This window comes from Musa acuminata, unplaced genomic scaffold, assembly GCF_036884655.1.
Source record: "Musa acuminata AAA Group cultivar baxijiao unplaced genomic scaffold, Cavendish_Baxijiao_AAA HiC_scaffold_1138, whole genome shotgun sequence".
NCBI lineage: Eukaryota > Viridiplantae > Streptophyta > Magnoliopsida > Zingiberales > Musaceae > Musa > Musa acuminata.
In genome coordinates, this window is record NW_027021350.1 from 2740172 (window position 1) to 2810649 (window position 70478).

The 70478-nt window shown below is 36.4% G+C and overlaps 7 protein-coding genes across 17 annotated transcripts; 3 read left to right on the forward strand and 4 right to left on the reverse strand.

Moving 5' to 3' along the window:
• Window positions 1–10555: 10555 nt before the first annotated feature.
• On the reverse strand, window positions 10556–13423 carry LOC103999752 (uncharacterized). 6 transcript variants are annotated; one of them, XM_065179041.1, is made up of 5 exons: window positions 13277–13423; window positions 13015–13174; window positions 12166–12280; window positions 11063–11704; window positions 10556–10993 (listed from the first exon to the last, which is right to left on the reverse strand). In XM_065179041.1, the coding sequence occupies exons 2-5, from the start codon at window positions 13032–13034 to the stop codon at window positions 10748–10750; spliced, it is 1023 nt and encodes a 340-aa protein (XP_065035113.1). In that variant the 5' UTR covers window positions 13035–13174; window positions 13277–13423; the 3' UTR covers window positions 10556–10747. The 6 variants fall into 6 exon arrangements, with proteins under 6 accessions (XP_065035113.1, XP_065035110.1, XP_018674930.2 ...); XM_065179038.1 differs by having other exon boundaries at window positions 12992–13174; XM_018819385.2 differs by having other exon boundaries at window positions 13015–13128; window positions 13277–13416.
• A 4994-nt stretch (window positions 13424–18417) lies between these two features.
• LOC135671209 (acid phosphatase 1-like) lies at window positions 18418–20229 on the forward strand. Its single transcript, XM_065179193.1, has 3 exons — window positions 18418–18759; window positions 18854–19066; window positions 19928–20229. Exons 1-3 carry the CDS (start codon window positions 18461–18463, stop codon window positions 20103–20105), a joined length of 690 nt encoding a protein of 229 aa, XP_065035265.1. The 5' UTR covers window positions 18418–18460; the 3' UTR covers window positions 20106–20229.
• A 549-nt stretch (window positions 20230–20778) lies between these two features.
• LOC103999719 (uncharacterized) lies at window positions 20779–25212 on the reverse strand. The gene is made up of 3 exons (XM_009421546.3): window positions 24512–25212; window positions 21903–22175; window positions 20779–21423 (listed from the first exon to the last, which is right to left on the reverse strand). Exons 1-3 carry the CDS (start codon window positions 25136–25138, stop codon window positions 21103–21105), a joined length of 1221 nt encoding a protein of 406 aa, XP_009419821.2. The 5' UTR covers window positions 25139–25212; the 3' UTR covers window positions 20779–21102.
• Window positions 25213–29940: 4728 nt separating this feature from the next.
• Window positions 29941–40677, forward strand: LOC135671227 (autophagy-related protein 18d-like). 3 transcript variants are annotated; one of them, XM_065179221.1, is made up of 6 exons: window positions 29942–30138; window positions 30240–30294; window positions 31347–32203; window positions 37229–37487; window positions 38427–38550; window positions 40391–40677. In XM_065179221.1, the coding sequence occupies exons 3-6, from the start codon at window positions 31439–31441 to the stop codon at window positions 40497–40499; spliced, it is 1257 nt and encodes a 418-aa protein (XP_065035293.1). In that variant the 5' UTR covers window positions 29942–30138; window positions 30240–30294; window positions 31347–31438; the 3' UTR covers window positions 40500–40677. The 3 variants fall into 3 exon arrangements, with proteins under 3 accessions (XP_065035295.1, XP_065035293.1, XP_065035294.1); XM_065179222.1 differs by lacking the exon at window positions 30240–30294; XM_065179223.1 differs by lacking the exons at window positions 30240–30294; window positions 40391–40677 and having other exon boundaries at window positions 29941–30138; window positions 38397–38520.
• A 2346-nt stretch (window positions 40678–43023) lies between these two features.
• LOC135671184 (reticulon-like protein B2) lies at window positions 43024–46136 on the forward strand. The gene is made up of 6 exons (XM_065179149.1): window positions 43024–43147; window positions 43401–43598; window positions 44160–44340; window positions 44916–45057; window positions 45132–45201; window positions 45825–46136. Exons 2-6 carry the CDS (start codon window positions 43412–43414, stop codon window positions 45992–45994), a joined length of 750 nt encoding a protein of 249 aa, XP_065035221.1. The 5' UTR covers window positions 43024–43147; window positions 43401–43411; the 3' UTR covers window positions 45995–46136.
• A 1430-nt stretch (window positions 46137–47566) lies between these two features.
• LOC135671141 (leucine-rich repeat receptor protein kinase HPCA1-like) lies at window positions 47567–52142 on the reverse strand. Its single transcript, XM_065179093.1, has 18 exons — window positions 52019–52142; window positions 51774–51897; window positions 51624–51695; window positions 51459–51533; window positions 51061–51225; window positions 50904–50978; window positions 50760–50831; window positions 50621–50692; window positions 50472–50540; window positions 50312–50386; window positions 50153–50224; window positions 49948–50082; window positions 49460–49870; window positions 49243–49379; window positions 49016–49155; window positions 48715–48934; window positions 48405–48640; window positions 47567–48319 (listed from the first exon to the last, which is right to left on the reverse strand). The coding sequence occupies exons 1-18, from the start codon at window positions 52140–52142 to the stop codon at window positions 47795–47797; spliced, it is 2799 nt and encodes a 932-aa protein (XP_065035165.1). The 3' UTR covers window positions 47567–47794.
• Window positions 52143–57279: 5137 nt separating this feature from the next.
• LOC135583727 (zinc finger CCCH domain-containing protein 53-like) lies at window positions 57280–61488 on the reverse strand. Of its 4 annotated transcripts, none has more exons than XM_065179295.1 (10): window positions 60958–61488; window positions 59638–60772; window positions 59396–59548; window positions 59108–59293; window positions 58919–59016; window positions 58543–58839; window positions 58320–58434; window positions 57984–58205; window positions 57840–57906; window positions 57280–57764 (listed from the first exon to the last, which is right to left on the reverse strand). In XM_065179295.1, exons 2-9 carry the CDS (start codon window positions 60708–60710, stop codon window positions 57873–57875), a joined length of 2178 nt encoding a protein of 725 aa, XP_065035367.1. In that variant the 5' UTR covers window positions 60711–60772; window positions 60958–61488; the 3' UTR covers window positions 57280–57764; window positions 57840–57872. The 4 variants fall into 4 exon arrangements, with proteins under 4 accessions (XP_065035367.1, XP_065035366.1, XP_065035369.1 ...); XM_065179294.1 differs by having other exon boundaries at window positions 60907–61488; XM_065179297.1 differs by having other exon boundaries at window positions 58543–58833; window positions 59638–61487.
• Window positions 61489–70478: the final 8990 nt, after the last annotated feature.

Genomic DNA, 70478 nt, shown 5'->3' on the forward strand with positions numbered 1-70478 from the left:
AGAGAAATCATTAGTGAAAGTAATGAAGTAGGAGTAACCACCTATGACCTATGACATAGGACCACATATATCGCTATGTATGAGTTCCAATAACTTAGTTGCTCTCTCTATATAAGTTCCAATAACTTAGTGCCTACAATACCACAAGTATGCATTATTCACCTCATCTTATTTCCTCTTGGACATACTTATATTCATGATATGTAAAGCAGTATCTAGTATAAATAATTTTAGGATCATAAAAGCACTAGGAGAGGGGGGGGGGAGGTGGTGAATTTGTGCTTTTGAAAAGTTGAAACGATTCAAAAAATTTCATTCGATCAAACCCATATCGGAAATACATTTAACTTAGAATATGTGTAAAAGTATTAAGCAACTAAATCAGTAAGCAATAAGAATAAAAAGCATAAAGGAAATACATACCGGATTTATAGTGGTTCGATCATCGCAACCTATGTCCATTCTCGATTACTCCTTAGTCAAGGCCACCAACTTTCACTAATGATCTTCTTTCAATGGGCGAAGATCAAGCACCCTTGTTATATCTCTTTTCTCCTTTTTATAGGTTTAGGAGAGAATTCTTTTATAAGTAGTCCTCACAACTCTCTTGGAATGACTTAGAAGATTGAGGAGGAAGGAGCTTAAGACTTTTAATAGGTATTGACAATACTACCGCTAGTGTTGGGCAATACCACTGCCTGCAACACTGAACACTAATGGTACCACCACTAATCTATGTGGTACCAATACCTGACACAATCTCGAAGACTATGTTCTGGTAGTACTATCGTCAGTCTGGGTGGTATCACCGCCTAGCACTAGTGGTACTACCGTTGGGTCTTCCGAAAATATACACTTTGTACTTTTCGGCTCATAGGCGGTTCCATTGCCTGACCCAATTGTAAGTAATTGAATGGGCCTTCCAATAGGCTCAATTCAGTCCTGATTTAGGCCCAAAGGGCCCTTAATTGAGTTAGTATAATTACACCTAAAACCAACTCAATTAAAACCTAAACTACGATGATCAAGAAATAAATGATTACAAAACATGAATCTTATGTTGTTTGGCATGTCATTGGTTCATCCAAACTCTCGGTGCATCGTGCTTTCCTTCGGCGTATTGCCCAATCCACTAGCATGTTGACTTATACAACATCCGATCTTGGTGTAATGCTCGATTCTTCCAACCCAATGTCTGATTTTCCTACTTCAATCGATTTGCCTTTTCATGATCAAAGTTAGTCCTATATCGCTTTTCTTAAATGCTGATTAGATTATAAACTCATCAATTGATTTCATCATCAAAATCTAATATTCAATAATCTCTCCCTTTTTTATGGTGACAACCAATTGATGATGAAGTTTTAACTAAACTCCCCCTATATATATGCCATATACAAATAAACTTGAATTCATAAAATGATAACCTTAGAATAAACAATTTTAATAATTTTCTTTGTAAAGATCATATGCAAAATAATATTTCACGCTTCATATGCATAGTTAAAATAACATTGTATACGAGTCATATGTATCATCATAATATCAAAGTACGAGTTAAGATTCCAAATGATTAAGGTGCATAATTCCAAAACATAAAAATTTCAAATCATCATAACTTTGGTCATAACTACAAATCAATATGCATGATTCCAAAACACTAAAATTTCAAATCATCATTACTTCTCCCCCTTTTTTATCAACAAAAGGAAAAAAAGTGCAACTAGCAAGTTTTTGAAATATACAAGCTAGTAAGTTAGCAAGTTTTACTTCTCTTTAGAACATGCAAGCTAAAAATTTTTTAAGATGTGCAAGTTAATAATTTTTTGTTTCTCTTGAGATGTGTAAGTTAGTAAGTTTTGCTTTTCTGTTGAGATGTGTAAGCTAGTACTTCTCTTTTTCTCCTTTGTCATTATCAAAGAAAAAATAAGAGAATTATACAATGATAGAAAATCAATATTTCAATCATGAAAGATATCAAAGATAAGTTCAAATCGTGAAAGATTAAGTCATGAATACTCATATAGATGGCTATTGAGTATCGATAGAAGATCATCCACTCTTAATGTCATGAGAGGAATATTCTATGTATTTTTTCTTAGGTAAATCCCTAGCTATGATTATTCAGATTGAGAGAGAAAGAATTCTCTAGGAGAATCCAATTAGAGCGAGACTCAAGCAATTTCATATGGGCTTGATAGTACCATATATAGTATACAATCTATAGGATATTAGATGAATGAGGAACTATAGATAAATAGAAACCGAGGACAAACAAGTATAATGGATTGAATTTTCCTGTATCATTTGGGGACTACAATGTAATGGCCTAATACGTCCGTAATCGATGAATTGAATGAATTATTATGAAAACATAATTAAAACTCATATTTTAATTTTTATTATATATATATACCCTATTAAAAAAATTATTAAGGATATTAGATCATTTAATTAAAATTTAAATATTATTAAGAGTTTATCAACTGTAGGAGCTAGGATTAGAGTAAACTTATTTTTTGGGTTTGTTGCATATAAAACTTGTTTGCTTAATATAAATATGGAAGCCTATGCTTGAGGTGAGAATAAGAGGGAGAGGATAACCCACCCCAAACAGAGAAAGGGACTTGCAGATAAAAATTAGAAATTAGGGAGGGAAAGAAACAACATCAAGTCACTACCGAGAGGAAGTGCTCATGAGAAACGACATAAACTTCTTTTCCCCTCTCATCTCTCATCTTCTCTCTTATTTACCTCTATTTTTTTAATGATTATATAAAAGTTTTGGTTACCAACATGTTATTAGAGCCTTATTAGAGAAATACCAATAGAGAGAAATACATAAGAGAGAGAGAGAGAAATAATAGAAATAAATAAAAGACTAAGGAGAGACAAAATAGTAGGGAGAAAACTAAGGAGAAAAAAATCACTAGAAAGAGAAATTAATAGAGAGAGAAATAAATGAAAAAGAAGCCTAGAGAGATAAACCAAAGAGAGATCTTAGTATATTTGATCTAAGGAACAATAAAAAATAATAAAATCAAGAAGGTAAAAAATATATTCGATTGCAATAAGGAATATACGATTAACAAAAGAGATCACCATGATGTTAACAACTGACTGATAAAGATCTCATTGTTCAAAACAAATCAACTTCAAAATTATGAAATTGAAGCTATAAATGATGATTTATTTGACTTTTTCTAATCTCATTAGTATCTAGATTTTATAAAAAAATATTATTGGAGATAAAAGATTATGATGAAAGCTTTCCTTATTTCATTATTATCTAGATTTTATATATAAAAAATTAATTCACCAGGAAAATAAGAGATGGCTTTAATGCTTGAAACTCTAAAACTATCTAACAAGTAGAAAATATCACAAAATAAGTTCTTCAAACCAAGGTCTGTCGTACCGGATCGTACCATCCGGTACGGGCGGTACATACCAGTCCGACAGGCCAACGGTACGCAGACCGCCCTGTACCGGTCCGCACTATAACAGTAGCACTGTAGCATTGTAGCAGTGCACTATAGTAGTGCTATAATGCTCGGTACACCTGAGTGTACCGAGCGGTACCGAGTCCGGATCGAAACGTCGATACGATATGATACGACAGACCTTGCTTCAAACATCAAGGGATAGTGGAGTCATATATTTCATCCATAAAGCTGGAGTTATGAGGCAGCTTTAAGCCCTCAAATAATGCTAATGCTTGTGTCATTATTGGGCTTGAGGTAATGTAGCTGCTACCTCCCATCCATAGGCATTCATTTGAGACATTATTTATTATAAATTTAATACCAATAGAATAGGTAGAGATGGAGAAGAAAATGATCCATCGATTTCAAGGGAACATGAAATATTCATGTCTTACTTATGGGGGCTGCTTTATCCATATTTGTCCAAATCATGGCCTTCGGAAAGTCAGAGTGCTTAGAAAAATAGGAGGGTAGAAATTGGAATGAAAAGTCGATTCTAGATTGGATTCCAAATAATCTGAGGGAAAAAAACAATAAAGTCAAAGAGAATATGTTTAGAACAATCCAAATGAAAGTGAGAAACATGACATGACATGAATCCGATTGACGACCAAATCGAAAGTGTCTTTATTGAAATTAAGTGGGATGTAGATATTGAAATCAAATGATGAGAGGGGTGAAAAAGAGACTCCAAGACAAATAAATTATATTAAGGATGATATCAGAGACTAAGTCACATAATTCTTCTTCATCTCATTAGTAGGTTGGCCATTTATTAATAGGTATACATACTGTCTTCCCAACTCGATATAGTAAAACTATTAGAAATAAGATTCTAAAAGTCATCTTTTAGATGAGAGGACATTCTTATAATGGATTGATTTAAAAGAGTAAGTAAGAGGCATTGAATTTAGAGGTTGATTTCAAAAGGCTCGAAGCTATTATTATATTTCTAAAAAAAAAGATTTTTTTAACTCGGAAAACGTTTTTTCTATTGAGGATGGGGATATGTCACTTAGCAGAAATAAATTTTTTTGATAAAAATTATGTTATCCTAACTTAAAATGTATATTTTTTTTGGACTGTGAAAGGAGTCATTCCAAAAGAAAATCTGTGTATGTATAGATCAAGAATTATGATTAGCACTAAAAACAAGAAGAATTAAGATGGGAGAGCTTTGTGCCTCTTTGAAAAAAGAGGATGATTTTATTTCTATTGATAACTTTAATAATTAGTCATTTTACATTGTTGATGAACATGATTTTGGTTGTGATGCCACTAATATAGCAAGTGAAAACATAAATTTTATTATTAGAGTGAATAATTTTGTTCATGTTGGTAGCATAAAGAAGGTATGTAGAAAAGGAGATTGCAAAATAAGTTGATAGATGAGGTGTAGAAGAAGTTGCTGATGTTAAAATGAAAAGAACTGTTTTTCAAGATTCGAAATTAAAAAAAAAAAAATCTTAATCGATAATTCCAACAGCTTGATTTTTTATTTGAAGATTTGTTTAAAATTAGTTCGAGACAAATCACAATTTTATAATTGATTAAAATAAATAAGATATATGGATCAAAAATTATAAAATTGACTATTATAGATTGCATGATTCAAACTTACTTTTATTTTATTTTATTTTAGGATATAATATTCAAATTCGTGAATAAATTATGATACGAATCCTCCTTATCTTAGTTGAAGACAATGAATTGGACTCCTCCCCTATAAATAAGAAGCTAATGTAACATATTAGATTCAACAATACAAGAAGAGAAAGAAGAACTGAGGTAGAATCATGAAGGGCCAAAAGATCCATGATTTTGTAAGTTATTATAATTAATGTGTTTTTTTTTTATTTTTATCTTTTTTTAATCATAATAACTGTTATTACAAAACCACAAATCTCTTTAATCAAAATATATTTTATGCTTTTACATAATATATTTTTTTTTCTCTTTTCAAAAATTCATCCAACCTATTATCTCACTAGTCGACGACATATCGATTCGATAAACAATTCAGTGATCGAAGAGCTCATCGATCCAATATTTGGTATCTTTTTAAGATTATGATGTTAGAGCTAGCCCGATAATTTTGGCAACCCAAAAAAGATAATAAAATAGAAATAATAAAAGCGACAAGAACATCAGATTTACGTGGTTCGGTCAATTGACCTACATCCACAGACGAAGGAGGAGCAAATCACTACTATAAAAGAGGGACTATTACAAATGAAGATGTTCTTAGGCCATAAAACACGAAACTACTAAACAAGAAAAACCTAAAGCAAACAATTAGGTTTTCTTGTGGTGCATCTAACTTCAAAGCCCAGGCCCTTATTTATAGTTTAAGTAGGAGATACCAAACTTGATTTTTCTGATATAGGATTATGTGGGACTTGCCAAACTAACAAATCTCCACCTTGGCATGTCCCAATAAAACTTACTCCACCTTCTTCACAAAAGCCCCAATGGGCAATCACCAACAATGAATACCAAACAAGTCCAAGCATTGATTGAACTTGTAAACCGAAAGATGCTTCATAAGCATATCAGCTGGATTGTCCTTCATATGAATTTTTTGAATAAGGACATTTCCCTCAACAATAGTAGCTCATTTGCATCCAACAATTTTCTTACTCAAAGGTGGCTTCACAAGATCCCAAGTTCTATTTTGATGGAGAGATTATATTTCTTCATTCATCGCAATCAACCACTTAGCGAAATTATCATAAGAAACTGCATCTGAGTAGGCACCAACTTCATTTGTTTCTTCTACAACAAACAAAGTATATGCAACTAAATTTACATATCTTATGTAGTCGAATATCTCTCCGTGGTCTATTCTTGGTTATGAAATATTATTTTTCCTCTGGATCATCTGCGTCAGTTGACTCGAGACCATCTACTGGCATTCTTTGAGTAGAAGAGTTCGACTTAAAAGAATCTGAACTACCAATCTCAAGCTCCACCTGCTTTGCGCACTATCATTTGTACAACTAGTAGATTCTTCTTTGGAAGATAACATAGGCAATTCATCAAAAGTAACATCTCTACTGATTACAAATTTTGGGGATTTGGGATTAGAACACCATAATCTATATCCTTTCACCCTAGAAGCATACCCAAGGAAAATGTACTTTTTCGCTCGAGACTCTAATTTTTCTTCATTTACATGTATATATGCTGGACAGCAAAAAATTTTTAAATCAGAGTAATCAGTAGGAGTACCTGACCAAACTTCCTCCGGAGTTTTAAAGTTTAGTGCTGCAGAAGGAGCGCGGTTGACAATGTAACAGGCCATATTAATCGCCTCTACCCAAAAGTGCTAGTCATAGGTGCTGAACAAGCTAATCACATGAGTGATGGCACGTGTGACTTGATACAGAATCTTTTTGCTTATTATATTTTAGCGTATATCACTTTATAACTAGTGCATAAATGCATACATATATTGTGATGTCCTTGGATTTGTGCAATGGGAATTGGATCGTGATGAGATCACGATAATGAGATCGATTCACCTTTAAACACATATCCTGAATAATCCCGGTCATAGGTTACTCGAGAGGGACATCGTGATAACCAGACATACTGGTGTGCTGTATACCCGTCCATATGATGGATGCAGCTGGTCTCATAGCTGCTCGTGTAGGGACACTAGGGATACAGTACAGGTGCTTATTGGAGAATGAGTTCACTGATTGATCCGCTTACGGAATGCTGGATGGTTAATGATGCCTTATTGTCATACAGTGATTCCGTAGTCCTAGTGGTGTATCTGGTCCTTAGACTTGAGACACCAAGGATGTCCTGTATGAGTGCTCCACTCTTTGATACCAGACTTATAGGTTTGGCTGTCCCAGATCTAGTACAGCTGGTCATTGGGAGTGGTAGTCGACCTTACGAGGGCTATTGAGTGTCGATAGAGGATCATCCACTCTCGGCGTCATGAGAGGAATATTCCATGTGTTCTTGCTCAGACAAATCACTGGCTAGGGTCATTCAGGTTGAGAGAGAAAGAGTTCTCTGGGAGAATCCGATTAGAGCGAGACTCGAGTAGAAACCGTATGGGTCTGACAACACCATGCTCGATATACGGTCTCTGGGATATTAGATGGATGAGGGACTATAGGTACACGGTAACTAAGGACAGACAGGTCCAATGGATTGGATTCCCCTGTATCGTCTGGGGACTACGGCGTAGTGGCCTAGTACGTCCGTAGTCGATGAGTCGAGTGAATTATTACAGAGATAATAATTCACTGAGTTAGAAGGAGTTCTAACAGGTATGACTCACGGCCAGCTCGATATTGGGCCTAGAGGGTCACACATATATGGTAGGCATTGCGATGAGTAGAGGTTCGGATATGAGATATCCGACGGAGCCCTTATCTTATTGGATGCAGATCCAATACCCACTAGGGGAGGACCCATTAGGGTTTGACAGGGGACCTTTATAAATAGGAGGGATTCAGAGCCTCATAGGCTAGAGAGCTTTTGCTTGCCTTTCCTATTATCCTCTCCCTCTCCACCTCAGAGTAGGCCTGGAGTTTTGAGGAGCGTCGTCGCAACCCTGCTGTGTGGATCACCGCTAGAGAGGAGGACGCTTGATCTCCTTCACCCTCTCCTAAGGATCTGCAAGGAAACAGGGATATACGATCTCCCTAGGTAACACAATCGATTCTATATGCAGTTTCATGTTTCGCAGATTTTTGCATACCAATCTTCGCACGACGATGAACATCTCTTTGGGAATCGGAGATTTTGTTTTTCTTGTTCTTCCGCTGCGCATGTGATGTCACCCCCAGGATTTCCCAACAAAAAGTCCTTTGTCAACCCTGCATTTGAGACCATATACCTTGCTCTCTCCAAGAGTGTTATGTTCATACGTTCAGCCACACCATTTTGTTGAGGCGTCATCCTAACAGTGTGATGCCGAACAATTCCTTCATTTTTGCAGAATTCATCAAAGTCACTTTCACAAAATTTCATGCCATTATCTATTCGAAGCCACTTAATCTGTTTACCTGTTTGCTTCTCTATCAAAGTCTTCCATTATTTAAAGGTTAGAAAAATATCATTTGTATGCTTTAAAAAATAAACCCAAACTTTTCTGGAATAATCGTCAATAAAAGTCAATATATACCTAGCACCACCCTTAGACTGAACACGAGTTGGACCCCAAAGGTTTGAATGAATATAGTCAAGAGTACCTTTCGTTTTGTGAACTGTCGGAGAATTGATGCTGACTCTTTTCCGCTTTCCAAAAATGCAGTGTTCACAAAAATCCAGTGGCCCAGTACTCTGTCCGCAAAGAAGACCCTTTTTGCTCAATATGCTCAAACCTTTTTCGCTCATATACCCCAAACGCATATATCATAATTTGGTGATGTCAGAATCAGACAATGATGATGACGAGACTGCAACTGAGCCTGTGACAGTAGTTCCCTGCAAAATATACAAACTACCAAACCTATAAGCTTTCATAACAACAAGGGCACTTCTAGAAACATTCATAACTCCACCTTCAGCTGCGTATTTACACCCAGGGGCCTCTAGAGTGCCTAAAGAGATAAGATTCTTTTTTAAATAAGGAACATGTCTAACATTAGTGAGCGTCCTCACAATACCATCATGCATTTTAATTCGGATTGTGTCTCTACCAACAGCATCACACGCGGCATTATTACCCATCAAAACAATTCCACCATTACAAGATTAATATGTGAAAAACAAATCTCTATTATGACACATATGATAAGAACAACCCGAATCTAAAATCCATTCATTTTTAGACCTCGTCCTGTCATCAATAGCAAAGAAAATATTTTCAACATTCTCATCAGCTGCTACACTAGCTTCAGCGGACTCAGTAGTTTTCTCAATAATTTTTCCCTTTTGCTTTAATTTATTTTTTAATTTAAAGTAATCAGCCTTAATAAGCTCCATTTTATAATAATATCTACACTCCAAATTTTTATGTCTGGATTTAGATCTAGATTTAGATCTACTACTGTCAAATTCCCTTTTATCTGTTCTACCCCTGACAACCAGACCCTCAGCCTGATTCCCTCTACTTTCCCCAGTGATATCCCTATCTATCTACTCCTTAGATTTTAGTGCAGATTTAATTTCCTAATACGAAATTATTTCTTTTCCATAAATTATAGTATCACGGAAATACTTAAAGAATTGGGGAAGAGAATACAAAAATAATAGGGCCTTGTCCTCGTCATCAATTTTCGCATCTATATTCTCCAAATTCATAACTAAGGAATCAAATTTATCAAGATGTGAGAGCATAGATGTACCTTCAGTCATCCGAAGCATATATAAACTCTGCTTCAAGTAGAGACGATTGTCCACTGTCCTCTTCATATACAAGGCTTTAAGTTTGTCCCACATGCTCTTAGACGTAGTCTCCATAGCTACCTCCCGTAAAACCTCGTCAGAGAGATTTAGAATAATGCTTGATCGGGCCTTCTTATCTATACCCGCAAGATCTTCCTTTGACGTACCATCTGGAATGTTCTCAGCTCCCTATAGTGCCAAATCAACTCCATCTTGAACCAGAATGGCCTCCATATTGAGTTTCCACATGCCGAAGTTGACATTTCTGTCGAATTTCTCGACAACAATCTTTGTTATTGTCATTGTTACCAAAAGATCCCGAAACCAGCTCTGATACCAGCTTGTTAGAGCTAACCCCAGGAAATCTACCAAAGGGTAATTTGGTAACCCAAAAAAAAAAGACAATAAAGCAGAAAAATAAAAGAAGACAAGAACACCGGATTTACGTGGTTTGGTCAATTGACCTACATCCATGGACGAAGGAAGAGCAAATCACTACTATAAAAGGTACAATTACAAATGCCTTAAAAAGATGTTCCTAGGCCAGAAAACATGAAACTACTAAACAAGAAAAACCTAAAGCAAACAATTAGGTTTTCTTATGATGCATCTGACTTCAAAACCCAAACCCTTATTTATAGTTTAAACAGGAGATACCAAACTTGATTTTCCTGATGTGGGACTACGTGAGACTTGTCAAACTAACATATGATACAAACAGTTCAATGTCCAATTTACTATATTAGTATCACATTATTCATCTCAATTGTTCAAACTCAAGGAGTGTTTGGATTCGGTGGACAAGAATCACACAATCTACTGATATCTATATTCATCAATGTAGCCATGATCAGACTTACCCAAGGAAGCTTCACTTGATCTTTTATATCTTATGATCCCACTGGTTGTCATGCAGATTTCAATGGAACAGCAATGTCTTGGTTGCCCAGAACTGATCCATTGTAGCCATTGGAGATGTCTCCATTGCGACTGTCATCGTCTGAAACGGCCGCATCAACATGATGAGCTGCACTGCGACAAGTTGAACCTCCCAGCTCCGAGGAACGACCAGGCCGGCCTTTTTGGGCGGCGGATCGAGTGCTCTGAGGGAAGGGGGAGGTCCCGCGGATGCCACCCGTGCTTTGTTTGATGTCCTACAACAAGGTAGCAAGAGCTCAGTGAGCCTCATTCATGCAGCAGATCTGCTAGCGGAAGGAGCTCACCGTGGTGTTCTTGAGAGCTGGCTTCGTGGCTCGCCGGGCTGCGGTCTCCAATGCCGTGATCACCTTATGGTTCGACCGAGCGTTCGATGTGTTCTCTTGAAGCCTGCCTCTGCTGACGAGGGGCGAGGAAGACTGCGTCGACGCTGTTCCTGGTCGTCGTTGCCTGCCGGTGGATATGGCACGCTCAGGCGGCTTCGTTTGTGTTTGAGCTCGGCCTCGTGGTGCCGGGGAGGTGCTTCGGATGTTTGCAGAGGCTACCGCGGCTGCTGCTGCTGATGCACGACGAGTAGGAGTCGATGGCCGGGAGTTGGTTCGAGTTGCGGCTGCGGCGGTCGAGCTGGTGCTCGGAGCAATGGAGCCGATCTGAGGTCGAACAGTTGGCGAAGAAGGCCTACTATTCTGTGAAGACCGTGATGGGGATGATCGAGAGGGCGTGAACGGAGTCATCTTTGTGTTCGACCGATGGCCGGGCGTCGAAGGCTTGGAAGTGACGGAGGCTGTGCTGGTGTTGAGGAGTGCTGTTTGCCTGCTGTTAGAGAAATGGGTGAAGGATGAGTGTGCGTTGGGCATGGAAGGCCGCATTGCTGAGCTACTTCTTGCAGGCTTAGCAGAGTTGTCTTTCTCTGACTGAGACACAGATAACTGCAGGACAAATCATTTTAATTCAAAGACAACTGAACAACAACAAGAAATTATATATGGATCTTTTTATCATCACAAGATAATTTTCTGATTAAATTAAAAGGATTTAAATTTTACTTTATAGTTTTTAATATATTTTTTCTTACACCACTAATACTAATTATATATTGACAGGTCAATGAACAAAGTTCATATAATCTTAAACGATATATCTAATTATTTTCTCTAATCTTTTCTACTAACTTTGCGCATCCATTTTTATATTCCGACACGCATCGATACCTAACGATCACCTTACAATTTTTTATTCTAATTAAAAAATACAACTAGAGATTGTAGATAATTAGGCTTAGGAAATTTAGGTGTATGAATTATAGGAGATGTTCAGGAAATTTGGAAAAAGTTTGCATGTTAAGATCATAATTCTTCAGATAAAAAGGTGGAAAAGAAAAGGAACTCACCTTTGATGCTTTTCCAGTGGAAACAGATCTAGCATTGGATCTGCTCCTTGGTGTCACCTTGGATGTTTGCTTGTCAGAGTAGGAAGAAACAGGAGTTCCAGGAGGAGTGAGAAGCCTGTCAATTCTTAGTTTCAGTGGTAAATGGGTTCAACTTGAAACTTAAAAGCAATGTAGAACTCTCTGCATCATTTATATACACGAGATGTATTATCAGATCTTGAAATTATTAGCTATAGCAGAATGGATCTTGTTTGTTGTGCACTGTGAAAAGTTGGCTGAGTGCAATTTTACAGTGACCAAAAGGGAGTGGCTTAAGCTACACAGTCCATGGAAGATATACTGAAGACTGTTCCTGAATTTTCTTAGATTCACTTTTACATTAGAAATGAAGATTTGGTAGAGAAATGTTAATTTGTTTTTCTTGTGGTTCAGCTTCTTTGTCCCCATTGTTGGATTTACTGCCTATATTTTTCTAAAATTCTAGATATAACATGCTGTTGCTGCAAAAATCATACCAGCTTATCTGCTGAAGTGAAATGTGTGATTGTGGATCACAACACACATTTGCAGAAGCTACAAATTGGACTCTACAATTTAGGAAAGAAACTACAATTCTTGGGATTAATAAGCAGTATGAATTTGATAAGAAAGTGTAGATGTCAAAAGTCTTGTATCTAAAACCTCTGCAGATCCAAAGAAACTAAGATTTAGATGAAGGAAAAAAGCATATCATATCCAGTTTCATTTGATCTCTCAGTGCAAGAAGAAGACATACATCTAAATGGTGAACATAGTTTGAACAAGGCTCGGCTTATGGTTATGTTACCAATCATAATCATGCTTTCCAACCTCAGCAGATAGCAGGTCATCCATTCTGCTCTTTGCTAAGGATTCCATCTCTTTCCTTTCTTCGGCAGCTGATACTCTGCAACAATCACCACAGCAATCCTTCTTCAGATGACCCTGCAGCGGAGCTTAAACATCACTTGGTGCTTTAAATCCCCATCGACTAGAAAAAATACATCATAGATTTACCAAAGTTAAGAAGAAAGCCAGTAAATCCAGTTCGATCTCAGATTGAAGGTATTCAAAGAGAAAACAAGATCCTCACCTTCCTTCAGTCCTCCTCCAACCAGTGTACCAAATGTGACTCGAAAGCCTCAGCTGCACATCTAAATTCTATCCTCTCCGACACCAGAAGGCTCTACAGAAAGAGAAATAAGACTGTGAAGGAGGGAAGGGAGGAGCATTAAATGGATCAGAGGAGAACCTGTGAGAGTGGATATTAACTGATTCCTATGCCAGTTAGGGCTCTTTCTCAAAGTTTTACCGCTTTCTTTTGCTTTGTTTAATGCTGACAAAAAACAACATGATGAGTGTGAGTTGATCTTTCTTTGTTGATTTTTCTCTTGGTTCATTTAATGGCACATCATTTGTTCTTTAATGACATGTAAATATAAAGAGCTTATTCAATCTATAATGTCTAGATTGACCAATTATCTCTTATTTTCTCTCTACATTCATCTTCACTGTTGAAACTTGAGGCCTTTCAGAATGATAGATATCCAAAATATCTGACACAAGTAACTCCTGTTAAGAGACTGAAAGGAATCCTTAACTGAAGGACAAAGCTCTTTTCATTGCATGAATTATGTAGGACAAATGTTATGTCTGACTGTGAAAGAATTCTGAGTGTCCTAATTGCCTGAATTTTGTAGCCAAAAAAAGTTTTGGACTGAGCAATACAAAGGACCAAAATTCATAATTATAGGCCTTCGTATCCGAGTATTTATTGATAACCATTTTGGGTTCCGTTATATGGATCTTTTACCGTCATCGAGTTGATAACGACGAGCTACACGAAATAATTTAGCTGGCGGATGTATCCTTCCATTAATTTCAGAAAAAGAAAGAAGCTTGAATCAACTAAAATTCTACTACACTTTTGGTTGTTTCAGTCAGTGTGGCCTCATTGAGAATCTCAAATGTGCAGACATGACAAAGGCAACTGCAGAGTTCCTCCACAAGTTGGGGTATCAGATCTGGAACACAACACCAGCTCATATGGTGTTCTTGGGATCAAAAAGGAACTGAAGTAACTTTTGATGCAATGGGTAAAGAACTGATGCTAGTCCTGAAGGACAATAAATGATGAGAATGTGGGCACAGCACTTGTGTGGTTCAAACCCCCTGATGATACTTTCCAAGCCATCTTCTTATGTGATTGGGGGAGCTACCTCAGGTCTCAGGTCTCTGGTTCATCAGACAAATTCATGTGCCATGTCTGATGTCTCCATCTCTAAGCGTCCTTATTGTGTGAATAATTTGGATTTTGGACTGGACTACTGATGCTGTGTCGTAAGCCAATCTAAGCTCATCTTAGTTAGGACTACTGGTCCTCCACTCAACAGTTGATCCAAGCTTGATCATGGTGGCCATGTCTCTTTTGGATGAGCTACATCGATCGATCGGATGCTTGTAGGCAGCTTCCTGATTGTAAATCCTCTGCCGAATTCGGGACTCGTTTGTGGTTCTACTGATCAGACTCTCTGCTTATTTCAATATCTGATCGCATTGCAGGAAACATAATACTTCAAACGGAGTTGATCTCATCTGTATCTACAAGAAACATCAGCTCTTTTGGATCTTTGTTTCAGACAACAAATATGCACTCTCACTCCCAAAAAGAAGGATTGCTTGGTGTTTTCGGATCAACATGCTACAATTAAAACATTGCAGAAACTGTTCTTGACCAATATTTTCCTCTTCTTTGATGTAACAATGTTCACACATCAATTCAAATTATGGAGAGAGAAAGCAACTCTTAGGTAAAGACATTGTTAGTCTGATGCTTTGGATCATTGATTGTACAATTCTGGTGCCATCAAGGTTGTATGCAGGATGAAAGTATGTCTGTCAAGAACCAATACAACCTCTATCTGAAAGGAAAAGACATGCTTCATTCAGATCAGCACTGCAGTCTGCAACTTGTGAACAAGGAGGCATGGGGAACCCTTGTTTCTTTGCCACCATCAAGGATGGGATCACAGTGATAGAATGTGACCACCCACCCCTTCTTTTGGTTGCCACTGCCACAAGATCCAGGACTTGTGATCTCAAACAAGTCATAGATAAAGATGAGTTCTCTTCAGTGTTAAAGAGCACAAAATGGTTGTTCATGAGCTGTCATAGATAGCATTACAAGTCAGTTGATAAACATAGGATGACACCATCTCATCTTATCATATCAAATTCTATCTGGTTTGATTGGAACTCTACTGCCTCATCTTAGGTAGGTTACTTAGAACTGAGACAGGAAAGGTAGAATGCACATGGCAAGAAGACTCCCACACCTGTTCAAAATGTTTCTTTGTTCATTGTATATGACAAGGTTTCACAGACCAATAGAGAAAAAGGAAAGAAGAAGGCAAATGAAACTTGATCTATTTCCTTCCACATGGAAATAAGCCTCATTCAAATCTCATATCCTATCATGTGTTCATCTCTGTGTATGACAATTTTCCCCAGAAGAAGCCAAAAAGAAGGAAGATTGAAGGAAGGCAGCTACATGGAACAATGTTCAAGTCTGTTCACTACACATGGACAAGAAGGACATTGGCTTTAGACAAATAAAGCTCTCAAGTCAACTAAAAGCTTGAAGTTTGATTTCAAAAAATTAAATAAATGTAGCCAAATAACTTTTGTTTTTAAGAAGAAGAAGAAGAAGAAGAAGAAGATTGAGTATGATCATTAATTTAGTAGTAGATTATCAGACTTAAAAATATTAATTAATAAATATATCTTGACTACTGATAGCATAGTATTATTATGTATGATTCCATCCTGTCTTTGCTACTATGTATGGAGATGAATTCAAATGAAACACTAAGAAATCCACCTTATAAATCAAAAAAAATTTAAATGCTTTTATTGTCATGCATTACATTAAACTCTTAATCTAAAAATATGTGATTGTTTGAGGTGATGATGGAATTGAGGTCTGAATTCTCTTATTAGAAAAATTCTAACTCGGCTTAATTCTTAAGTAAATATGTCATATGATAATACTTTTTTTTATTTTATTTTTTTCATTGCTACCCATTATACATATGGCTAAAATTATTATTAATCATAAATTCACAATCTCATCACTATATAATTAACCTTTGTAAGTTTATTGGCACTCCTTGTGTCTCTTAATAATTCATTCATTTAACTAATAGTGTCAGAGTTCAATCGAAATGAGATGACTAATCTATTAATTTTATCGAGTATAAATTATTAATTTAAAATATTTAAATTAAAATTAATAATAGTTCTTCGCTTATGAAACTAAATTAGATTGCAGGAATAAAGATGATAACAAATTAAATTTTTGTTCGATATTATCCAATGAGATTTAAAGATCATTCAATGAGATTTGAGATGAATTGACCCGTTAATCCCACCAGTGATCCATTGACCCAACCCATTGACTCTTATTGACTAGTAGTATCTATGATCGAGTCTCTCTCACAAAATACTCAGTTTTGACTGTTGACTCGACTCGTGTTGTAGCTGCCAATCCAAAGTCAGAAATTACGGCATGGAAGTCACACCGAAAGTTTCCATCTGATGCGTCGAGGAAATATTATGAAATGAGGAAAATAATAATAATAATCATTCTCATCTTTCATGATAATTCATTTTAAATACTCTAAAAAAAAATCTTTGAATAGCAATCACAATTTGATAATAACTACGTAATTAATGATCCGTAATTTGTTTATAAGATATTTTCTCTTTCTTTTTTTTGTCTTTATATTGTTTTCCTTATTACAATGTGTTGGAATGGGTGATGTGTCATAATCATTATAATATGATATTGTACTTAAAGTGCTTATTCCGAGTTATTTCCAATTTTCCAAGAGTTATTTGGTCAACACCAATCTTTGCTTTCTGATGTTTTTCTCCTTTTAGTCTAATCATTTATCGGACAACATAATATTTTTTGTGAATTTTCAAAGAAAATGACATCTAATTTATAACAATCATTATTTTCTTTTATTTCTTGCTTTGAATCTGACAAAAAAAGGATCCATACCGATGGTGAATATTTGTTCTCCACGGTGGGATATTAGAAGCTTATATTATAGTCAATGAAGTCAAAGTCTTTGTAGGTATTTGCAGGAGTCAAGCTGCAAGATGACAGGTAGACGCATTCATATAGAAGACATTGACGTGAAATGTGGGTAAGAGGATTCACATAGCTTGATTACTATATAATTCTTGCTTGACCTAACAATGGAGGAAATGTATAAATGAACACAGTTTGGATTTTTTTTTTCTTTTTATCTGAAAAGAAAATGTTATGATAAGATCCATATGGAGACAAGAAATGTGATTTTTTTAAGGTTTTTTTTCGTTAAGGTAACATATATAATATAGATAGATGAAAAAAATAATTAATTATCAATAATGAAAATGATATCTTTAGTTAATTAAAAAATTAATCTTTTATTTATAATTTCTAATAAGATCTACGTCTCCTTATACTATTAACATTAATTATTTGAGAATATCTCTCTCATATATGTTTTAGTAATACTAAAAAATTCTAAGAAAACTTGTAGAAAATATTTTTTTATCAAATAATTAAATTATATATTTTTTCATATTCCTAGCTATTTTTTATGAAAAAAACTAATATTCTTTTTTTTTAGATAATATATTGAAGCATAACCTCAATTTGGACTAATTAAATATTATCCTTTTGTAATTAGTTATTTTTAGTATCCCGATCTTTATACTTTCAAATATTATATTGAGTTCGTTATATTTACAAACAAAAGTTAAATATTTAACCCGTTGCTCTAACAAAATATCTCTTTCTCTTTTAATTTTAAATTTTATAAAATTAATTTTTTAACCTTTATAGGGATCTCAATTCGCTTTTGTAAATATATGGATCGTAATATAACTTTCAAAATTATCTATAGCTAATTACAAGAGTTAATTAGCTCCCTTAATTTTCCAAACACAGACAGATAATTATTGGTCCGAATAAGAGAAAATTTTTATTTTTTTATATTTTATTCAATTAATATATCGATCCAATAGATTATCGAAATTTTAAGAAACCTTGAAATAAAAACTTACTCTTAGGGTGATACTAAAGTTAGACTCACAGCATTCAAAGTCAAGCAACGTTGGCATGCACACAGCGGTCACTCTCAATGCTCACCTCACCTTATCAAGGGGCTTCATGGCGACTTCCCCATTTTCCATTCCCACCAACCTCTGCTGCACCACCGCCATGAAGCCATGCCTGAGCTCCGACATGGCGGCGGAAGAAAGCTACTGCCTGAGCTGGCGGGTCGCCGTGGAGGCCAACAATGCCCGCGGCTGGCGTACGGTGCCGTCGGAGTGCGTATGCCACGTCGAGAGCTACATGCTCGGAGGTCAGTACGAGAGCGACGTCGACGCCGTGGTCGGAAACGTCACGGCTTACCTCGACGGCGTCTTCGCGGCTGACGACGACAAGGACGTGTGGCTCCTCGACGTGGACGACACCTGCCTTTCCAACCTTCCTTACTACAGGGGGAAGCACTTTGGGTGATGCATCTTCGACTCCTCTTCTTCTTGCTCTTGTATGAGTCTGCTGACGAACAGAGCTTCGCTCTCTCTCTCTCTGTGTGTATGATCTCAGGGGAGACGCTTTTGATTCCACGGCATTTAGGAATTGGATTCTGAGAGGAGATTGTCCTGCAATCCCTGCAGTCCTCAGGCTTTATGAGAAGCTGACGGGAAGAGGATTCCAAGTCTTTCTTGTCACTGGGAGGGATGAAGAGGTCTTGGGCTCATCCACAGCTGAGAACTTGGCTGCTCAAGGATTTGTTGGGCATCAGAGGCTGATCATGAGGTGATGTAGAATGTATTTTTCTTCATTGTTTTGATCTTTTGGATACAACATTTAGATAAAGACAGACCTTTGAGAGAAATTGATCAGATCCAAAGAAAAATAACAAGTGTATAACAGAGTGCAAATTTTTTTCTTTTCTTTCCTTTTTAGGGACTAACTTTCTGGGAGAAGACAAATCAAAATAGGTTAAGTACATTAATCTTTTTTTTGTGTCCATTGATTTCTCATATATTTAGTTAAGAGTATTTAATTTTTTAATTTTTTTTTTACAAAAATATTCTCGTATCATTTCATCTTTTCTAACTATAAAACACTCGTCGGTTTTTCACAAATTCATACTGTTGTAAACCTCTATCGAGATTCATGAAAAAAAATAAAATGATTTTCCTGCTCAAATAGTTCTCTAATGAAATATAATAAAAATATTTTATTTTTATAGATAAATAATAGTCCTTATTATTTGAATATTTAGGATATAAATAACTCTTATTCTTACGAGCTCCTCAATTATCATACCCTATAAGATCTTTTAAGAAATCCACTTATATTTGTCATTATTGAGTTTCAAGTGAAATCTTTCATTAAAAATATTTAAAATTTTACTTATATTTTCTAATAATATTTTTTAAAATTTTCATATTACAATTTGACACTATTAATAATAATTTTTTAAAATTTTATCGGTCTAATTAGTCCGTATTCATATCATCTTAAATAATTTTTTTTTTACATCCTAAAATAGTTTTAGGACAATATCTTTTCCTTGTTTTTGGAAAAGACACTGGTCCTCATTATTAGAACATTCAGGATATAAATAACTCTTATTGTGACAAGTTCCTCAGTTGCATGAGATCTTTGCAGTGGTCCCAGATACAGAGGACAGGATGCAGTGGCCTTCAAGTCAGCTATCAGAAGGCAGCTGGTGGCAGAGGGATACAGGATCAGAGGAAATGTTGGAGATCAATGGAGTGATCTTTTGGGAGATTGCGTTGGGGATCGCACATTTAAGATTCCAAATCCCATGTACTTTGTCCCATGAAATATTTTGCTGTTTCGATTCAACAAGTTCCAACTCCAAGAGCTTGGCTGCTTGAATTATCTTGGGAATGTAAGTGGGGATTAGATGAACAAATTGCAGAGTAGAGATTTGGAATTAGACCAAATGCACTGATCAATATTTTGGATCTTAAAAGATCATGTCAGACATCCAAATTGCCAGATTAATTTCACAGTCTGAAAAGATGTACCAAACTTTTGTAATTAGGCAGCAGATCCTTCGAAAGTGCCTCAGATAATCTAAGAGTCTATAGAACATGTAAATGGGATTTAAAAGCAGATAAAACAAATAGCTGCCTAATGGGTCATAGCAGATTGTGAAACCACAAATTACATTATCAAGCCAAAATGTATAATGTAGTCGACTAATCAACAAAATTAACCATATCCAGTTTACCCAAACCAACTATGTTTCAAACAAAATGATAAAAATCTGTGTTTCAATTCTCTTTCAACATACAAAAATATTCTGATTACACTTTCAAAATGAACATAAGATCAGTGACAGATACAAAAAATTACAAGTTGGAGCATGAAGAGATGGACAATGGAAAAATAAATCACTGGATCTTGGCTATGGATACACTTTATTTGCATGATGATCACTTCACAATATTTTCTCACCAAATCACCAGAGAAATACAACTTGATGCACATGAACAGAAAGGGTATTATCTCATAATCTCACCTCTTCAGTCTTATGGCCAAGTGGTCGGCCAATTAGGACCTGATAAATATAAGAGCCAATAAAAGGACTAGACAAGTTCGTTGAATGTTATTAGGCTTCAGAAGCAATAAAAGCCATTATGCCAATGACAGGGAACAGAAAGCCTGCCTTCAACTTCCCTAGAGAAAAAATTTGTGTATTATGGAAATCTAGTTCTCTGAATGCGGCATGCCGCTATTCTTATGCTTGAAAATTTCACAACAAAATATGTAAAGCCACAAGTTCACTCTTCGAACTACAACTGTCCTTGGGCTCACCGGTGCTTGGTATCAGCTGCATCAACTGTTCTTTCTTCCTCTTCGTGCCGCTGCTTTTCTGCCTCGAGTGCTCTTTGTTCCTCTTCTCGCTGTTTTCTTTCTGCCTCCTCCCGCACCCTGATTTCATCTTCTTCGTCCTCCTTCTGATCTAGATCTTCAAATTCCTTCTCTGCAGCCATTGCTTTCACTATGGGATCTCTTAGTTCAGATATCAAACCTCCTCCCACTCTGTATTCCTGCTCGTTGCCCGCAAGGAACAGCCGCTGATCAGGCCCTGAAGCCATTGGTATATCAACTGCAAGTAGCTTCATGTCATACTGCATCATAGATCATTCCAGGTCAAATCCTAAAATAACTAAGATCAGCTAAAGGATGGCAAGCAAATAATCTATCAACAATTTCTTCAATTAAGTGATGCCCACAGCCTTAGCTTATAGATATTCTAGTTTAACACAGAGTAAAAAAAATTGTTTATACACATTAAATGGATCACCTTGGAGAGTGGAGACCACCACCAACCAACCAAATTTAGCACGGTAGCCTAATCAGTAGGTAGACAGGAGAAACTTCTGGCAAAGTAAACAAAAAATCTATTTCTTGTAAAACCTTCGATTATTGAATCATAGTCGATGACTTTTAACTAATTAAAATGCATTTCAGAGAGAATCCATGTGTAAATTTATGCAAGTCATAACATCATAACAAAGACGCATGTAACTAGTCGACATTTTCGTACAATGTTAATAGGATTTGTAATGAAATAAATTATCAACTAATTTCAGTTATAGACAGCTACCTGGCCCTTTTTATTCTTGACCTCGACGCTTACAAGGCCCCTCCTTTCAGATCCTCGGATGGGGAATATCAGAAAACACCGTTTGTCGCCAAACTTCAACTTAAAGTTCTTCAGTTTGGGTCGACCTCCAGACATTACATATGCCCTCACATCCGTCCCAGTTAAAGGGGCACCCATAACCTCAAGAATCCCAGCAGACGTGTTCAGTCTCCTCATTGCTATTCTATATACCTTGTCAGGATTAATAGTGAACCTTGCACGGAAATACATGCCCTTCAGAAAACAAGTAACACTTCAGCATTGAAGAAATACCATTAACAGGAAGTAGCGTGACCATCATGAAGTTACATCACATTATTTCTTAAGGGACATAGAGAAGCCCGAAGGAGTATGTTGCCATTTATACACCAAAATTTATCATGCATATATGTACAATATAACAAGGAAATTTCTCTATTGATCTTTTCAGTTGAATTCATAAAGATTCAGATACAGGAAATATAAGCAACAGAGAATTGTGTCCTTTAGTAGCATTAACACAAAATACACGGGACTAATTAGCATTAACACAAAATGACAAGATAAATTTGTGTCCTTTAGTAGTTATCACAAAGCAATTAAATATAGCTCTACCTGTATCTCTACAGAACCTATAGTAACTTACTGAATGTATGTGATAAGCTCTCATATCAGAACCAATATTTTTATCCTGTCCAGAAGTGTCTACTAGCTTGACAAGCTAGTATCAGGGCAAGCTACTCATCCAACGGTACCGTCCCATCTTAGTTTGGGTCTCGATATAACTGATTATTTCCCAGGGAAATAATCTTTTATTAAGCTGTGAGAAACTTACCATAATTCTATAAATAACAATCACGGGCAATCAAGATCAAGTTATCTCAGAATCCTCCGTTTCTCATCTCTGAGAATTTGAGACAAAACATAAAATGACTACCTTTAACCAAAGGCAGCTGTGCATATCATGAAATATGTTGAACTATTTTCAGCAACAATGACGAGCCTAAGTCCCAACTATTTGAGGCTAGGTCATTTCGCCTTGTTGAACCCCATTTCGAAGGCAATATCACTAACAGCATTAAGATTAAACAAATGAAGTTTTCATGGATTATTTGACTCAACTCACAAAGCCAAACCAGTGTACTTCTAGGTCTTTTGTGGAGATGTCAAAACTATGATAAACATTTTTCACTATCTTATTCCTCAAATTTCTCTGAAAATCATGAGCCATATTATGAAATTTTAGAAAAAAGTTATCGAAAGTAGGATAAGACTTGAAACAAATATATCTAAAAATCAATTTGGTTTTATACATGGAAGATTAACCATATAAGTTATTAAGACAATTAATGAAAAAGTATAGGGAGAAAAAAAAATTATATATGGTTTTATGGACATAGACAAAGTCTACGGTAGGATTCCTAAAGATCTATTATGCTGGTTCTAAGAAAGAAATGTGTATCCACTAATTATATTGATGTTATTAAAGATATGTATGATAATATAGTTACTAGTGTTAGAACTATAGGGAATGTGTCTAATGAATTTCCTATTAGTATAGGATTACACAAAAGATCTGCATTAAATCTCTATCTTTTCACATTGATAATGGATGAAATTATTAGTCACTTACACGATAAACCTCCCATGTATGTTATTTGTTGATGATATTATCTTAGTTGATGAGAGTCTAAGTGGAATTAATTATAAACTTGAGCTACGAAGGCAAGTCTTAGAAACTAAAAGTTTTAGATTAAGTCAGACTACAACTAAATATATAAAAATACAATTTTAATAATTCTAGAAAGAGACAAAAGAATATAGTCAAATTGGATGGACAAGAAGTCTCTTTAAATAAAAACTCTAAGTATCTTAGATCAATTATTCAACAAGATGGAGAGATCGATGAAGATATTATTCATAGAATAAAAATAGGATGATTCAAATGGCGAGGGGCGTCAGGAGTCTTATGTGATTATCGAATACCTTTGAGATTAAGAGAAAGATTCCACAAGACAATTGTGAAACCATTAACACTTTATAGATCTAAGTGTTGGGTAGTTAAGAAATAACATATACAAAAAGTTTATGTTGTCGAGATGAGAATGTTGAGATAGATACGTGGAGTTACCAGGAAAGATAAGAAAATAAATATTTTTATTTGTGAATAACCAGGTATCGCTTCGATAAAGGATAAGATAAGAAAAAATCATTTAAGATGATATAGACATATGTCGAGGAGACTATCAGATGCAATAGTCAGAAGTGAAATAATGAATGTTAGTAGTACAAAGAGAGACAAAAAATATTAAAAAAAAAACTTTAATAGCAACTTTAAATAGAGAATTAAGTATTCTGAACTTATCTAAATATATAGTTTTTTACATATCTCAATGACGATAAAAGATCCATCTAGCCGGTCCTAAATGGTTGAGACTTATGCACAACAACTCCTCAAATTTGTTAAGGTACCGAGATATCTAAATTTTTTCACAAAACATAAACAAATTATATATAGCAAAAAATAATTTCTACAAGTGAAAAATTCTCTTGACCTAAATTTTTGCTCAAATATAAAATGAAATACTCACAGCGAAAGCGACAATGGCAGACGCGAGCGCAAGAAACCCGTACTTAGCCATGCCTTCCGAAAGCCCGACGAAGGTGCTCGCGATCCCAAACATGATCCTCCATAGCGCAAAGCATGCGACCACCGCGCCGGCCCCCACGAGAATCATATAGTTCCTCCTCCAAAACGCATCCATTTGCAATCCGACCGCCTCGCGGTACCGCGAGAACGCCGACGAAACGGCCGACAAGGGCTTATCGACCACCGATTTCCCCACGCCCCCACCAAATACCCTATATTTGCCGAAGTTCAGACTCCTGATGGAGAAGATCTGGGAGCCGTACCCACTTTCGCTGATCCGACCGAGCCCCTTGATCCCGGAACCCAAAGATCGCAGCTTGATGGCAGTTTCGGAGCCCTGACGCCTCGAGTTGCAGTCCAAAGTGAAGAAACGGTTAAAGAAGCGATTCGAGGATGCGGGATCCGGAAGCGGCGAGGGACTCGCGGAGCGGCTGGAGCGAAATGGAGCTGAATTCAAGAACCGCGTCTGACCCCAAGGAATGGGGCTTCGCAGCGAAGGATTCGACGGGAATTCGTGGGAGTAGAGCCTGCGGAAGCCGTTGATGAATCCTTTGTAGGGTTTCGCCATGAGCAAGCTTAAGGAGAACGAGAGAACAAATTAGGGAGAGGGCTTCCGATCGCTTGTTGGCAGCACACTTTTGGTGGGAGACCAAACTGGAAAATGCTTCGATTCCTTTTGTTTTGTTTTGTGTTTTTCTGTTTCTTAAAACATGTTTGATGGACAGCATGTTGGTTACGAAAAATGCTTTTATGATTATTGATATAGTCAAATGATATAATTTATTATAAATTTGTCTATGAGAAGTACTAATTGCAAGCTCTTTTATAATTCATTTTTTTATATAATTTTGTTTTTGTTTTGTTTCTATGGTTTTATTTGATGCTCGTCTTTACTACTAAATTGCCGGAATATGAGAAATTCCTGCCAAGAGTTAATTCACGTAGTAATTTTATCCATGTAAAAGAGACTATTTTCCTAAAATATACTCATATATTAGATATTTCTTAACCGGTATCCTCATTTTATTCTTTTAAAAGTAGTTTTTATTTTCAAAAATCTAAAATAACCCTAAAAAAATGCTATTTTTTATCTTTTTTATTAGTTTTAAATTATTATAGTATTTTCATTTAGCATGTTTATAATATTTTTTTATAATATCTATAGTATTTTCACTAAGGTATTAAAAATATATAAATATTATTAAAAAAATATTACGTAGATCATTACAATATCATATTTTTGTAGTTGATTTCAGATAGAAGTCTATTCAAATCATTTATAGTATTTTTTTAAGTAGGGTTTACATCGTTTTTATTATGATGATAAAAATAATATAATAAATTATTTTTTTTCATTTTTATTTGGATAATATTATTCTTAAACTATTATAAATATATATATTTGAATCATAATGTGATGTATCAAATGATAGCATACCTGGATTCCATTTGAATGGCCCAAATCTCACACGCTTTAAAATTATAACTAATATATTAATAAAAGTATAAATAATATACAAATGTTATTCTCTTTTATTATATTTTAAATGTTAGTTTTAACATCCTACCCCTAGTTTCACCCATACCGTATAATGGTGTTATGATTACCGTTGATTGATGAGTCACCCCAATTGGTCCACTACCGAAGGTGCAAGCTCATCTAGGTGTTAGGATCGTAAAGGCACTAAAAGGAAGAGGGGGTAAATTAGTACTTTCGAAATGAAGAATTGATTTAAAATTTTTTTATCAAACCTATATCAGAAATACGTTTAACTTGGAATGTGAGTAAAAGTAGCAAGAAACTAAGCAATAAGAATGAAAAACATAAATGAAATACACACTGGATTTATAGTGGTTTGATCATCGCGACCTACGTCGACTCCCGATCCCTCCTCCGTTGAGACCACCAATTTTCACTATCTTTCAATGAGCGAAAATCAACTATCCTTATTATAATTCTTTTATAAATAATTATAAGTAATCCTCACACCTCTCTTGGAATGATTTAAAAGCTTAAGGAGGAAAAAACTCAAGAGTTTACACATTTAGAATTACAAGTTTTTAGTGCTCTTTTCTTACCATCGAATAAGTGAGGTATTAATAGGCTCCAAATGACTTCAAAAATAAAACCAAATTATCTTATCCCTAGGTTTTTGAGGTATTGGTGGTATTATTACCAGTGTTGGGCGGTACCATCGCTAGCAGCACTAAGCATTGGCAGTACCACCGCTAGCAGCATTGAGCATTGGCAATACCACTATCAGTTTGGGAAGTACCACTACCTGACACAATCTAGGAGACTATTACTAATCATAAGTGCCCTGCAAGCTAACATGTGAGTGATAGCACATGTGACATGATGCAGATTTTTTTCTTTATCACTTTATATTGTCTGTTGCATGAATATATTGTGATATTCATGGATCTGGGCAACGGGAATCGGATCATGATGAAATCATGATAATGAGATCGATTTGTCTTTAAACACATACTCTAAATAATTTCGGTCAGAGGTTACTCGAGAGGGACATCAAGATAATCGGACAAACTAGTGTACTGTATACTTATACATATGATGGAGGTAACTGGTCTCATAGTTATTCATGTGGGGACACTAGTGATTCAATGCAGGTGCTCATTGAAGAATGAGTTCATTGATAGATCCGCTCACTAAATGTTAGATGGTTAATGATGCCTTATTGTTATACATTGATTCTGTCGTCCTAGTGGTATATTTGGTCTTTAGACTTGAAACACTAAAGATATCTTATATGAGTAATCCACTCTTTGATATCGGACTTATAGGCTTGGAAGTTCCAGATCTAGCACAAGCGATCATGGGGAGTGGTAACCAACCTTATGAGGGCTATTGAGTGTCAATAGAGGATCATCTACTCTCGATGTCATGAGAGGAATATCTCATATGTTTTTACTCAGACAAATCCCTAACCTGGGTCATTCGGATTGAGAGAGAAAGAGTTTTCTGTGAGAATCTAATTAGAACAAGACTCAAGTAAAAACTATATCGGTCTGATAGTATTATGTCTAGTATACAGTCTTTGGGGTATTAGATAGATGATGGATTATAGATACATGGTAATTGATGATAGACATATCCAATAGATTGGATTCCCCTGTATCATCTAGGGACTACGACGTAATGGCCTAGTATATCCGCAATCGATGAGTTGAGTGAATTATTATGGGGATAATAATTCACTAAGTTAGAAAGAGTTCTGACAAGTATGAATTACAACCAACTCGATATTGGGCCTAGAGGGTCACACACATATGGTAGGTGTTACGACGAATATATATTCGAATATGAGATATCCATTGGAGCCATTATCTTATTTGATATCCAATAAGCCGTTGAATTATTGAATCATATGGATGAGATCCAATAAGAGCCAATAAGATATTATTATGTAGAGACCCACTAATCTAAGAGGCTTTGGGTAATTGGATGAAGATCTAGTATCGAATATGATAGGATTCATTAGTGTAAGTTGACCAGGGGCCTCTATAAATAGGAGGGAATCAAATGGCCATGAGTTAGGTTATTTTTGGCTGCCGCAATCCCTACTTGGGGCGTGTGGATAGTAAGAAGGGGCAACCCCTTCTTGATTGCATGATGCATGCAAGGAAGAGATTTTGGGCAACGATTTGAGGAGCGTCTTCGTAGCCCCTACCATATGGATCACCATTAGAGACGAGGACAATTAACTTTCTTCATCCTCTCCCATAGATCTATAGATTTTTAGAAATATACAATCTCCCTAGGTAACATATCTTTCCTATACGTATAATTTTCGATTTTATGGGTTTTGGCAAACTAATCCTTGCACATGATGAAACATTATTTTCTATGAGAATTTTGAGATTTTGTTTACTATTCTTCTGCGGGCATATGATGTCACCCCAAATTTCCCAACATGTTTACTTAAATAAAACTAAAAAGACTTATACTCATGGAGTGATTACATGTATATATATATATATATACATATATATATATATATATACATATAATCACTCCATGAGTATAAGTCTTTTTAGTCATGTCAATAAAATACAGTTGTTAAATAGATAGTAATACAAATTTTCCCGGAGAAAAATTTCAAGGTTCCATTTTGTAATTGTTCCTCGGTCAAATTTTAGTAACAATTTTCAGTAATATTTTAACATTTATTCGTCTTTCAACCATTCGTTTTCGGTTTGAGAGAAAAAGGACATGTCCTTTATCATATTATAGTAATTTATATGTAAGTATAAATAGTTGAAGGATTAAAATCTAAAATCTCATTCATTAAATTTTAAAATTATAAATAATATTTTTACACTTGATTAAGAGCCTCATTAAATCCAAAGTCTTGGACTAAATTGTCATTTTGTAACTTGACTCTCTCTTGTATAAGAGCCTCAAACCAAGTAAAAGGAAAAAAATAAAAAAAAAACAAGAAGAAAAGAAAAGAAAGGAAAGAAGGGAAGAAAAAACATTTCTTCTAATTTTATTTTTTTATTCCTGTTGATTATGTTTCACTTGGAATCCTTATATACCTTATTCATACATGACTTAGGATCTTTCATGTTGGATTAGTTTTATAATAATATTATATTATATTTATATATGTTGTATGATACTATAACATGATAAAATTTTTTATAATAATATTATATTGTATATGTTGTATGATACTTTATATGGATGGTATAATAGTATCTCCATTGATAGGCACAATTCCTTTTCTTGTCTCTATTATCATAACTCTTTTAGCACTATATTATCAAGTCAATTATTTGATTCATTAAAGAGCATATTATTTTAAATTCTGATGAAATAAAAATTTTATAGATAAAATATAAAATTAAACTTACCATTCATATCTCAATAGAAACAATCACAAAACTCAGTTATGTTGATCATTTATAACTGATTCATCTTTTATCTTTACTTATTGTTTAGTATCTACTATTATTATTATTATTATTTATTTAATTGCATTATAAATAATATTTACTATTATTATTATTATTATTATTATGTTACATAGAGAAGTAAGTAATACTGCCTATAGTTACGTTAATAAGATGTGATCACCAACATTCGAAAACGATTGCTGCGATCCTACGCGATTCATATATAACTGGACGGTTATAGATATCTCCTCGGAGCCGTCCATCCTCTGATTTCAACACTTTAACGGAGCCTCAACCCGTCAAAGGGAAGGATGAACGGCGCGATTGGGAACTGAAAACGTCAAATTACATTGCGAGTTGGAGAGGATCTCTCTCTCCCTAGAGAAACCTTCCCCACGGTTCTAGAATTCACCCCGATCGTTCCTTTATTCGTTCCATGCGAGCCTTCTTTCCCTTTTCTTTGGCTTGGTCGCGATAAAAGCGAGAGAGATCGGTGAGAGAGATCGGTGTGAAACTCGGACGTGTTTGTCGTCGGAGCTCGATCGCCTTCAGCCTCTCTCTCTCTCTCTCTCTCTGCCCTCCTTACCCGTTGGCGAGTCGGTGAATCGTGCTTCCGAGACCGCCCTCCTGCATTGAATCGATATCGAGGTGCTTTTTCCACTTTTTATTTTGAGATTTTTTTGGTTATTAGATCGTTTTAGATTTTATTCGGTGTCTCCTAAATTGGTCATCCAAAATTCTATTGATAGGTTTTGGACACCAAAAGAAATCACTAACTGTAAGAGTTTTACAGCTTTGTGGAAGGTATGGTGGTTTTATCGTCGCTGTATTCTTTTCCTTTTGGTGTCAAAAGTGGGGCTTTTTGGCCGATTGATTCGTTTCTTTTAGTGATGTATCCCGATCTTGACTCTAGAAAATTTGGCTGCACGGATGTGTAACGGGATCTGGTTAAAATCTGTCCTTTCTCCGTTATTACTCATGGAAATCGACGTTGGCGAGCCTTCATTAGTTAATGATCTTGTTTGTTTCACTAATACCTGGCGCCTTCAATAGACATGTTACGTTCTCGAAGTTGCATCTTTTCCCCCTAAATCCTCTGCCGGAATTTAGAGAATTGTGATTGAAGCCACAAAGTCGATAATATCCAAGTGTATGGCTACGTGTTTTATAAATCTCGAGTAGTTTAGATTTTTTAGCATATCAGCTTTTGGATTGACCTTTTTTGGTTTGGATTATTAATTGTTGCCTTTCCTTTCATTTATTGAATTTGGATTATTTCTCTAATCTGAATAAATTAGTTTGCATCGCTATTCATGATGTTCGATTTTTATTTTCTTTAAGTAATCATATCTGTTGTGTACCATTGCACTACAAAGGATGCACATGATAGGTTGTTATCAAATTGCCCGTATGAGAAATTTGATTTAGAACGTGACATGCTAAATGTACTTATGAATCATTGTGTTGACGTCTCTTTTGCTCTTTTCGTTAATCGTTTTCTTTCTCATGCTAAATGCACTTTCCAGATCACATACACGAAATGTATTGTTGCTATTATGAGCCACCTTATAAGATCTTCCGCAAGTTCTAATGGCTTAATTTTTTATTTTTATGTATATTCCATGGTTAAACTACAGAATTATAACTGTAATTTTTATGCATTAGGCAGTTGCATATGTTTGTACTGCATGATAATACAGATACTTGAGAAGGTCAAGGTTTGATCTGATGAAATGTCTGCAAATGCTTCTCTGTTTTTCTCATGGTATATTCGGTTTTTATCAGAGGCTGTTCCTCTAGATTAAGGCAAGTTAATTATCTCAGGCTGTTCTAACTTCTGAATCTCATTGTTGCAGGTCCGCACGCTGTCCATTGAAATCCATGTTGAATCACTTATGTTGCAATGACCTTTGAATTCTTTGGACATAAGTGACTGTTGGTTTCCTTGATGAGCTCGAGAATATCAACATCGTCAAGCATTCATCCTCCCATGGGGATTGCCTCATTGGAGTCACAACAGTCATGGCCATCTTCAACTCCTTTCAGTCAACCAGAACCAGGAGACTACGATGATGACAATGGAACTGAGCTGCTGTCGGTGTCTTGGAATCAGGACTATGGGTGCTTTGCTGTTGGAACAAGCAACGGCTTCCGGATATATAACTGTGATCCCTTCAAGGAAACCTTTAGGAGAGACTTGAAAAGTGGAGGATTTGGAATAGTAGAAATGCTGTTTCGTTCTAATATCCTGGCTCTTGTTGGTGGTGGTGCCAATATGCAATACCCACCAAATAAAGTTATGATCTGGGATGATCATCAGAGCCGTTGTGTTGGTGAATATGCATATAGATCTAATGTCAGAGGTGTGAAATTAAGACGAGATCGTATTGTCATAGTTCTTGAGCACAAGATCTACGTGTATGACTTCACAGACTTGAAGCTTCTTCATCAAATAGAAACTCAATCTAATCCAAAGGGACTTTGCTGCCTCTCACACCATTCTAGCACTTCAGTGTTGGCATGCCCTGGTCTACGTCGGGGAGAGGTCCGTGTTGAACATTTTGGTTTGAAGATGACAAAGGTCATTAGTGCTCATGATTCTCAGATATCTTGTATGACCATGACTTTGGATGGGTTACTTCTTGCAACTGCAAGCACAAAAGGGACTTTGATTAGAATTTTTAACACAATGGATGGTACACAACTACAAGAGGTAAAACTTCAAACTTCCTTATGCCACTGACCCGACAAGGAAAACTAGGATAGACACCTCCATCTCAGTTTTACTGGTTTAAGTTTTTTGCATCACTTATTGTTCTCATAATGGTTTAATTGTGTATCCTAGTCATGGTATTTGTTATCAGCATCATGCTCGACCTCCTTTAATGGTTCCTATGTTATTGTATAGCTTCAAACAAATTTGTCACAATGTACTCATCTTCTTGCTACTGTCAATAGGTTGGCCAAATGTTTATGACAATAGCAGCTAGTTGCATAATAATAATTGTTGCAACTACACATCTTCACCAGGCAAAAGCTTTGCATTTATAAGTATGTTAATATGTGTATATTGCGTTATGTTTAAAATCATGGTATGCTGTTGTGAGTATGACTAAATTAATTACATGCCATGAGTGCTAATACATTGTTATTTGTTAATTTCCATGTTCTAGAAAACCCTGAAACTGCTGCATCCTTGAATGTCTTTATTTAATGATATTACCTTTCTTCTCATTATGCACCTAAATATCTGTCATCTGTCTGTAGGATTAGATGGGTGGATTGTCTCTTCTTAAATATTTGAAGTTCCATACTTCTATGAGGTTTTTCTTAACTTCTTCACCAACCTAGCATGCTATTTTTTTTAACTTTCTAGATGCTTGAATGTGCACTCATCCATTTGGAAAGTCTCCTTTTTCATGCAATAAATTTCTCAGATATTTAGTATTTGGTTAGCATGATAGATTCAGTTGGGGCAAGCAGCGTCACAATGGCTTGACATTCACCACAGTTAATAGTGATCAACGACTGAGCATCCATTGATCATACAAAAGTTCATTCCTCTTTGAACACATGCACAAAAGTAGTTTTCCCAACTTGGCTTGAGCTGACTGCACCCAACAGCTAAACAGAAAAAACCCCATATTGTGCTTGTTTCTCTGCATAATTAGAAAATTAATATATTCATAATTAAAGTTAGGCACTTTGATGATCCTTTTAGCCACTTTTTAGGCTTGGAACATTTTCTGCTCAATTAAAGAGTTATACATCACTCACAAGTTACAACTATGATTTTTTTCATTGTTTCTGCAACTTTTTTTTCATCGTTTAATGCCAGCTGGCGAGACTGCTACATGTGAAGGTATAATCAACACCATTTCTACCTGCTGATTACGCTCTTTTTTCTCTAGTTCATGGAAGAGATGCACTCTTCCAAGAGGTCGACTTAGCTAGAAAATATTATTGTTGGGAAAGGTAGACAATTGTTGAAGATGTTGGACCAATACCTTTCCAATGTATTTATTTCAGGGAACATGTGAAATGATTGACAAGGATGTTGTAAGAGGCTGAACAGGCCATATTTGGACTAGAACTTCTTTAAGACTGGCCTCTAAATCTTTCGTTTTTGGCCATCTGGTCTTTTTGGTATTTTGAGCTGGTTGAATCTTTTGAGGATCAAAAACAGGGTGTCAGCCCTTATCAGACTCCAAATAGGAATTCCTATCTTTGGATTGTTCCTAAACATGGTATAATAGCCTTGTTTGAACTTGTTCAATTCCTCATCCCACAGGAATCCCAAGCCATATTCTCACTCATACAAGGCTACTGGCTCACATGTGCAAGCCTCAGAGGTGGGGACGGAAAAGACATGGAGACGTGGATATAAGAGCTCACGGAATTTGGTTGGTTAATGTAGTGGGAAATCAAGAACCATGTTGGCAGGGGCAAAGTGGAAAGGCTGGTGCCATGGTATTTGGGATTGCACAATCATCTTAAGCATTGCTTCATAAAAGACATTGCTGTTTAGTTCTTCTCATAAGTCTACTTGCTCCAGGCTTGTATAGCAATTGCATCTATCCTTTACTTGTATGTGTATGCTAGGGTTGTGCAAGAATATTCCTAATATAAGAGGTCCTCTCGATGTACAATACTCCGCCAATGTGAGGTTGGGTCCACGTATGTAGCCTTATCTTGTTTCTAAGACTCAATTAGGGCAATGTTACCATGATGACAAAATTCACTAGGAATATACCTAATATATGTGTGATGATCTGATGTTTAATATGGTAAGAGATCAGTAAGGATAGCATATTTGTGGATAGAGATGGTATGATTGAGAAGGACTGACATGATTTCTAGTTCAATGAACACCACGCTTAGGAAAGAGCATAGAAGTTAGACGATATCTTCAAAGCAGCTATTTATGTAATTTTTTTCACAAGTTAGGCTGGATTAGGAGCTTTCTTCTTCTTAATTTAAAAATCTTGATTTTACGTAGATCTCTCTCAGTAATTTGAAAACCATCAAACATTTCCCTCTTGTTTGGCATTAATAGTGCAAGACTAGCTAAACCATGGTTTAATATGTGTGGACTGTGCCTATCTGGGATTAAGGCCATATTTAACAGGCACCTAGATCTGACTACTTTAATGGGCATATCTGAAAAGTAGCATAGTTTTGTTTGGAGGAAATGATTTTAATGATAACTGGTCTATAGATATATGTGTACAAGATACACTATTGGAGGAAAGGACTCTAATGGCAATTAGCAAGCAAACACGGACATCATCGGAAGGGAGGATATTGGATATTTTAATTGCAGATAGTAGGTCTTTAACAGTCTGCAAATTGCATCTAACTTCAAGGTCATAATTGTAGATTTCAAATTCCGGGGGATATTAAAAAAAAAAAATTAAGATTTTAGTGGACATGCTTGTTATTTCTCACTTTCAAATGATGTATGGAAATTTCCATGTTTGTATAGTTTCTATTATTCTGTTGTTGCAAGCTGAAAACTAGTTATTTAAATTTTTATTACTAAAGATGTCTTTCGCTTGCTTTCTTTGTGAACGATGTTCTCCATTAACATTCTCAATAGAAGTTGCATCTTGCTGTCAAGGACAAGTATATCAAATTTCAGTCTAATCAAAATAGGATCTTCCATGATTTAGATCTAAGATCCATATTGCCTCTGAATTACATCTAGGCCAGTTCTTAGTTCATAAGCAACCCTGGTTTGGTTTACTAGTTCAGATTCTAGTTTCACAGTAAAAGTGATAGATTTATGTTGCTTGAATAGGAAGATTGAAACAAAGGATGATTAACATACCCCTGGCACTGGTGAAATGTTGTTGGTGGCATATATGCAATAAATGAAGGCCTGACTTAACTACTAGCCCTCAGCTATAGAAACTGAAATAGGGTTTTTCAATGAAGCAACTCTAGTTCTATGATACACAAGTAAGAGGAAAGTCATAGCCAGGGAGATGCACCAGGTATCTCTTGATATCTGTTTGTTTGGCATGATATGATACTAATGGTGCAATCTTTGATCGATGCTCTATTTCAGATATTAATATTTGATACCATTCTTCTCGCCCATTTTTGTCTAAAATTTATTAAATTAAAAATGGCTTTGAGGAAAATTAGATGGTTAAGGTGTCTGAATTTCATTGAAGCGGTGCGCTTCAGTGAAGCGCCTCTTGGGCGCTCGCCTGAGCCCAAGCGTCGGACGCCTCGGGTGAGCGCTCGGTTCAAACAAAGCAACCAAACCAGACTATTAAGTTGAATAGTAGCTAGTTGGTTCGATTGAACCAACTAAGCTACATACTATTACTATACTTTCCAAACCCACATCTGCCCGTGCGATCCCAAGCCATAAACCCTAGCTCAACGGTTGTTGCCATCGCTGATGTTCCTCAGCCGTTGCCTTTGCCACCGACGCATAGGACCAATGCTTCCTCTGTCATTGACAGACTAGTCCGATGGTCTAGCTTTCATGCGCAGTTCCCTCCGTTGTTGCTGCTTCTATGTGTAGCTCATTCCACCACTGAGGGAGAGGGTCATAGCTTCCTCTGCTACTGATTGACACCTCTGAAGCTTCCTCCGTTCACGATGTCGTCGTCTGTGGCTTCCGCCATCGTCCCTACTGTCGTTCGCAACTTCCTTCGTCGTTGTTGTTGTCGTCCGAAGCTTCATCCGCCGTTGCTGTTACCATCCACGGCTTCCTCCACCATCGTCGTTGTCCGAAAGTTCCTCCGTTATCGCTGCCTTCTTCTCCACTTTTTACTGTCGGTGACTCTTTTATCCTCCTCTAACTACTGTTAATAGTAGATTGTTAACTACTGTTACCATATAATAATCCATATTATATTTTAACACTGCTAATATCTATTTATTTGGAATTGTTACTAGGATTTTAGGATTAATGGCAAGTGTACAATTCAGAAGATTCATAAAAAAATTCAAGAAAGGATCTTGCTTAGAAACACAATTATCTAAAGGATCCTAAAGATCCTAATGCAATTACTTACATCTTTTGTGATAAGACTATTATAGGTCGTATTTTCCTTGCAAAACAGCATCAAGTAGGGAACTTCAAGAATGCATCAGCATGTAAGACGTGTTCACTTGATGTAAAAGAAGAGTTGGTATCTTATATGAGTAAAAAAAAGATGCAAAGGAATAAACCTTATGAGATTTTACCCGCAGATAATGTTGAACATATTAGAGATGAAGAAGAAGAAGATTATTCAGTAATTGTCAATCCAAGTAGGAAAATAGTATTTTTTTTTAATACTTTAGAGCGCCTCGCTTCGCTCGAGTGAGCGTCTAACTCCTAGGGCATTGTGGGACCTTGGCGCCTTTTGGTGCCTAGCGCTTTTTAAATCATTGATTTGATATGGGCAACACTAGGTCATATCTATAAGGTTTTTCCATCTTTTGGTGAAGCTTACCAAATCTCCCATTCTGATCAGATGAAGCAAGACAAGACAAACAGATTTTGGACTTTATTGGCAAGGCTATTCTTCACTCTATGTGGCTTTATATCCTATTTATGTGAATTATGTTTCTCTAGCTCATTGTGCTTGCCATTAGATGTAATGATAGTTAATTGCCTTGACTTCTATGTTCTGTGTTTGCTAGTTAATTGCCTTCTATATCCATCTAAGATTTTGCTGTATATTTGCTTGTTAAGTGTGTTTTAGTTACTCATTTCTGATCTCTATAATTAAAGGTACGGAGAGGATTAGATAGGGCTGAGATATATAGCATTGCTCTCTCTACAAATGTACAATGGCTGGTCGTTTCCAGTGATAAAGGAACTGTCCATGTGTTCAGACTTCGAGTTAGAGTGGGTGGGGAAGATGCCTCTTTCCAGCTTCCAGCTGTTCAAGCTCCAGAAATGGTACATCATAACTCTTCTACTCCAGTTGATGCCCTTATATCTCCGAACACTGGAGCCAACAACAACTCATCATTATATTTTATGAGAGGTTAGGCATCTCATGCTCTATTGCTTCTTTTTTTCGTCTTTGTTCTTGTGGTTTATGTTTGGAATGTAGCTGTTTTAACAATACCGTCAGTTTCTGGTGTTCTAGCTATTTTATTCACAATGGCTTTTTTGCAAAATGCCTATGAGCATGAGATTGAAGGAATGAGTATAGTCATGATCTCTAACTAGAAAGCTTGTGGTTCTGAGTTAACCACATGGAGCTTCTTGATCTACAAATCATATTTACCATGTTGGTGTTATATCTCTACTTCTACTGCAGGTTTTATCTAAAACCTCATCATGGAAAACTATGTTCAGCTCTATTGCTGATAGTATTTGTTTCATTGCTATCTCCTGGTCTAGAACATAGAGCTTGAAGTTCAGGTTGCAATTCTCATAGGGTTCAAACTGTTAAAAATATTCACTGGGTGACCATCGGGGTCAATTCACAGGCCTATGGTAAGCCAACAAAAAACACAAAAACACAAGGAAAATGGCTAACTTCTTAATCTGGAACTTCAGATCATTATTGACTGGAAGATTAAACCAATTGCCAGAATGAGGGCACAAGCTGACACATCAATTTGTATAACAGAATTCTGCTGGGTTGAGAATTAACTATCAAGTACTTGTATGTAAAAGTGCACCTCAAATTAATGCTAGATTATGAAAGTTATTTGGAAACTTTAAGCATCCATCTCAACATAAAAGTTTTGCACAAAAACTATTTTGCTGAAAGAAATTGTAGTTGAATAGTTTTATGATGTGAAAAAAAGGTGAAGTAAATTTTTCATCTGATTGTTATAGTATTTTGTTGGGGGAAAACTGATTCTTTAGTATGTGACAATTACGTCATGGATCTGCTATCATTATTGCAACATTAAGAAGTGCATTGATTTGGTAAAAGCAGGATATTTTCTTATGAACTGAAATCACCCAGGTGTCCTGCCAAAGTACTTCAGTTCTGAATGGTCGTTCGCTCAGTTTCACTTGCCAGAAGTTACACGCTATATTGCTGCATTTGGATCTCAAAACACTGTCATGATTGTTGGCATGGATGGCAGGTATTAATCCTCCTACCTTATATCTTCATCAACCTAGATGATTGGTTTCTAAATCATTATGTTTGCATTTTGTAAATATTCTTGTTACGTTAGGTACTTATTTCTTGCCAATCAATTAAGGATATTTAGTCATCAAATGTTTGTCTTTTCCATATCACTTGAGTTAGAAAATAAGAATGGTCTAACCTTGATTACATCAGGGTAGGTTCTGGAGCAACCTCTAGGTGAATGGCAGTGAATATATTTTCTACATAAGATATTTTTCAGTAACATGATGCATAACAGTATTGCAGTACCTTGTATCTTGATCAACCTAGATGCTTGGTTTCTAAATCATTATGTTTGCATTTTGTAAATATCTTCTTGTTATGTTAGGTACTTATTTCTTACCAATCAATTATTGGCACTTAGCCACCAAATGTTTGTCTTTTCCATTATCATTTTAGAAAATAATAATGGTCTAACCTTGGTTACCTCAGGTTAGGTTCTGGAAGCAACCTCTAGCTGGATGGCAATGAATATATTTTCTACATAAGATATTCTGCAGTAACCTGATGCATAACAGTATTGCAGTGATGGTTAATTTATGCTTGAGAATCATAAAGAAGTATGGTTAGTGGAATTACAAGAAAACAAGTGGAGTATTGAGAAAAGAAGAATGAGGCTAAGAATAAAGAGAAACAACCCTTGTTATGAATATTTGTCTTGATTTTATCTAGGAAACAAAAATCATGCTGATTTCTTTACAGCAACCCAACGTCTTCTAGGATACGCTCTTGATGATTTCATTTTTGGTCTTACCGGGACCAAGGATTTTGTTATCATGAATAGCTGCCCCACCAGGCAATGCCTGTTGGTCCAACCATGGACTGGTATTCTGGATCACTCAGTTTCAGATCGTGTTGAATGAACCTGTTTACCCCAGACCAAAGCTTGTTTTTCTTTACCTGATTTGGTCAGAACCTGGCAGTATAACATGATATTGACTAATAACTGAGGAGTCCTCCATTAAATTACTTAATTACTTCCTTTATTGTTTAATCTGAGGACTTCACTCGAAAAGAAGACCTCTCATAAAAGCAACTTGAAAGCAAGTAATGAAAGCAGTGATGGAAGAAGAGGAAGATAATACGGCTCCTCCTTTGTTGGATTTTGTGTTTTTCTTTTTGCTTGACACCAGTAACTGGTACACAATGATACCAAAATTAGTCTGAGAAGTGATTGGTTTAGGTTCAATACCCAAAACTAAGATCCTTGATTGAAGCTTCCATAAGTGAAGCTAGATTACCATGTTCAATGAAAAATCTAAAATTTGGAAACAGAATCCAAAATTTCTATTTAAACTCCATAATGTATTAGAAATTCAATTTTAATGGAATGTCAAAACTATAGAAAACCTTGAAGGAATAAGACTTGTATTGGACTCAAATTAACCTTGTTGTATGTCTAGATTTCATCAGTAATTATTTATCTCCAGACATCTACACCTTTCTTTTGTTGTACTTAGAGGATTTTGGTACTTAACAAAGGAGTTGTGATATGAATAAGCTCAATGTTCTAGTTTTCAGTTTCAACTTTCAAGAGGTCATGCGAAAAGTGAATCTAGACTTTAGATAATCATTTATCCAACCAATGTTATTTGTGGCAAGAATTTGACAACGTTGGTTTAGATCCTTGCATTCTTGTTCGTTTATGTTAATATCTGTGACCTGGCTGCAGGTTATAGGTGGGTAAAAAAAGACCATATGCATTTTATAATCCAATAGCTTACCTGTTATTTGGTCGTCTAGTGAGTATCTCTGCTAACTTCTCTTGCTTTTCCTTTTCCCTTTGTCTCCAGCTTCTGTAGGTGCACCTTCGACCCAGTGAACGGTGGCCAGATGTTCCAGACGGAATATGTCCGGTTTCTGAAAGCTGATCGCCATCAGCCACAATCTGTAACCTCATGATCTTGCTATGTCATATGCCCTTAGGGTTTCATGTAGATGATGGTTTCCTCAACCTGTTTATCGAAATACATATGTTCCTTTTACTCGTAAAAAGCTCATAAAGTTAAGCATCTGGTAAGGACACATGTATAGATACTCTGTTGAATCCCAGTTCTGATGTAAAAAAATTGCTCACTCATCTGGCTGTGCAGATATATTAATATGTCCATCCATGCTCTACTGAGCATATGCTGGATTTTATACACCGTAATTACACACTGTAATTACTCTCGATATAGGGCAACTAAATCTCTCATGTTACCAGTTGGTTGTTATACTGGTGCAAGTGAACTATGTCACCTGAGCTGAATCCTTTCTAGTATTCCATGGCCTTAGAGATGTTGGTATTGATAAATATTTTTAGATTTTACAGAGTTAGTAACCCAAAGGGATAAGGACTAGTGTATCTTGTTTGTAAGTCTTCTCTTTCTTCCCAACAAGACAGAGAAATCATTGTGGTAGAGAAAGAAAGATTTACTGATTCCTGAATGCCTACTTGTGTCATGGGTCAAATCATATTGCGGCTTGAGAACAGAAACTCCAATATATCATGCGAGAGCCCAAAGATTCAGATCCTGAATTATATTATATCACAGGCTTCTATTTATAGAGTTGTGAGAAAATATTCTGGAATATTTTGAAGAATAGTAATTTGTTTTTCATCAACTCATTTTATGTGATTGGTCTGACTGATTTAGGTTTTGTGTGTCGAATCGATTAGCATATCATGGATTACTTGAAAGATTTCATCAACTGCAAGTAATGCCTTCATATTTCCACTCCATATTAACATTTGAGAACTTACAACAAAGAGAAGAAATATCAATCTTAATAGAAATAAATCTTGGTTTGTTCAATGGGGTTTAAGATATTATAAATAAATTTATATTATTTTTTATTTTTGGATGATGTACCAAATTACAGAAATGTAATTGTAATTATTTTTTATAATTTTATACTAAATTATATAATTTTATAATTTTATACTGGGTTTAACATTTTTATAAAGAGATCTACCAAACTTCAAAAAAATAAATTATAAAATAATATTTTTAAAAATTTTATTGTGCGAAATCCTTGGAAAATTCTCATATTTTAGCTTATTGTTGTGTAATATGATAAAATCACTCATAACATAATTTTTCTTCTTCTTTAATTCAAAAAATAAATTATAAAATAATAGCTTTCTCAAAGAGCCTCCCTATTTTATTTTTATTTTTCCAAAAGGCACCACCCTAATTCGAATAATGCCCAAAATATCTCTCATCAACCTTAATGGTACTTTTTCTCATTATTTTTTTTAATCAATTTTGAATCATTAAAGTGTTTTTTTGCTCATGTATAGTGTTTTTCTAATAAAATACTATATAATATTGTATCTCTTTCATTGTCATTGTATATAATATTCTTAGAGTTGTAATTTGTTTGATTGAGATTAGGAGTCTATTTGGGTCATTTATAATATTCTATAATAGTTTTTTTTTTTTTAATCTCTATTTGGGTGATGTTATTTCTAAACCATTATAAATACCTATTTGTTTCTTAGTATTATATATCAAATGATTCTTAATTTATTTTGATTTTATTTAGTATTTTTCAATAGCATTATAATGTTTTTGTTAAGGTGTTGAAAACACTATAAACCTTTTGAAAAACACATATCATAGTTTGCTTGTTATTGTTCGTAAACTATTATTACAATACCAAAGTTTTAGGCTCGAAGTTTATTTCGTTAAAATTACGAGTCTATTTATATCATTTATAGTATTTTTATTCGTTGTGATGACCAAAACAATATAACAATGAGCGAAAAAAAATACAATTGAGATTGATGAGTGATATTTTAAATATTATTTGAAAGAGAGGATTAACAATTAAAAAAAATAAAAATGAGGGATATCTTAAAAAAAAAAGAGAGATTTTTTTTAAAAAATCACCCTTCAATCAATTCATCCATTTAAAAACATGCAACCAAAGATTTAGAGTAACTTAAAATAATATTATTTATATTTGTAAACGTAAATAAATAATATTAAAATACATTAATATTTATAAAAAAAAATTATTTTATTATTATACTATAAACCTTAATTTTAGATATAAGTCGAGTCGGCCACAATAAATCCGTAAATTCCTTAAAAATAAATACCACATGTTTGAAGTTAATAGCTTACGTCAAAGGTTTATGTTAGTTTATTTCTATAGTAAAAAGACCAATAGGCCCCTCGACGTTCGACGTTAAGGGTATTTTCGTAATCTGATAACGCCTGGGTTTAAGTCGCTCCTCGAGTCCAACCGTCCACGTGGAAGCTCGGCACACCCAACGGCGTCATGTCTCCGTTCCAATCCTCCCTGACGCCGGAGCCACGGTAGCCGTCTGATCGTCCCACGTTGGGTTCACAGCCGCCCGATTCTCGCGGCAGACCACCCAAAACTCCCGCTTTTAAGGCCTCCTAGTTTGCCGGTTTCCGTTACAGTTTGAGCAAGCGGGCGAGCGAGCGAGCGAGAGCGAGCGAGAGGAGAGAGAGAGAGAGAGAGAGAGAGAGAGACAGAGTTCGGAACAGAGAAAGGAAAGGGAGAAGCCTTTGCCGAGGACTGCGAATCATAATGTAATTCTTCTTCCGATCTCGGTGTTTCACGATCGAATTCTCTGCATTTGCTCCCGAAATCTTTTTGCGATTACACGATTCGAGATGAATTTTTCTTCTTCTTCTTCTTCGATTTGAATCGAATGCGAAAGATTTCTGCAAGTTATGATCTGATTGTGCATAGATGTATCGGTTTTCTTGATTAATGTCACTCGTATTTGTCGGAGCAAATCGGTTAGGTATTTGATCGACTCAATCGGCATTTTATTGGTAGAATCGTTCACGATGATGTCTGAAATCGGTGAGCACGCTTCGATGACGGAGTGGATTGACGAGAAGATCCATGAGTATAAGGGGTCGTCTTCCTCCTCCTCGGATTCAGAAAACGACAAGCCTTCATCTCATGGTTGGAGGAAGAAACATTTGTTTGGGAGGAAGGCATCGGTGCATGCTGTTCTTGGAGGAGGAAAATGTATGAGCTTTTATTCACACAGATCTTATGTTTTCTGTCATTTGCTATTGATTCATGAAAACGTCAACTCCCTATGTGGAATATAGTAGCCATGTCATATGGAAGGATTTAGGTGCAATTAGGTCAACAATGTTGGACCATTGGTTTGATGTAGATGGATGAGATAGAGGGGCGGTAAAAGGATTTATATAAGCATTGCCAGGGCAATGTGGAAACATCAGTTTTTAATGGATTGAGCTCTATAAAATGTCATATTCTTGGTTAGATTAAAAGTTTCTTAAGTCTTTTGTTTATGGTTACAAGATAGACACCGACAAAAATGTGAAATTTGCAAGTTAGGAATTAGCTATCGATAGAGAAGGTCAGGGGATAAAATTTATTATGGTAAGGAATGTCTGTATAAATAATTTTGTGAAATATTACATACTTCAGTTGCTTGCTTGAGTTATTAGTCTACCATATACTTATTTTCTATAATAGTTATTAGGGCTCTAGCATGTGTTCTTGAATATGATTCAACAAAACCTAATTCTGTAGGTAATGAGTTTTTTGTGCTTTCAGCTGCTGATATCATACTATGGAGAAATAAGCAGCTATCGGGCAGCATACTTGCTGGAGTTACTGTTATATGGCTTCTATTTGAATGGATCGGCTATCACCTGCTGACCTTCATCTGCCACTCTTTTATATTCTCACTGGCTGTGTTTTTTGTCTGGTCTAATGCAGCATCTTTTGTCAACAGGTGAGAGCCAACATTTTCTTACAAGAGTTGACTATGGAAAATGTAACTGAGCTTAATGTGTTTTATCGTATGTTGCTGAAAAATAATGATGAGCAGCAATCTACTGGACCATGGATGTTATAGAGAGGCTTAAATATGTTTGCTCAATTATATCTGCTGAAAAATGATGACCATTTCATATTAATGCTGAGTGATTCTGTTATATGCTTATGGCAGTTTCTATAGCCTGGTCTGTGCCCATTGGAGACTTATGTGGATCGGTTTGTAGGAGTTCATTGTAGTTGATCTCGTTATGGCTCTCATCATTAAATTCTGCTAATAAAAGGATAGTTCAAACCATGGATATGCAAGTTATGGAATTTGATTGCTTCTCTATACATCTATCATGCAATCACCTTTCTCGCTATGGTGAAACAACCTGAACGAGTTTGCTTTTTCATGGTCAGTTTGGTGCGGAATTTGAGTGCTCTGTCGAGCTACTCTTTCTGCTTTTCCATGGCAGTCCCAATTTCTTCCATATTACAGTTATGGACATAAATTTTGTTTATGTTTCTTACCTAATTTTTTATATGCAGGTCTCCGCCAAAATTTCCAGAGGTTATATTGCCAGAAGACGTGTTTTTAACCACAGCCCATGCTGTGAGATACAAAATAAATGAAGCTTTTGCAACCTTCCGCTGTGTCGCTTCTGGGAAGGACTTGAAGAAGTTTCTGAGGGTAGGATTTTAATAACTTCAAGCTTTCTTTCATGTAGTTTGCTCCAGATCTTCACAGCTAAGTCTGTCATGCAGGTAATTGGAGGTTTGTGGATCCTTTCAATGGTCGGTAGCTGGTTCAGTTTCTGGACTCTTTTTTACATTGGTCAGTCTATTCTATATGTTGTCTAATTAATTAGAGCTAAAATTTTGAGTTATTTTGGAACTTCTAGTTTGCTATCATGTGGATTTCTATTGCTTCATGGAGCCAAACATAGACTGATGCTGCCCCATGTTTGAAATCTTGTCTTATTTCCTCTCATCATCATGTTTGCCCTGTATTCTTGTTTTTTTCCAGAGAAAGCATGCTTCCCACTGTGTGCAGCTAAAATATCATGGACATATTGCAGTGCAAACAAATGAAGCAATGTCGATGATTCCCGAACAAAGAGATAAAACGTAACAATATCTAGGCACCTCTCTCATAGGTTTCTGGCTTCTGGTACCGGTTGCCAAGGCATACTAGGAACTAGTAAATGTCTACTCGACATGAACAATAGGAAATATGAGTAATTTGGAAGGCAGCTTAACTTTCATGAAAACTGTCTTCTGCTAGGCCAACTTTGCACGCTGATCATATCAATTATTTACATGATTCTCTCCTTTGTTCTAAGTTTTTAGTCTTAAGACATGATAATAATGAGTGTAAACTTTTGAGGTCTGTTTATTGATACGTCAGAGGCATTTAGGTATGACACAATGATGGTTGCCATTACTTATCTTTTGCAGTTTTCCTAGTTCTGTATGCTACACCTGTTCTCTATGAGAAGTATGAGGACCATGTCGACGTAGCTGCTGAGAAGGCCATGGTAGAAATCAACAAGCACTATGCAGTTTTTGATGCGAAGGTACTCCAGAAAATTCCACGGGGACCTTTCTCTGATAAAAAGCAACACTGAGATGGGAATATGTTTTGAGTTACCCTTGCCCAGAATTTTCTGCAACTGGCATTACTGATTAATCCATGGTCATGGAGGAGCAATTTCTGGAGGATTTAAGTAGATGGAAATAACACATCAATCGAAATCCTATCTACATAGCAGCGATGAGCCTCCAGGGAGATGCTTGATCCGAAGCAAATGCAGCAGTGCTATTTTACGACTCTCACTGATTTTATTTTTCCTTCATATTGTAAGACATGATTCAACATCTTGATATCTTCTTAATTGGTAAGTCTCCTGTCACTACATCATGTTCTCATTATTATTGAACTTAATCCAGAATTTGCACATAGCCTTAGTCGTCATATTCTTCATAATGTAAGATGCGGTTCAACATGTTAACATCTTCTTAATCGGTGTCTCACTGTCACTGCTTTATGTTCTTCATTGTTCTTGATCTTAATCCAGAATTTGCGCACAACTTTAGTTGTTGTTTTCTTCAGAACGTAATACATGATTCAACACCTTCACATCTTATTAATTAGTGAGTCTCCTGTCATTACTTTATATTTTTCATTATTCTTGACCTTAATCTAGAATGTGCACACAGTCTTGGTTGTTATTTTCTTCATAATGTAAAAGACATGATTCGAAACCTTGACATCTTTTTAATTGGTGAGTGTCCTGTCATTACTTTATGTTCTTCAAGAAGTTGCACACAGTCCTAGTTATTATTTTTTATAATGTAAGACCTGATTCAAAACCTTAGTGTCCTGTCATTGCTTTATGCTCATTATTCTTAACCTTAATCCAGAATTTACACGCAGCTTGTTTTTTCTCTTCATAATGTAGGACATGATTTATCACCTTTACATCTTAATTGGTGAGTCTGTGTCATTACTTAGTGTTCTTCATTGTTCTTGACCATTATCCCGAGTTTGCGCACAGCTTAGTTATTATTTTCTTCATAACGTAAGACATGATTCGAAACCTCGATAGCCGGTGAACATCCTGTCATTAGTTCATGTTCTTTCGTTATTCCTGACCTTAATTCAGAATTTGCACAGACTTGTTTGCTACTTTCTTCATAACGCAAGACATGATTCGACACCTTGACATCTTGATTGGTTAGTCTTTTGCCATTACTTTGTGTTTATTATTTCCGACCTTAATTCACAATTTGCACACAGCCTTAGTTATTATCTTCTTCATGATGTAAGTAAGACATGGTTCAACACATTGGCATCTACTTAGCTGGTGACTCTCCTGCCACTACTTTTATGTTCTTCACTATTCTCTATTTTGATCCAGAATTTGCACACAGCTTTAGTTCTTAATTGGTGACTGTTCTGTCATTACTTTGTGTTCTTCGTCGATCTCGACCTCAATCCAGACTTTGCACATAGAATTATGTTGGAACTCAGATGTCTTTAGTGCTGCAAAATCATGTTCCTTTTCATGTATTTATTCATTAGATCATTGATCACTTTCAGTATTCATCATCTTTGCCATCCTCCACCTCATATCACTAGCAGTTGCTCAAAAGACAAAATGATGAAGAAAAGAGAAGGAAAGCCATGAGGGATCACAAATCCTTTCTCCTTTTGTTGTTCTCCTTTCTCTTTACACCCTCACAAGCCCTAAGGACAGCCATGATGATTTGAGGTTAACATGATTAAGACTTGTTTTGGGACCAATTTAGTACAACCATAGGCGTTCGATCATCGGAAGTTGGGACATTAACTGTGTCATCCCCATCACATATTTGTGATGTCAACGATCTAATACACAGCCATATTAGGTGTTCGAGCATCTGATTCATTCATTGCCTCGATCTAAAACGGCGCAAGCATTAGTCTCCGATAAATCCGAGAACAAATATCTATCGCTACGACGGACGCCGTCGCTGTTCACTTCCCTGCTGAGGAGCAGCAGCTCATCGTAAGTTTGTCGAAGCTCAGTATCAGCAGAAGAAGAAGATGACGAAGCTGAATTCTCCTTCAGCTTGTCGTCTTTTAGCATGATCTCAATTTCCTTCACGATCTCGTCCATCGTCGGACGGTCATCGGATGCGTCTTCGACGCATCGCAGAGCCAATTCCACAAACTTTCCGAATCCAACGATGCATTCATCGTTAAGAATGGATGGATCAATCATGTGTTTCAGACCGCAGTACTCCTTATCCTTCTCATCCAATCCCATCTTCACCTCGCGAACGATGTACTTACCTTTCTGTATCGGCAGCCTACCCGTCATCAGCTCCAGCATTACGACACCAAAACTATAAACATCACTTTTCGCGGTCAGCTGTTGGGTCATGAAGTATTCCGGATCGAGATAACCCTGTGAAGATCAACAGGAATTGAAGAACAGAGGCGATCGAGAAGAAAACTCAAACGATTCAGCAGAATGAGATGAATTAAGGTACCATGGTTCCTTTGACGGAGGTGGAGACATGGCCGAGATTGCTGTCGTTTACCAACATGGAGAGCCCGAAATCTGCGACTTTGGCGGCCAAGTCGTCGTCCAAAAGAATGTTGTTCGACTTCACATCCCTGTGGATTATCGGAGGTTTAGCGAGCTCATGAAGGTAAGCTAATCCTTTAGCTGCGTCTAAAGCTATATGAAGTCTCCTTTTCCAGTCCAACTGCGTGTGTCTTCTTCCTGCGGCCAACAGCGTGAGGGTCACAGCTGAGGTGAAGAAGAGGAGCTTAATCTGATGTTCGTGGAGATGATACCGGACAAGTTTTCTGTTAAGGTCCCGTTCGAGATGTACTCGTAGACCAGCATGCGTTCCCCCTTCTCGAAGCAGAAGCCGATGAGCTCGACGAGGTTCTTGTGGTGCACCCTGGAGAGCATCTCGATCTCCGTCTTGAACTCAACCCCGCCTTGCTTCGAACCTTTCTGTGATCTCTTGATGGCCACCGTCGTCCCATCTTGAAGCGTCGCTTTGTAGACCTGAAGAGAGATGCAGCAGTTGAGCCAGGAAGTGATGAACAAGCGGCCAAGAGATGGCGACAATTATAGGTCGTCGGATACCTTTCCATAGCCGCCTGAGCCGATTTCATTGTCCTTGGAGAAATCATCGGTGCACTTCCTGAGTTCATCCAGGGAGAAACATCTCGCTAACTTTAGTTGTGGTGCATCTCCGGCATCTCCACCGGTTGATCCCCACGATGCTAAGACATGTAGAACAGCAATCATCAGAGAGACTCGCAGGAAGACACAAGACCCGTTGAACAGTGATAATGTTCTTTCTTGTTTACCGAAAGGATTGTGCAGAATGATGGCCTTTTTAGCTCGCTTTTTCTGCCACAAAGCGTAGATTCCAAGCCCTGCAATGGCCAACACTGCAGCAACACATCCGACTGCTATTCCGACGATCAATCCTCGATTCACTGGGAGTCAAATAAACGGATGAGTTCTCGATACGAAGTCGAAAAGAGTTCAGGAGTTCTTATCGAAAGCGAGAATTCGATACCCTTGCGCCGAAAAGAGTACTGCCATGGATCGAAATAACAAGGCCCATACATCGCTGAGAGTGCAAGGTTCTCACTGCTGAGATCAAACCACAGCAAGATCTCTCTCCTGGTGAAGTACTTTGCACTCGATGGGCAAATCGTTAGCTGCACTCGCAGATACGCATTGCCATCGAAGAAGTAGTTCGGAAGAGAGAAGCTCACTGGAGTCCCATTAAGCAAGCTTGCGATCCTGTTCGCCATCGGTGCAAGATTGTGACTTATGTCACTGAAGGAGGGCGCTCTGCAAACGATTGGCCCTTCATATGGGTGCAAGCAGTCGGTGATGGAGGAATCAGATCCCGAGTCTTGGTGCTCATGGCAGTACTCTGTCTCATGCAGCTGAGCATTACTGCAAACTGGATTCCCCACGAGTCTGCAGACATCAGAGATCCATCAGGTACACAAGCTCCCGGGGGAGGAAGATGGAGTTTGAGCTTGAGATCCGCTCACAGTATGGTGTTGTTGTAGTCGGAAGAAAGTGTCACCGAGCTTAAAGCATTGTTTCGGAAATCCACCATCTCCAATTGATGACTGATGTTGCTGCCCATGTCGAGGGTGCCACTGAATTCGTTGTCGTTGAGTCTCCTGTAGATTGATTTCAGCAAAGTGATTCTTGTGATAAGATGTTTGGTTTATCTTGTCACGAAGGTCTTACAGTTGCTGTAGCTGAGGAAAGCTGAAGAGTGATGGTGGCACTTCTCCATGAAGCCTCCCAGACTCTATGATTCTGATTCCACCGGAAAGTGATGCTTGGCTTAAACTTCATAGCTCATCAAGCATGGCATTTTAAGATTTTAACACTACGTTGACTTACAAAGTCGTGAGATTTTGCACATCCAAAAGCCATTCTGGAAGTTCTGAAGGATCAAACGTGTTGTTGCTTAAATCCCTGAGCACGGAAATTTCGAGTTTTTACGAAAAGGCAAAGCATGGAAATACTTGCATGATCGAAATAAGTAGTCAGACATCCTTACAGATAGTTGAGGGCATGCATTCCGGTCAGATTCGGCATCGGCCCAATTAGCTTATTGTTAGCTAAATTTCTGAAGAAAACAAAAGTAATTCCTGAGTCTAGTCCGAGAAATAATTGTTAGCACTGCCGCTGAATTTTTCGGTCACTTACAAGGCATCAAGGAGTGTAAGGTTTCCGATACTAGAAGGAACAAATCCATTCAGATAATTATTGTCTAGACGGCTGAAAAATAGTTTCTGTCAGATATGATCAACCGAAAGAAGAATGTAACCGACGGTCGAAAACTCACAGGATTTTGAGTGATCGAACGAGACCTATCGACTCTGGAATTTCCCCGGAGAAGTTGTTATGATCGAGAAGACTGAACACAAGCAATTGTTATCGAGTCAGAAGAATTAATCATAGAGAAAATCAGGTAAATGTTGCTGCTTACATATGTATAAATTTCATATTGGAGCCGAAAAGACTATTCGGAATTCGGCCTGATAGCTGGTTCTGATTCAAATGCCTGTTGAGCAGATAGTAGACCAATCAAACAGTGATATGCTCGATCTACATGGAAAGCTGAAGAACCACAGAGGCTTACTTACAGGTGCAGAGTGTTCACAAGCTGGTCTAATCCTGAAGCTTCATCCGACGAAGTAGTAGGGAGATGTCCGGTGAGCTGATTACCTGCAAGGTCCAGCCAGGTGAGATTGGAGAGCCTACCGAGCGAAGCAGGTATCTCACCGGTGAGCCGGTTCGAGTTCAGAGACCTGGAACATCGAATCCCTGTCCTTTATAATTCTGTAACTCAATTATATCTGCATGACAAGTACACAAAGAGTGATCCTTACAAGACATGGAGATTGAGTAGGTTGCCTACTTCGATTGGGATACGATCTCCGAAATTGCAACCGATCAATCTCCTAAGGAATATTGCAGATCACTGCACATTAGGATCGATATCGGTGAGCTCAGCAGAGGTCAATTATCCTACTGGACTTACAGAACCACAAGCTGCTTTAAGTTGCCAATGCTTGGTGGGAGCGAACCACCCAGATTTCGGTTGTAGGAGAGATCCCTGCACTCATACATCTCATTATAATGCTTCATGAGACTAAACATAATGAATTCCATGAGTGATTTATGCGATCTAAAGAATGACACTCACAAGTGTTCCAATTCAGAAAGGCTCTGTATGTCACTGTGCAATGTGCCCTCAATTCCCATGTTGAATAGCTTCCTGAAAACATTCGATGGCAAGGCCATTAGAGACTAAGTAGCTCAGGACACACATGAACTGTGCGATAAAAGCACTCACAGCTTCTTCACCCTTGAATCCTTGCAGGTGATTCCTTCCCAGTTGTCACCACAGGGATCATCCGAATGGCTCCAGCTTGTCGGTGTGTTCTTCCATTGAGTAGATAAAGACTTGAGAGCCGAAACTGTCCGTGTTCGGTAATCATAGTTAGTCCACACTAACACAGATTCTTACCATCAAAATCAACATGACAAGCATGATTAAGTAGCTAACAATGCTTAATATGCACAGCAGAAAACTAATACCATCTTGCGGGTGTGTGCTGCAGGAACCATGTCGAACGCAAACAAGGCATACCAACAGTGGAAGAAGACCTTTCAACGACATCAATGGCGAAGAGAGGAGAAAGTTGATAGGATGAACTACCATCACGGCTGTGAGGTTTCTCATACGGCTGCGGGTTGTATGATCTCTGCCCTCTTCCTCGTTCATTGGGATGTCCGAGGGAGATGGGAGGCAAACAAGGAGGCTTCGACGCAGAGAACAAAGCTAGGAGAAGATTACATGGCAGTAACGTCGGACGCAGGTGTTATAGAACAACATCAAAGACCAAGTTTGGCTGGCCACAACGCCGGTCGACAAGACAAGTGTCGTCGTTGCTTTACCGCGTCTGTACAAAGCGAGTACAGCCACGAAGAGGCCGACACTGAATACTTTTACTGGATCAAACGCCGGCCGTCTCGGACAAGATAAACATACTCAGAAGCAAAGATCTCGATTTGATTGGATGGGATCAATTTAATTTTGTGACATAATTGACTAATTAATTAATTAATTAATTAATTATATATATATATATATATATATATATATATATATATATTCTCGAGAAAAAATCAATTATGTTTGGGAGAAAATTGCAAAGAGAACTCCATTTCTTTCTGTATGGTTTTAGATCTACCAAAGTTAATGAGTTATCAAATTGGATCAACTTTATATCTAAAACCAATTATGACTTGACACAAAGTTCAATCAATGTGCCAACTTGGCGTATTATAAAATAAATATTTTATTATTAAAATATTTAATCTTCTGCAAGGTTACAAAATGAATCTCTCTCTCTCTCTCTCTCTCTCTATATATATATATATATATATATATATATATATATATATATATATATCCAAAATCAATAGGCTAACCCATTGAAACTAACATAGTATTGAGTAAATTGAGAGTCCCAAGTGATAAATGTCTATGTATGTAACTAGAGCCACTACTACTGGTTTAGGTCTCCCATGCATTTTGATCATAAGCTATATTTAAATCTTGATAAATTTTTGGTGATTTAAATTTTGATAATAATATTAAGCCTAAACGAGGGAGATTATAATAATCCATTTCTAGGGACTAGATGAGGTTCTTACATTTGCTTGGGCTTAAGCATTTTAGTTAGATGATCCGAGTTTATTAAATTAATAAGTCAATGATTGATACAAGTTCTATTGGATCAGTGAAAGAGTCAAATAAATAAAATTAGACTATTTAATCAAGTTAGTCCTTATGTACACAATACTAGGGTTTGATTATGGATTATGTTTGATTTTAATGAGGACCTCTGAAAAGTTTGTCACATGCTAAGTTTACACTTGAATAATTCCAACCAACATATTCTATTTGCACTTGTCTGATCTTTGTATCACTATTTCTGTTCTTAGTTTTTCATCTAAACTAGTATGATAAGTATTTATAATCATTCAAAATTTATTATTAAAGCCTAGTCAACCCAAAAATGATGATATCATAATTAGACATGTCATATCAATATAACATACAAAGTAAATTTTTTTATTAAAATATTTATTTTTTTTCTTAATCATGAATAATTATAAAATAAATTCAATATACAATATCTTTTCAAATATTCATAACTCATTCTAAACTCTCAAACCATCCATGGGTTATTTTCACATAATATGAATAAACATTGACTTAAATATTAAAGGAGCCATGCTAGGAATACCCTCCCTTATTGGACATGGTAAAATCTTGCATCTAACCAAGTGGCCTTAAGGGTTCAGGTTAAAGCTTCTCGAATAGACACATTCTATTATCTCTTTTCCATATCGCAATTTTTTACTCAATTCTAAATATGACAAAATAAAAAAAAAAAGACTAAGTCAAATCATCATGTCGAGTTGATGACCAAAATTGATATAATAAATTGACTCTCAAATGAGAGAGTAAAAAAAATATTATGAAAAATTAAAATTAAGAACCCCTCAAGGATATCTCGAGAATGAGACTCCTCCCTCAACCTTTAACACAATAACTAACCCCGGATAAGGAGCACTTTTCCTATGGGAGTTTTTAAATCAACTCAAGCTTAGTTTTACAATCATCATCTCTTTAATAACCTTAGACTCTCCTCAGAAATCTTCTCAACCATGAGAGCATTTAAATCAACTCAAATTCTATCCCACAATTATTATCTCTCTAATAACCTTAGACTCTCCTATTAGAAAATCCAACCCATAGTCAAACTTATTAAGATTTTTCTTTAATTTACTCAATAGGTCTAATTCGAGATATATTATAGACTATCATTGTTCTTCTCCTACTATTAATATACATAGTAGTGGTATAAAACCTAATTCCTTCAACTATTTAGTGTTACAAGAAACTCTGTGATGGTTGTATCGATAATCAATCATATGCCATATATGCATCTAATGAGATTAACAATATGCCCCAATCACAATCGATTTAGCCTGAATCTATGACACACTATTAATGAGATGAATGAGATACAAGATATAATTCCAAAATGATTAAGCAAATCTCCAAAATGATACAAGATGAGCTCATTCCTTTCAACTTTTATTTTTCAAACCCTAAGACTTTTGATGGAAGTGGCAATCCTATTGAGTGTGTGGTCACTTTTAGGGTGCTAAGTGATCCTATACACCACTTCTAATGTGGTTATATTGGTGATTTAACCTACTACTTTGGGGTAAAACACTTGGAGTAATACTCTACTCTCCCTCGTATTATATTATCATTCAAATAGTTAGTAAAAGAGTTCGATCTCTACTTTACTAGTATTTAATATCCAAAAAAGATTGTGATAACCCTATTAATCATCCGATAAGATAAATTTGAGTCTCTAATTGGCTACATCATGAGATTTAGCAATGATACTCAATAGCTAGTCGACTCTCACCCTTCTATGTTAATCCACACCTTCATCAATTATCTTAAATCATTTAAGTTTTTTAAGTTGATCATAAAAAAAACTTCTAGTAACCTTGCTTGAAAATTAGTATTAAAGTAGATGATATATTCTAATTAGGAAAATTATTTTCTCATGTAGGATGCATCTTTATCGATCAAGGAATTTTCTTATGATATAAATATTTAATCATTTGATATACTCTAATTGAGCAAAGTATCAGCATGCATTCAATGCATGCACCTAAGATATAAGCATCAAACTGGCTAATGTATCTTAATCAGGCAAATTATCTTCCTATGTACGATACATTCATCCAAGATATAAGTATCAAAGTACTTGATATATCCTAATCAAATAAAGTATCCCCCTACGTATGATGCATTCATCCAAGATATAAGTATCAAAATATCTAATACATCCTAATTAAGCAAAGCCTCTCCTAAAACATGATGTATAAGCATGTTATATAATCATCAAAGTACCCAATGCACCGTAACTATTAAATGCATCTCCCCACTCACTGTATTCTTACAAGGTCAAACATTTCCATATATGTGATACATTCATCTCAAGATATCAATATCAAAGCATCTAATACATCTAATAAGTCAAAACATCTCCCTACGCATAATGCATCTACTTTAGATATAATCGTTAATGCATTTGATACACCTTAGCTAGGAAAACATTCATCGTATATGAATTATCTATCTTGAACAAATCCATTTGGAGCATCCTCTAACCACTTTTAATATAAGTGATAACTATTTAATTCTCGATAAGAATATTATGCTTTGGCATGGATAAACACCTTAATGCGAATCATAATCAAGGAAGAATAAATAGCCCAATTAACTCAAAATGATAATGTGCCACATTAGCAAAGTATAAAAATAAATATTTTCTCATTAGGATATCAGATCATTCTAAACTGACATCAATTATAGAATAAATATTATTAAAAAAAAAATTCTCCAAAGTATAATCTTATATCTAATTTTCTGAACACATCATCTTCATCTTTTGTCTAATATAAACATGCACAAACCATTGGCTCGGTTTCTCTTTCATCTTTGAAGATCATGCGGTAGGTCCAAATAATTAATATTCCATAGAGGAAGCCTTTCTTTGCTGTTCATCCAAAAGCAGCAATCAAAACTTTTATTAGTAGTAATCATGCTAATAAAACATAGAGTGATTAGCGTTTCTTGCATAATTCAAATAATAGATATTAAACTGATTGCATTCAGGTAATCTAACTTACAAAAGCCAAGTGTGGATTAAAAATAAAATAAGAAAAGACATGGATCGAAATGGATCAAACATAAGGAAACAGACAAGCTATGATTTTGTTTTCACTCGTTATAGAATCAACCTACGTTATATATATTAATGCATGCCAAATTAAAAGATGATCTGACATCAAGATTTACAGGATCATATGCACACTTGTCTATATTCTTCTTCTTCTCATGACAGACATGTTGGGGAGAAGAAAGAGATGTGGAGTAGAGAGCACATGAGCGAGTGCACATGGAGGCAGAGAGCCGGCAGCAGCGGCTCCTCCGTCTTCTTCCTCTATTTCTCGGAAGGCGCAGGAAGAAAGGAGCGGTCACAAGCAACTCCTTTGTTTATTTACGTTGTTGTACCAACCATGAATGAGGAATCTGATACATTGATTGCATCGACTTAATCTAACATTAACGACGATATTAATATTAAGATTTGATTCATAATTATCTAGATAATTATCATGATCTAATAATTACAGGATTTCAATAACTACTTCAATCATAATCTAATAATTATAAAATAGTTACTAGATCCTATAAATAGGACCATAATTGTTCTTGTCAATTCTCTTGTTTTTAAATATAATTTTCTTGAATCAAAATGATTCGTTTTACTCGTATCATATCATTTTGTTTTTTTTTTGCTCTTCCATTCCCAACAATTAATACAACAAATACAAATCGTATCATATCATTTTGTTTTTTCTTTGCTCTTCCATTCCCAACAATTAATACAACAAATACAAATCCACCCGCTAATCCAATCCATGCTATCTTAGAATCTGAACAATGAAAGAACAGTTGGTAAAATATTAATTTGACCTTCAACAAAATAACTTTTTTAGGTTAAGAATATAAAAAATATATAACTTTTTTATCAATTCAATAATAGATTACTGAAATTTTTGATGATAAAATGGATTCATATTCCCAATTTTAGTGAACTTGTTTTTATCTTAAAAAAAAAAAAAGGAATTTGTGTGGTAAGCTATCTCAAATATTTATTTGAGTACCAAATTATAGACAAGTAAGGAAGGGATAGAGGAATGCAGAACAACATATTTATGACTATCTGAACACATTTCTTTGTCTATATGTTTGTCACAATTAGAGATGGCAAAAAGCAACCAAAGGGAGGTGGGAGGTAGAAGAGACCACTCTACAAGCAGGCAGCAGGGAAATGATCACACCTAGTCTCTTTTTGTTGGTCACCTCCTTCCCTGTGCTGCTTTTATCTCTTACTGAGCTATCCTTTACAGAAATCAGTCTGCTGTTTGTCCTTTCCTGTTCTCTTCTTCTGTTTGGTGTCTGTGAGATGGTGGAGTATCTTAATGGATTGGATGGTGATGAGAAGCTGCAGTAGTGGCAGATGGTAGTAGTAGTAGCAGTAGTAGTATATAGCTGATTCTGGTTACTGAAGCTGCTCCTTTCCATGAGCTTGTGCTGTGGCATAGAATGGATTACCTATGGAGCTTAGTAGCTTACACTATAGAAGGTTACGATCAAACTCCTCATTGCTTTTTCCTGCAAGAAAACATTCTAAGATCAACGATAAGCAACTCCCATAACCTGCATATTATTTGACTGTTTGATTCTCACTGTGATCCATGGAGGACTTCCTCATTACCAACTCTACATTCCAATGGCTCCATGAGTGGAGGAGACCCTGGCATAAGAAGAACCAGAAATGGACTGTAACATCCTTCCATCCGCATGAAGAGAACATCAAACTAATCATCTTACCTTGGCATTTGGAAGAAGCATGATTTGTGGGAAGCCATGTCCAACGTGGAAGAGGATGGTGGCAATGTGGAGGCAATCAGGTAGGTGTTGCTGCTGCTACTATCGTTCACGGAAGCAGCAGTGGCAGCTGCCATCTCCATTTCAGGGACGGAGAAAGGATCGGGCACGATCGAAGATTTTTTAGGCGAGGCGAAGGGGCTATCGGGCAAGTTATGCTCGGCGCTGCATCCATGGTTTGCAAACCGAAACAATTCAGTCATGGCATCGACAGGAGAAGAAATCACAATGTAGAGATCGAAAGAGGCAATGGGTTTGGATTGTTTAATGGTATATTACCTTTCATGGATATCGCCATCCTTGTTGGGGTTTGCCTCATCACCAGATTCCTTCTTATCAGCAGAGTTGACCGTCTTGTGTTCGAGGAAGCCATTGCAACTGTTCATCTTCTGGACTGCTCATACCAAGCAAACAGGATTGACTTGCGCCGCCGAGAAATTCCCAACTTCTAAACAAAGAAACAATTCACCGGTAACTATTTGTTCATCATGACCCAGCTCACCTCCGGTTGGTGATTGTTCTTGGCTGCTGCTGCTGCTGCCGCCGCTGCTGCTCGCGGTATCGGCTGTAGGTATAGTGATTGCTGGAGCAGCTTTGATGGTGGGAGAGTTGACGGAGGCGGGGGCTGAGGAGCACAGAGTCCGGTTCTTGAGGTCGAGGAGCTGGAGATTCATGAGTCTCCTCGCGTGCAGCTCGATGGCCTGCTGCAGTTCCAGCGCTTGCTGCTGCTCCTCCAGCTTCCTCCGCAGCAGTAGCTCCTGACTGCTGCTGCCGCTGTTGTACAGCATCCTTGCTGCTGCTACGTCATCCAGCTTAAGCTTCGGTAAAAGCTAAAGAGAAACGAGCAGAACGACCAGAAGAAGATCTAAGAATCTAACCAAGCTGTTGAAGGTCAAATTGATCTCTGGATTCCAGGCCGGTAGGAGTCGTACATGCAGCGAAGTCGCCCCTCTCAGTCTGCTGCTGTTGCGGCTTCCTGAATGAGAGCAGGGGAACACATCATTCATCGTAGGCAGCGATGAGCAACGGAAACGAGCATTTGATGGAAGGAGGAGGAAGAAGAGTGCCTGCACTTGTCGGGGACCTTCCCCTTCTCCTTGTAAGGCTTGACGAGAACCCGAGCATCGCAGACGAAGTGGGGATTTCCTTTAGCCAGGATCAGCTTCACCGTCTCGGGGTAGACGAAGGTGACGAACCCAAACATTCGCTTCTGCTGGAACGGGATCCGCACGTCCTGTACTGGCCCGTAGATGCTTCCGATTCGAACGACGAAGATTGAAGCAGAGATCAGAGAGATTTGGACTGATGATTGAGCTCGGAAGCTGATCTACCTGAGAGAACGAGTAAGAACCAACCTGAAGTAGTTGGAGACGTCTTCTTCGGTGAAGGTGCTGTCTGCGGGGAAGGTTAAGTAGATCTGCCTCGACCCAGGATTGGCCATCCCTGCGAAATCGCCCCTCTCCAACCTCGTTCGCATTAGCGCTGCTGCCGCCGCCGCCGCTGCGGCCCTGTGAAGGACCAAAGCTTCTTAGCTTCCACTGTCGACAGACAAAATGCCGAAGAAAGGTGCAAAAACGTTAGCGAAAGGAATTGCTGCCTTGGGCTATCGCTTGGCTGCTGCTGGAGCAGGAAGTCGAGGCATTTGCTCGTGGATGATGGAGAGGAGGGCAGGGAACCAAGCGGGGAGTAAGGGAAGGCCGACGCAGTCAGCTGCGACGCCCCGCCGCCCCCGATCCTCTGGCTCTTAGATCTCAGCAGCAGCTCCTGGCACTGCTGCTCCACCGCAGCGTCCATTCTCGCGCCCGCAGCTACCGCCGCGACGGTCTCGTCCGGCAGATCATGGAGGAAGCGACACGCGGTCCCGTCCTTGCAGTAACCTCTGGCGAAATAGAGGCACGGCTTCCAACTGAATCCCGCGGCTGCGATGGCGTCCGAACGAAGGGGGAGATCAGCAGCGGACCAGCTCCGGCGATGGTGGTTTCCGTTGACACCCCATCCCATTCTGTAAGGAAACAGCAGCCCGTCTCCGCTGCCGCTCGGACTATGAGACCCGATGTCCGGACTGAAGAGATCGCCTCCGCCGCCGGCAGCGACGGATCTGGGGCCAATAGGAAGGGAGTGGCAGGGGGCCTGATCGTGGAGGAAGGAGAGTTGGTCTTGGAGGTGGAACTCATCGACGAGCGAGTCGCCAGCGGTTCCGCAGCCGTTGAAGAAGGGAGAGGGACTCGGGCTGCCGGGGCTGAGGAGCTCCTCGGAGGCCTGGAGCTCCTCCAGGGACCCGTTCAGAGCGCCGTTCGCTCTACCAGCGCGGGAGAAGACAGGCGGCGGAGCGAAGGAGGTGGGGGAGGAGACTAAGTTGGTAGAGAAGCGGGAAGAGGAGTTCTGGCGAGCCAAAAGGCCAAAGGGAGAAGGGGAGGCGACGCCACCCGCGGCAGGAGAGGTAGCGGAGGAGGAGGAGGAGGGGGGCAGAGCAGGGGCGGCAAGGCCGAGCTCCTTGCGAGCCTTGAGGACGACGGAGTGGAGGAGGGCCTCAGGGCCGAAAGCCAGGCGGATCATCTCCTTGTCGCCGTGCTCCTGGATCAAGATGTACCCCATGATCTTGGCCGCGTTCACCGCGTCCAAGCTCTGTATCCTCGCCAACACCACCCTCGTCGCCTCGTACACGTCCATGAGGATGCTCTCTCTCTCTCTCTCTCTCTCTATCTTCCTTCTCTACCAGAAGTTTCTCTCAGCTGCCATTTCAACATCCATATTAGAGGAAGAAGACAGTAAACCTGAAGCATGTATCTGAAGAGACACCATCTTGTGATTGAAGACGGTGACTTCCTACTTAATATACGACTAGCAGTGATGGAGGAGGACACACCATTTTCCACAGAGAAAGAGAGCGGGACAGAGGTAAGACGGGGCACTCAACCATTAATGGAGCAGTCTTCGGTCGCAACCCCACCGTCGGCTGTTACTTCTCCCGGCACAGCCTTGGCGTTGTTTTCTACATAACATATTCCATCTCTGCCTCTTGTTCTTTAATTTGGATAGATCTGCATCTTCTCAAATAGAGGAGCACGTTCACCCTCCTCCACCTGAAACCCTTTTCTCTCTCTTTCTCTCTTTCTCTCTCCTTTAGAGAGGCCCAGGCTTTGGGTGAGTCTCCCTTTCCCCTCACACACACACACACACTCACTCGTTCTCTTTTTCTGGTCTCTTCAATCTCTGTCCTAGTGCTGCTAAATTCCCTGTTCCCTAAGCCATCATTTGGGTCTCCAGGGCTCACTGTCCCCTTCCGTCTCCTTTCCCAATCTTTATTGCTGGCTTTCTGGTGGCGGACTGCTGGCAGTGGTAACGTTGCCCTCTCAAAATCATCATCAGTGTTATTATTACTACGACCTACTGCATTCAGTCTGATAGTTGGATGACATGCGAGCAGCTTACTGTAAGCACGGAAGCTTAAGATCTCAGCAGTAGAGAAATGAAATGACAGTGGTGAATGCGGTCAACCGGATTTTGATTTGGATATCATAGAATCCAACGCCCCACGCAGTGCTGCTGCTCTTCTCTTCTTTTATATGTGCCCTTGTTTCTTTGTGCAGCTTTTACCACTCGCTTTAGAGGCGTCACGCCGTGGTCTTGTTGTAACCATGCACAACGCAACACATGTGGCTTCACTCCTCTTTTCTTTTGCTTTTCTTTTCTTACATGTTACTGCAACAGCAGCAGCCGCTGCTACTGCTGCTGCTGCTGCTGCTGCTGCTGCTGCAGCGGTGTAAGTTTTTGGAGCTTTCCCTCCCTCTGCGTCTTTTCTTTTCATTGGAGTGCGGTCCGAGAGAGAGAGAGAGAGAGAGAGAGAGAGAGAGAGAGAGAGTCACATCGAGGGGGTGGTCATCACCACCTAAAGCTCCAAAAGAACCCCATTCACGGATGCTGGTTTCAAGCCTGTGCGTAACCCACACGTGCATGTGCGTCGGCACGTGGGAACAGCTTATGTTGTTCGAAGATTGAGGGTCCTATTAGGTCACTTCGTCTTCTCTTCATCCCCAATTTGTATATAGATTTTAAAAAATAGAAATTAATTAAAACCATTTTCTTTTTTTTTTTACCTCCAAAGTATCCAATGATTGGAAAGTTGACACCCTAACTTTTTTATATTTCAAGTTCAATTTAGATGGACCAAAACTAATTCAGTGTTGAATCCAATCCATTATAATATTTAATTTTTTTTAAAAAAGTTTTCATTTTTATCTTTTTAGAAAGTATCTTATATTTTTATTTTTTAAATAATATTTTTATTTTGAATAATATGAAACATGTCATCCCAATGATATTATTTTCGTTAGTTTCGAAGATACCCTATAAATCAATCTATAAAGTATATTGATATAAGTGGATGGATCAATGAATTCATTATAGTATTTGAGGTTAGGAATACATTTGACTATTCTTGTATAGATTTTATAGTATTTTTTATTATGATGATCAAGACATCATAATAGATCAATTCTTTATCTACATTTGGCTGTTATAAGTATTTATTTGAATTATAGTATGATATATCAAATATCTATTAACAGTGTTTTTCAATAGTATTACAGTATTTTAGTTAAAGTGTTGAAAATATTTAAAGTCAGAAAAAGATATCATATCATATCTTTTTTCTTATTATTGCTTATAAACTATTATGATATCAATATTTTTAGACTTTTAGTTGGTTTAGTTGCGGTTTGAGTCTATTTGGGTTAGTTATAGTTTTTTCAAATATATTTAATATGGCTTTTATTGTGATGGTTAAAACATTATAATAAGGTTAATTTTAATGTTTTTTGTAAACTATTATAAAAATTTTTATTTGAATCCTAATATAGTATATCAAATAATTTCTAATGTGTTTTGATTTCATTTGACTCATGTACAATACTTTTCAATAAAATTATAGTTTTTTTTGTTGAGATGCTAAAAATATTATAAAGCTATTAAAAAAAATACTATAAGTGTCATTACAATACAAATTTTTATATTTATAATTAAATTTATTGAAGTTAGGAGTGTATTTGGATTATTTATAATGCTTTCGAGTATATTATTAGTATTTTTATTGTGATTGTGATGATCAAAACAAACTATTCAATTTTTTCATAATTTACACTATTTCTATTCTTTTTTATGCATGAGAATGACAATAAGAATGAATAAGAATTACCCAATTGTAAATTTTTTTAATGGAATTATACTCTTTTATCTACTGAATCAAAATATTATAACTTCATTCAAAAATATAATAGTTGTTCGAATATAATATTAGATCAATTCAACTATAAATCTGGTTGTTTTGGTAAAAAATTTTCATATATTAATAGTATTTAGTCATTTTACAAAAAATAAGAGCTCGCTAAAAGGAAAATGAGGGTTTGATTAGGAAGAAAATAAAATGTTAATTTTTTTTAAAAAAATCATCTAAAATAGAAATCATCAATTTTGTTGGGAATAAAAAGAAAATACGAAACCAAAGGACAAACTTAGAGATCAACACATAAATAATATAGATTTGGTGAGTCATAACGTATACTTACGAAGAAGACCAAATACAAAGAATCAAAAGTTAAACCAAAGTCAGAAACTTTTGCCCAAAAGAATTCTTTCTTCAACCTTTTCTATATCCACTACTGAGAATGTCTTATTCTATATCTCTTTCTTTCATCATCACCTTAAGTAAGACTCAAAGATATATTTATGAAAACAAATCATAATTTACTAATAACTACTAAAGATGTATATTTATAACAATTCCTACTTAGATTCCTAATCTAGATCCTAATCCTAATCCATCAAAGAATTAAGATCTAATTAAGACTCCTTCAAATAATTTGAATATAATCATAACTCTAATAGCACTCGAGTTACATAAAATTCATCTTCAACATATGTTAAACAAGCAATCATCATTTTAGTATGCATCAAGGATCCACATATGCTGACTTGATGATGTGACATCTTAATCATGATGCGTGCTTTAGTCTTGCCAATCATATAAATACTCTATTTCAGAAAAAAGTTTTTCTTTTTATTTAATTTTTGTGATGGAAAATGATGGAGTTGTCATTTTAAAGAGGCAGCATCTTCCTACACTTTCAAAGCAGACGAATCAAACCCAATCCAGCGTAATCTATGTCTGATTTTGGTGGGACAATTTCATTGACTCCAATCGCCTAGCCAAATGCCATCACTGAATCAGTAGTCGGGTTAAGTAAAACTAATTGGTATTTTTTCTTGAGTTGCTATTTTAGATTATATCGGATTAAAAAGGAAGAAAAGGTTTTAAACCAACAAGATTTGGATCGCTCGTTGAAGTACAACTTGTCAAGCAACATAATGACTCTTAACAAAATGTTAGTTCTTGAGATGAGGTGAATTAGACATTACCAATACGTACTCCATGAATACTAGGAGCTGCAAAAAAGAGTTTGATAGGGGTTTTTGTTTAGATGGAACGCGATAAGGGATAATTTGGTCGATCAACCATTTGTGCGATCCGTAGACTCGCGAGGAATTGTCCGCTTTGGATGATGGGCATACCCACACGACGATGGGTGTACCCACACAATTTTATCCTTTCGGAGCATGTGAGCTCCAAAAAGTACCTCTAAAGGTAAGAGAGACATGACGGACTTATGGGCCCTTCGTTCCCATACTCCTTAATCAATGTGGGACTACGAGCCCTTACCTCTCCTATGGGAGGGAGCACTGATAAGGTCATTTAGTTCCACATTGGTTGAAGAGTATGGAAACTAAGGGTTCATAAGTCTGCTAAATTTTCCTTACTTTCAAAGATGTTTTTTTGGAGTTCATATACTCCGAAAGGATAAAATTATGTGGGTACACCCATCGTCCAAAGCAGATAATTTTTCGTGAGCTTACGAATTGCACCAATGGCCGATCGACCAAATTATCCCTTATGAGAGCTTCATTAAGTTTTTACATGAAAAAAATAGTGCTTATCTAGTGTAATTTAATCACTAAATGTAAGAGTAAAATCATGTTGATTTTGCATAATTCATATGATAACAATTGGTACATTTTCTTATTAAAAATAATACTATTTGATATGTTTATATTTTATGTAAAACAATATGATCTCTCGTAGATATAACATAAAGAGTTACTAAATCATTCATTACTAGAGTAATGAATGGGTTTGAACAATAAAGATAAACTCAATTAGTGTTAAATATTATTGATTGAGTTTGAACAATAATAAAGGTTACACTATAATGTTCAATAAAGTCTAAAAAAATTATTTAGGTAGATTCCATGGCACATGAACTAAATAGGCAGTGGTTACATTTATAAAAACTGGATCTAGGTGATTATATTAGAAAAATCAATAATTAGACCATTGATCAGTCCATTCTACATACTAAATTAGTGTTGTTTCTTTTTATTTTTTGATAAGTTGATCATATTAATTTTATAATACACTCATAATTACTTAAATATCCAAGGATATTTTTATTAATTTAAAAATAAAGTTGAGCTTTTAAAAGAAATATTTTTTCTTATTTTGATCGTCCCTCTCCTTCTCTATCTCCTTTGCCTCAAGTATTTCTTCATATGTTGCTTCTCTCCTTCGGATAAAATCTATCTCTCTGGTTCATTTCTTTTCATTTATCATTATTTTTCTTCTAATAATCTATTTTTAAAAAAATAAAATATATTTAGATTTGTTTGAATATTTTCTAATGTTAAATATATATTTAATTAAACATGTACTTAACTGAATCATTTTAATTGTTTGATTTTGATAAGTAATCATAAGTATGATTATAACTTCCTAATTTGAAGCTTTCATGCTTCATGTGAATATTTATTTCACGTAATACTTTGTCCATAGTATCTCAAATTACGTAATACTTTGCCCACGTAATTTGAAGTATGATTATCTAAAAAAAAATTTAAAATTTCATTAAAAAGATAAAACCTTATGAATAATGCTTCCTCTCATGTCATCTAAAAGGTGGTTAATTACATATTACTCTTAAACTCGGATCCTTCTAGCATCATATTATACTTTTAAAAGTTATATTGGACTCTCCGTGCTTATTAAATTATAATAATTCATCTCATTTTCTATAACATCATCTACCATCCTGACGGAAGACATTGCATATGACATCACATGCTGAATTGGTGTCAAACTGATGCAAAAATGATAGTTATAATTTTTCTTTCATTTCCTAGATTTTGCCCAAATAATAACTTTGTTAGTTGACTCTAATCCTCATTGAAAACTTTTAAATTGTTGTTTTATATCATATTTTTGTTAAACAGTGGTGGAATCATATTTTTGTGAGTGTTTACCTTGATGCAACAAAAGTATTTTTCTTGTTTGACTCATATTTTTTGAAAAAGTTTTTGCTATCAATAGTTTTGAATCATTACTTTTGCTATGTTATAGATTTTTATTTTAGAATCATTGTAATGTTAATGGTGTTTTTGCCTATTAGAGATGGTCTTTTCGTCCATTGTGGTAATGATTTCACTGAGAGTGAGAATGAAAATAATGGAACATAGTACAAGGGTTGGGAGATGAAAAGAAGGTCAAGGAAAATAATCGATAGCCTATAATTCTAGAGGAAGACCTTACTCGAATTATATTTATATTCAAACAAGGCAATCTATAATCACATTATCAAAAGATAAATAATTGGATAATAGTAATGGTTAAGATATAGTAATTGGTGTCACTGTGGATAACAAAAGGAAAGATAAAATATTATATTAATAATTTAATGCTTGAGTTGATGTGAATAATCTTGAGTTTCAGCTCAAAATATGTTTATTACAAGGTCCTAAGCTCGAATCTCGCCTTCGTCACCTACCTTTTATAAAATGAAAAAGAAAATCCAAAGAGCATATGTGTCATGAAATTTAGATCCGATGAGAAAAATAATATATTTATAAAATTTATATCTATTTTTCTATACTAAATGAAAGATTCCTATAATGTGCCTAAGGTGTAGTATTGACTATTGTAGGGATTGACCTAAATAATCAAATGTATCTATATACATATGTAATAGTTGAGAGGAAAAATAATGATATAGAACTAGTTCATCAACAGTTCAGATGAGTGGATATTCATCATTGACAAACGAAAAAGCACATTAGAGGCCATTGCACATTTGCTTCTCAATGCCAAGCATAAATTCTATTTGAAACATTTATACAATAATTTCATAGAGAAGCATAAGGGATTAACATTAGAAAAACTCTTTTGAAGAGCTACAAGAGCTATGAGGGTGCACTTTAAGTAAGAATTGGATGAACTTGAAAAGGTTGAGAAAGATGCATACCTTTGGTTAAGAAATAAACCAGTCATTCAATTGAATAACTTATATGAATGGTTCAATTTTATAATATTAGAAGCATGTAATAAGCTAAATCATCAGGATGCTTGAGATGATTCAAGTCAAGTTAATAGAGGGAACCCATATACTATGAGATTCATTAATAAGGCTTGATGAATTGCTTTATCCCAACATTGATATCATCTTTGAGGAGAAAAGATAAATTCTGTCAATTGGATACCTGAAATGGTGGTGATAAGTTTGAGATAATTGGCAGGAGAAAAGATAAAAGAATAATTATAGGGAGTGAGACTTAATTGGTATCTTTTATTATCATGCTATCTTGTTTAAATTATTTATGAAAGGATGTAAAGAAAAAAATAGACATATATTATTAAAGAGCCACTTTCTTAGATATCTATAGTTATCTCCTTAATCCTTTAATCCTTTAGATAATAAGGAGATGTGATCAGTTAGCAATCACAAACCATTTCGATTTCCCGATCTCCCTAAAAAAATTTTTAAAAATATTAAAAATTAAGAAGAAGATACAAAAGGCAGAATATCATTTTCTTTGATAGCTTTTACCATAAAAAATATAGAAAAACACAAACTTCGACAGTAGCAACGATAATATTTTGGATATTTTGGATTATAATCTTTTGATCATTATGGATAGGTTTTGGAAGTCTATAAATTAAATTGATAGTGTTTGTTTGACACTGTAAATCAAATATGCTGTACATTGTTTTGGAATACTGTGCATTAAACTGTATCACATATTTTGTTATTAGGTTTCATATGTTTTGCAAAGACTATTTTATGCAGCACCATTGTTTGGTATTTTGAATGCAGCAGCTCCATTTTGATCAGTATTGAGAACCTGCATTTTGCCAAGGCTTTGCTGATTTTTTTTTTTTTCTAAAAGCCTTTCTGGTGATTTAGAATGCAGCAGCAGACTTTTCACAGTGTTTGCTATTGGTGTTTTGATTTGCAACAGCTTTTTTTATTCCAGTCCATATTATTGGGTTTCATATTCCAAATCTGTTCATATGAATAGCATATTTGTATTCTAGATCAACAGCAGAAACTGCTTTGACATCTGCTGCTGCTGCTGCATGGAATATGAAGTCACACAGTGCAAAATGAAATCAGTACTGGCTGTTTCTCCAGATGAATGCTGCTGTTGCTTTGTTGTTCAGATGAATCCTGCTGGTACAGTCTCATTTCAGTGCACACGCATCCAATGGATATAAGGTCTAAAGCAAATTACACAGCCATGAAATATGCATGCTAATGTTGCCTGGTGCAAAACAGGTTCTTTCTGACATTGAAATCCCACAAACAAAAAAGTGGAGCAGTGAGTGGCCAAATCCCCAAACCACTCACCAATTTGCAACATTAATGAGTGATCCATTCATTGCATTTCTTCATCATTTCAACATTCAGACTGTTCAAAATTTGCAACTATAGATGGACATCCATTACAACAAAGTGTATAGAACTGGACATGAAACTTTAGAAATGTAGCAGCACAATCTAACCTAGGCAAACACACAACATTTTAAAGCTCCTTGATTGATGATGCAATCATAGATGCCTCTTTATTTGGACCACTTGTCCAAATAAGATACATTTGGCCTACTCGGCTTTAGATACCTTTACCTTTCATAATAAACATGGAATTACTCTTTCAAGGACATGTTTATGTCACATTATAAACAAAGAATGATTGTCGAGAGAAATCGATTATGGATTCAATAAAGAAAGATATACAACTAATAAAGATAAAATCGTTAGAAGATAAAATCATTAGAATGATAGAAGAAATTGGTTGTACAACTCACATGTAGTACTTAACATGAAGCAAATCATCTTCTAAGGTTCTACTCCATCCAAGAAGTCCTCATAGTAAATTTTTTACCACAATAGCATAATCCATTAATGGGTCAAATGATTATTTAATCATTCATAAAATCACTAATTCAACATGTGATAATATCATGTGCAACATCTTTTGCCAACACAATAGATAATAATATAAAATATAAGATGTATTATTATAATTTTATAATCATGAGGAGTCTAATATAATTTTTTAAAAATATAAAAATTATGATAGAATCCAAATATAAAAATAATATGTAATTAACCCTCTAAAAGATTATATGAGTACCCAAGCACATCCCATCTCAGCCCTAAACAGAAGAGAAAGGCAAGTTGTCTTTTTTAGGGAAGGTAAGGGGATTGAGAGAGACAGGTGGGATTGAGATGCCTCCCTTACACTGAACATAATGCAAGCTCTAACAGATGTCAGCTAATATGATACTATTCCACTAACAAAGTTTGGAACCCTTCTCAGTGCATCATGTACCTTTCACATCACAAGGGTCCCATGAGTGGGACTCTTCTCAAAGATAAGGTCTCATGCATGTTATTATGCAGTTGATGGGGACATTGTGAAAGAAATGGAGGTGCTTCAATGCATGGCTTGATTCTTGCAGTTGTGGTTGTTATTATGGATGCTAACTAAAAGCATATAAAAGTGCTCTCATTCTTTAGTAATATTTGCTCTTTAAATCTTCTCATGAATCCATTGTCTTTTGAACTATAATTTTTTTGTTCTTCCATAGTGATTTCTGATGAATGCCATAATATATGTATCATTCCATCTCTAGCAATAAACTGAGGACAAAAAGAATGAATAATGTCTGATGGAGAATAAAATCTTTCACACCTATTTTACTTTGGCAAGCTCTTCAAATGACCAACTTCTCAAATGCAATTTTAACCAATACATCATCTTTTTTTTTTTTTTTTTGTCTATCTTCTGTAATTTAGGCATTGATGCATTTTTTTTGTCCAAAAGGACTGACTGTTGCCTCATTTTTGTACAAGTAAACTTGTTCTACTATAAACATACAAGTACAGATCCAATTTTTAGTTCTTATGCACCTACATATCTCTATAAATACTCATGAATTATTAGTGTGTGATATTGATGCTAGATAAATTGATCTGATAATTATAATGCAAATTATTTATATATATTGTCGTTTAGCCAACATTAATTAGGTAGTGTTCTGTCAAAATTTGTTTA

Bases quoted from the DNA above. Each gene is read 5' to 3' on its own strand.
- LOC103999752 (XM_065179038.1), bottom strand. From the start codon at position 13,062: ATGGAATCCTTAGCAAAGAGCAGAATGGATGACCTGCTATCTGCTGAG. The intron at 11,705-12,165 runs GTGAGTTCCTTT...TTTGTCCTGCAG, and splicing joins CCACTGGAAAAGCATCAAAG to TTATCTGTGTCTCAGTCAGA. The intron at 10,994-11,062 runs GTGAGCTCCTTC...ACCTTGTTGTAG, and splicing joins CAGCTCTCAAGAACACCACG to GACATCAAACAAAGCACGGG.
- LOC135671209 (XM_065179193.1), top strand. From the start codon at position 18,461: ATGAAGCCATGCCTGAGCTCCGACATGGCGGCGGAAGAAAGCTACTGC. The intron at 18,760-18,853 runs GTGATGCATCTT...GTATGATCTCAG, and splicing joins TACAGGGGGAAGCACTTTGG to GGGAGACGCTTTTGATTCCA. The intron at 19,067-19,927 runs GTGATGTAGAAT...AGATCTTTGCAG, and splicing joins CATCAGAGGCTGATCATGAG to TGGTCCCAGATACAGAGGAC.
- LOC103999719 (XM_009421546.3), bottom strand. From the start codon at position 25,138: ATGGCGAAACCCTACAAAGGATTCATCAACGGCTTCCGCAGGCTCTAC. The intron at 22,176-24,511 runs GTGAGTATTTCA...TGTTTTCTGAAG, and splicing joins CTGCCATTGTCGCTTTCGCT to GGCATGTATTTCCGTGCAAG. The intron at 21,424-21,902 runs GTAGCTGTCTAT...TCTATGATGCAG, and splicing joins TCAAGAATAAAAAGGGCCAG to TATGACATGAAGCTACTTGC.
- LOC135671227 (XM_065179221.1), top strand. From the start codon at position 31,439: ATGAGCTCGAGAATATCAACATCGTCAAGCATTCATCCTCCCATGGGG. The intron at 37,488-38,426 runs GTTAGGCATCTC...GAAATCACCCAG, and splicing joins ATCATTATATTTTATGAGAG to GTGTCCTGCCAAAGTACTTC. The intron at 38,551-40,390 runs GTATTAATCCTC...CTTTGTCTCCAG, and splicing joins ATTGTTGGCATGGATGGCAG to CTTCTGTAGGTGCACCTTCG.
- LOC135671184 (XM_065179149.1), top strand. From the start codon at position 43,412: ATGATGTCTGAAATCGGTGAGCACGCTTCGATGACGGAGTGGATTGAC. The intron at 43,599-44,159 runs GTATGAGCTTTT...TTGTGCTTTCAG, and splicing joins TGTTCTTGGAGGAGGAAAAT to CTGCTGATATCATACTATGG. The intron at 44,341-44,915 runs GTGAGAGCCAAC...TTTTATATGCAG, and splicing joins GCAGCATCTTTTGTCAACAG to GTCTCCGCCAAAATTTCCAG.
- LOC135671141 (XM_065179093.1), bottom strand. From the start codon at position 52,142: ATGGTAGTTCATCCTATCAACTTTCTCCTCTCTTCGCCATTGATGTCG. The intron at 49,380-49,459 runs GGGTATCGAATT...GTTTATTTGACT, and splicing joins CAGTACTCTTTTCGGCGCAA to CCCAGTGAATCGAGGATTGA. The intron at 48,935-49,015 runs GTATCCGACGAC...ATCTCTCTTCAG, and splicing joins GCTCAGGCGGCTATGGAAAG to GTCTACAAAGCGACGCTTCA.
- LOC135583727 (XM_065179295.1), bottom strand. From the start codon at position 60,710: ATGGACGTGTACGAGGCGACGAGGGTGGTGTTGGCGAGGATACAGAGC. The intron at 58,435-58,542 runs GTGAGCTGGGTC...TGGTATGAGCAG, and splicing joins AGAACAATCACCAACCGGAG to TCCAGAAGATGAACAGTTGC. The intron at 58,206-58,319 runs GTAATATACCAT...CCATGGATGCAG, and splicing joins GATGGCGATATCCATGAAAG to CGCCGAGCATAACTTGCCCG.